This window comes from Chiloscyllium plagiosum, unplaced genomic scaffold, assembly GCF_037043375.1.
Source record: "Chiloscyllium plagiosum isolate Xiang-an unplaced genomic scaffold, Cpla_swu_hap1 HiC_scaffold_30, whole genome shotgun sequence".
Taxonomy (NCBI): domain Eukaryota; kingdom Metazoa; phylum Chordata; class Chondrichthyes; order Orectolobiformes; family Hemiscylliidae; genus Chiloscyllium; species Chiloscyllium plagiosum.
In genome coordinates, this window is record NW_028270168.1 from 1,414,147 (window position 1) to 1,486,235 (window position 72,089).

General features: G+C 45.4%; 1 protein-coding gene and 1 long non-coding RNA gene across 2 annotated transcripts; one reads left to right on the plus strand and one right to left on the minus strand.

Moving 5' to 3' along the window:
- Positions 1-1,616: 1,616 nt before the first annotated feature.
- On the minus strand, positions 1,617-5,153 carry LOC122564575 (testis-specific serine/threonine-protein kinase 3-like). Its single transcript, XM_043719674.2, has 2 exons — positions 5,009-5,153; positions 1,617-2,284 (listed from the first exon to the last, which is right to left on the minus strand). Exons 1-2 carry the CDS (start codon positions 5,151-5,153, stop codon positions 1,617-1,619), a joined length of 813 nt encoding a protein of 270 aa, XP_043575609.1.
- A 9,437-nt stretch (positions 5,154-14,590) lies between these two features.
- LOC148142122 (uncharacterized) lies at positions 14,591-30,551 on the plus strand. Its single transcript, XR_015752193.1, has 3 exons — positions 14,591-15,126; positions 15,236-15,356; positions 30,055-30,551. It is a non-coding gene; the product is annotated as an uncharacterized LOC148142122 (long non-coding RNA).
- The last annotated feature ends 41,538 nt before the right edge of the window (positions 30,552-72,089 follow it).

A 72,089-nucleotide genomic window follows, 5' to 3' on the forward strand; every position in this document is an offset into this window, starting at 1 on the left:
TCTGAGCTTTCAGTTCCACTTCCTGGTTATTTATACTGAGATTTATGGGGGAAAAGGCAGGAAAGTGGGGTTGAGTGATTGGATCAGGCATGATCTAATTGAATAGTGGAACAGATACGATGGGCTGAATGGTCTATTAAGACTGCCTGAATGATCATCTTATAGTCTTTAAAATCAATCTTATTCACGTGAGTTGCTGCTGATTTTTAATGGGCCAAACCAAGATTTAGCATTGCACATTCACTGACATTGAATCACGCCTGACCGGAAGCTAGCTGCAAAAACTCAGCAAGTCTGGTAGCATCCGTGGAAAGAAATTAGAGTTGTTCAGAACTTCCTCAATTCTGATGAAAGGTCACTGGACCCAAAGGGTTAACTGCTTTCTTTCCATAGATGCTGCTACTGCTGATCCATCGAGCAATTTCTGTTTTGGTTTGAAAAATCCCTATTTCATTCGGAGACTCACTGAAGCTGTTACCTAGTATGGTGACGAAAACGAACATCTGAAAACGAACCTTCCAACTCAGCGAGCAAAACTACATCCATAAATCCCTATAGATTAGGAAAAAATGTATAAAACTTGTAATCTTACCATCACAACCCATTAATCTTATTCTTGTTATGAATGAAGTCAGGTGATAATATTTCCCCATTGAACAGATCCTCGTTCTCCTTTCTATAGGTGGCCCGCTGTGGCCTGGCTGTGCAGTGGTATCTATGCACAGAGCATATTGTTACAAGTCAGAGTTTTCTGCTGGACGCCTGACTGGCTTTATGTATGTGTGTGGGAGGGCTTCAGCCAGAAATGAAAGACACTTCGGGTCAAGCTGTGTCTGTTTGGGCATCTTGTTTATTGGGACATATCAACTTGAACCTTTCAACCCACCAGAGCGTTTTGAAAACAACACGTGGACTATTTTGACGACTTTCATTAAGGGCTCAGTACTTGCCCACCCTGAATAAAAACAAAATTTTATAAGGTTCTCTCGAGCAGAGTCTGATGTTTGCTGCTCAAACCAAACACGTCTTTTAACAGAAAAGTTATTGCATGATCAAAAGAGAATTGACCAAAACTTTTTAACGCTCTTTAAAGCCAAAAGGAATTAATAACGTTTCTATTTCTTGATGTTCCCTCATTACTTGTTTAAACTGGAGGATTGTTACGAACTTTAAAAACGTACGTGTCTTGTGCTCGAGCTATCCCTCGGTGTGGAACCTGGATCGCCTTCCAACCGTCACCTGTGCATATCCATCCAAAGCCCTGCTTCGGGCCTTACACACAGCTTATACACATTGTAACTTCTAGTAATGTGTAATAGATTGTGAATGTTCATACCCACCAGTCGGTGATAACCCATAATGACAAGTCATATATGAGACAATATTCACTGAAGCCAATTGCAATGTTGTTACACTGTTTTATCTTGACAATAATGGCCAGTATTGCCCAGGGCCTGTGCTGCCATCTAGTGACATATGTAAGGCCGTGTTTTTCCAATAATTTTAGACACTCTGGAAATTGGGCTCCACGCCAGCAGCCAGTGTCCATTCGTACCCTGCGTACTGCATTGTCACTTTTTTTATAAAGGTGAAACGACCAGTTTTGATTCTCATGTTTATTGGCTGTCTGATAACCACGGATGGAAGCAGACCTCCTGGATTGGAGGTCTCAGACTGCAATCGGGTTCCAACAATCTTCCAACAAGGTCTCTACATTCTCGGCTCAGCTCCAGGTGCTGTGGGAATGCCACCCCGTTCTGCTGCAGCCACAACATCTTGGGAATGTTGGAGTCATCGAAAGGCAGGTGCCCGCACAGCATGATGTATAACACAATGCCCATACTCCAGATGTCACTCTTGATGCTCTCATGTGGAACTCCCTGGAGAACCTCGGGTGCAGCGTAAGCTGTGCTGCCACAGAATGTTTTGCTTAACTCAGCTGTCCCGGTCCGGAAATTCTTAGCGAAGCCGAAGTCTGCCAATTTCACATTGAAGCTTTTATCCAGAAGTGTGTTCTCACACTTCAGATCTCGATGAGCAATACCACAGTCGTGACAATATCGAATTGCTGCTACAAGTTGACGGAATAAGGTTTTTGCCAGTTCTTCTGGTAACGGCCCTTCCTTTTTGATGTGTTCTAGAACATCCCCACCTTCCGCAAGTTCCATGATTATACAGATCTTGCCATCGTCACTCTCCCAGATTTCGTGAACCTTTATGATATTTTTGTGATCCAAGTTCTGTACTATTTGCAGCTCTCGTGGGAGAAATTTGTGGATGAAATCTAGAAACGGAAAATGCAATATTTTTTATGGTTTGAAGCCTGTTCTTTGATGCACGCAATTAACATTTTGCTACATGACCTTTTGTTATTGAGTAGAGGACGGTCTGCACTGTGAGCGGGGGCTTCAGCAGCATTCGCTACTGGCAGTTAGTGCTGGCTTTGACGGCAATGCCCGCATCCCAGCAATGAATAAAAAAAATCCTTCCACACAACTGCAAGTGTACTCTTAAAACACACTGTCCGCATATATCAACAAACCAGATGTTGAGGTGCTTTTGTGACAAAATGGTAATGTCTCTATCTCCGAGCTACGAGGCCAGGTTCAAGGCTCACCTGCTCCAGAGGTGTGTAATAACATCTTTGTGATTGGAAAATATGTGGTCTACAGAGGGATATAGAGACCAGAACTGTACGCGGTGCTCCAAGTGTGGTCTAACAGAGGGATATGGAGACCAGAAATGTACACGGTGCTCCGAACTGTACACGGTGCTCCAAGTGTGGTCCAATTGAGGGATACAGAGACCAGAACTGTGCACAGTGCTCCAAGTGTGGTCTAACTGAAGGATATGGATACCAGAACTGTGCACGTTGGCTGGGTATATGAATAGGAAGGGTTTGGAGGGATATGGGCCGGGTGCTGGCAGGTGGGACTAGATTGGGTCGGGATATCTGGTCGGCATGGACGGGTTGTGCCGAAGGGTCTGTTTCCGTGCTGTACATCTCTATGACTATGACTCTAAGTGCTCAAGTTATTGAATAACTAACTCAAATTGCACGTTAAAAAAACAAATGTCTGATTTGTCTTCAAATTCTAACCAATCAGGAGCCAGTCAGCTGTAGCATTGTTGTTTATGCAGTAGCTGTGTATCTCAACAAAGCATCTGTCAGTACATCTCAATAATCAATAAACGATGTACTATCCTTGTCTGTGCATTTTGTTTTTGCAATTTTGTTGGGAGCCGGAAAGGTAATATGTTAACCCTGTTCATACTGATTTCTAGATTGTTTACTGTTTTATTTCCTATTGGGTTGCAGGGTTCTCGTTCTGTCTCTGCTGTTCACACATTCTTAAATCTTTCAGGATTTACTTTATTACCCTTTCCCCCTCTAGTCTCTTATTCGCGTTTTGAACCATCGAATTTTTCTCAGTACCTGTAGCTCAATCCACTCCCTGCTCTATTTCATACTTTTTTCAAATTTAATTCCACTTTGAGAGGGTTTAGATCCGAAATATTGTTTCTTTCCCCCACAGCTGCTGACGGATCTGTTTTTGTATTAGACGTGAGGAACTCTCCTTCTCAATTTCTTCCCTCGCCTGAGGCGTGGTGACCCTCAGGTTAAACCACTCTCAGTTGTCTTTCTCTCTAATCAGGGAGCAGCCCCATGATCCTCTACTACTCTTAGGGACAAACTGCAGATGCCGGAATCCAGGGTATCCAAGCAGGAGGCTGGGAGAACACAGCAAGCCAGGCAGCAGCAGGAGGTGGAGAAGTCATTTCGCGTGTAAGCTTTGTTCAGGACTCTTCCAGCCACCTGCTTGTCTACCTGTGGGACTGTGACAACTTTATTAGACTTAACGGTTTGGCTGTTTACTTTTTAAATCCGTTATCTTTAGATGCTCGTCATTAAAGATTTATATAATGTGACATCCCGATTACAGGGGGCGGCACAGTGGCTCACAACACCAGGATCCCAGGTTCGATTCCAGCTTTGGCTGTCAGTGTGGCGTTTGCACATTCCTCCCACAGTCCAAAGATGTGCAGGTTGGGGTGAATTGGCCTTGCTAAATTATCCATAGTGTTAGGTGCCTCAGTCAGAGGGAAATGGGTCTGGTTGGGTTACTCTTCGGAGGGTCTGTGGACTTGTTGGGCCGAAGGACCTGTTTCCACACTGTAGGGAATCTAATCTCAACAAATACCGTTGGCAGGTATTTACATGCTGGGACAATAAATCTTAATTCTCACTAAATCTAAAACTCCTACTGGATTCCCCTGACATATCGGGTCGTGGAAAAAGTGGAGATTTGCTTTTCAGGAAGGGTAACTCGACCCGATTTCTCTGCACAGATGCTGCTAGACCTGCTGAGCGTTTCCAGCAACCTCTATTTTTGTTTGATTTACAGTATCCGCAGTTCTTTCGGTTTTGATTTGCTCACCAATCAAACTCAATAAAATATTAGCAGCAACGGTAACAGCAATTTTAAAAACAGGAAAGTGAATCTGTACAACTTCAGGAGTGGATCACTTGAGTACAATGAATTACTGCTCCTGGGATTAAAAATGAGTTGCAAATTGAAGTCCTTTTAAAAAGTGAATGGAAGCTGAAAAAATTCCCTTCATCTTATTTTGCGAAGGTTTTATAAATAGGCGAGGGTATTAGTTAGAATTAGTCTTGTATTTTTGGCAAATGCATGGACTCCAAGTCAAATGTGGGAATTTGTTTTAACTGTCAGCTCGTGCGAGATGTTCGCCATGGTCCCAGCAGCGTCTCTACTCTGGGTAAAGTTCCCATCATCATTTCGGGGAGTTACTCGCTGTGTTAATCGTTTCAAAAGTCAAATAATTGTCGCAGCAACTGAATATTGAGCCGGGCAGCAGAACGCGAGTTATTGGTACAGGTATAGGTGCTTCAGTGATAGCTGCACGTCATCAGGTGGACGTGAATTCTGTAGCTAGTGAATTGGGACGGGTTTTTAAGAAATTGCTTATCCGCCGTATGCCTTACCCTTTGGTACTGTCTGTCGGTTGATGATTTTGATGGCCACTTTCCTCTGCTGATCTCTGCAGTAAGCTTCCTTCACTTTGGAATAAGTCCCCTCCCCGATCGTGTTCCCAAGTTGATATCCTTTAGACAGGAGCAGTTTTTCCATCGCTTCTCATCCACTTTCTTAACGAGTTTCAACGATCACATTCCTCAATTTAGCCAGTTCCACGCAACCTACCCAATGTTTCTCGGCTTCCCAGCTTATTTCTAAAATCGGACATTATATAAAAAAAAGCAATCCCGGGTGTGACCGCCCAGGCAAAATCAGGCCAGCGGATATAAATGTGACTTCATTATGATGCCATAATTTACCTGTTACTAAGGAGACTTTGTGCTGTCTGCTCAGGATGTCTCGCTGATATTCAGGGTTTTAAAAGTCCTTACACCTCAATCCTTGACTTGTCTGAACTGCTAGCTGCTTCAGATTGGACCATCGGGCTCGCACCGAGATTGGAAGCTCCGCCTGAGGTTTCAGCTCTGGACCTTTCTCTCCGCTTCCTTCACCAACTCCCTCAAACCACAGCGCCTCACAAACTCGGGACACTTCTGTCAATCCACGGCTCACCATTCCGCCAGGGAATCAGGAAAATGACGCGGTTCTACTTGAAGACCCCAATTGAAAACCTCGGCAAAGGCGGCCTGAGAGATTGGGGGTCTGTCCACCAGCCCCTGCAGTCTCTCCAACCTCATCCCTACACCATGATGTCTTCATTTCCTGTTCCAATTTGACCTCGATTCTAAAAACTGACACCAGGGTCAGAACTTGTTCCTTTTGACTGTTGCCTGATAAAGATTTACAAACATTATTCTCCATTTGTGAAAAATCCGTGCCATTTGATTTGAGATGTAGACTGCCAACATGTGTTTGCTACCCTGCTTCTTTCTCGAAGCTGGTACCCCTTTGATATCTGCGTGGAACAGGGTCATTTTACAAACAGCAGCAGCGAGGAGAACACCAAACTCAGATGGGCTGTGTTCATTGTATGATTGAGATGGCTACCGGGATCGCGAAATTACCAAGGACATTTGTAGCGACAAAAGACTCAATAGTTTATGTTTTGGAAATTTTAATTAAATATGTCTACACTATTGCAACACACGTGTGACAAGGACGATGATGGTTACTACATTACTGACTCGGGGATAGTTTTCATTCAGTTAACTGAATAAATTTGAAATATATAAATGATTTGGAGATGCCGGTGTTGGACTGGGGTGTATAAGGTTAAAAATCACACAACACCAGGTTATAGTCCAACAGGTTTATTTGGAAGCACTAGCTTTCGGAGAGATGCTCCTTCATCAGATGGTTGTATCTGATCACCTGATGAAGGAGCGGTGCTCCAAAAGCTAGTGCTTCCAAATAAACCTGTTGGACTATAACCTGGTGTTGAGAAATATGTAAAGCTAGTCTCAATAATGATCGCCAGAAAACTATTGAATTGATATAAAACCCACCTATTTCACCAGTGTCTTTGAGGGTAGGAAATCTGCACTACAGAGTCTGAGCTACGCATGACTCCAGGTGAGAAGAACAGTCTTTGCTTCTGAACTGACTTAGCAAATCACGCAGCTGTATTAAACTAGTAAACATTCAATAAGAATAAAACAGATCCACCATTTAATATTGTATTTAAACAAACCCTGCCTGGCCAAACATTCTACTCAGTCACATCCGGGGACATCTATAAAGAATTGGGAGAGTTGTTCTACAGACCAACCAAGCAACAGTCACACTCAGAATTATTGCCTACACCCAATGTCCTTGACACTACCACCACTATCTCTGGGTAAGCCTTGTCCCACCAGCAGAACAGACCCACTGGAGGGAGCAGCACATTCATGTGCTGCTTGTGGAGGGGGGGTCCACACCCAGCCACCCACACACAGACATCTGGAAATTCAAATGTGCAATAAAAAGGCTGAACCATTTGGAATCATCTTAAAACTGGAATGCCAAGTTGATGATTCATCTCAGCTTCGTCCTGAGGTCCTCAACACCACAAATGCCAAACTTCAGCTAATCTGATCCCCTCACTGTGATGTTAATTGGTGCCTGAGCATACTGGATGCTGTAAAGGCCCCTCTGTTAGAGCTATGACACTAGTATTAATCTGACAAGTATGTCCTGTCCATAAGCACACAGAACAAAAATTCTATCATCCCAATTACCACCCCATTAGTCTCCCCTCAAGGTACAACATAGCAGTTAGAAGTAGACCATTCATCCCTTCAAACCTGTTACATCATTCAATAAGATTATGGCTGATTTGTTTTCACATTTTCAGCTACTCCCAAAAACCCTTGATTCCCTGCCTCCAAGAACCTACTGACCTTTTCCTTAAGAATATTCAATCACTGTGCCCCTAGCAGAGAATTTCAAAGTCACACAGACCTCTAAGAGAGATCACTGTCCTGAAAGGGTGAGTCCTAAGTTTAAAACAGTGCCTTCTTGTTCTCGACCAACCCACAAGAGGAAACATACTTTCTATGTTGACATTCTTGTGACCATTCAGGATCATATACACTTCAGTCAAGTAACCTCCTCACTCTTCTAAATGTCAATGGAAACAAGCTTAGTTTGTCTAATCTTTCCTGAGACAACCCAAACATTCTGGGTAGCAATCTAGTAAACCTCCTTTAAACCATCTCCAAACCATTTACATCCATCCTGACAAAAGGAGACCAAAACTGCACACAATCAAATAAGTGTTACAGCACAGGAGTCAAAAAGTGTGGCACTGGAAATGCACAGCTGGTCAGGCAATATTCAAGGAGCAGGAGAGTCGTTGTTTTGGGCATAAGCCCTTCATCAGGAATATGCAGGGGAAAAGGGCAGAGAGATAGATCGGAGGTGGGGCTGAGGGCGAGGTGGGTGATAGGTGGATGCAGGTGGGAGATAATAGTGATAGGTCGATGGGGAGGAGGATGGACAGGTAGGACAGGTCAGGAGGGAGGTGCCGAGTTGGAGGGTTGGATCTGGGATGAGGTGAGGGGAGGAGAGATTTGGAAACTAGTACAGTCAATGTTGATGCCGTGTGGATGGAGGGTCCCAAGGCAGATGAAGCATTCTTCCTCCAGTTGTCAGGAGGCATTGATTTGATGGTGAAGGAGGCTCAGGACTTGCATGTCCTTGGGGGAGTGAGAGGGGAGTTGAAGTAGTCAGCCACGGGTGGTGAGGTTCTTTGGTGTGTGTACCCCAGAGATGTTCCCTGAAATGCTCCACGAGTTGGCATCCTGTCTTCTCAATGTAGAGCACAGGAGGCCATTTGGTCCATCATGTCTGCCCTGGCTCTAAATTTAAGATGTAGTCTTAACCACTACCTTATATAACTGAACCATGACATCTTTACTTTTATGTTCAATTCCTTTTGCAATAAATAATAGCTTCCCATTAGCCTTTGTGATTATGTGCCTTATTTGCATACTAACCGTTGATGTTGCACACTATCAAAAGTATTTTGGAAATCCAAGAACAGTCAATCCATAGGCTTCCCTTTATCTACTGGATAAAGAACTCTAACAGATTGGTTAAACATGATTTCCTTTAGACAAAACCACACCAACTCTTCCTGATTACCTTGAATTTTTGTGAGTGTGTAGCTATAAGAAATGATTGAGTCTAATACCTTTCCCAAGATGTCAAGATAACAACTGACTTTTAATTTTTTGCCTCCCTTCTTGAATAGTGGGGTTATATTAATCACTTTTCAGTCTGATAGTGCCTTTCCTGAAACAAGTGGTAGGCTTATGTGGAAAGTCAGGAGGCATGGGATAGAGGGAAATTTGGCCAGTTGGATAGAAAACTGGCTAACCGGTCGAAGTCAGAGAGTGGTGGTAGATAGTAAATATTCAGCCTGGAGCCCAGTTACAAGTGGAGTTCTGCAGGGATCAGTTCTGGGTCCTCTGCTGTTTGTAATTTTTATTAATGACTTGGAAGAGGGAGTCAAAGGGTGGGTCAGTAAATTTGCAGATGATATGAAGATTGGTGGAGTTGTGGATAGTGAGGAGGGCTGTTGTCGGCTGCAAAGAGACTTAGATATGATGCAGAGCTGGGCTGAGGAGTGGCAGATGGAGTTCAACCCTGTCAAGTGTGAGGTTGTCCATTTTAGAAGGACAAATAAGGATGCGGAATACAGGGTTAACGGTAGGGTTCTTAGTAAGGTGGAGGACCAGAGGGATCTTGGGGTCTATGTTCATAGCTCTTTGAAAGTTGCCACTCAGGTGGATAGAGCTTGTAAGAAGGCCTATGGTGTATTAGTGTTCATTAGCAGAGGGATTGAATTCAAGAGTGGTGAAGTGATGTTGCAGCTGTACAGGACCTTGGTTAGGCCACATTTGGAGTACTGTGTGCAGTTCTGGTCGCCTCACTTTAGGAAAGATGTGGAAGCTTTGGAGAGGGTGCAGGGAAGATTTACCAGGATGTTGCCTGGAATGGAGAATAGGTCGTACGAGGATAGGTTGAGAGTGCTGGGCCTTTTTTCATTGGAACGGCGAAGGATGAGGGGTGACTTGATAGCGATTTATAAGATGATCAGAAGAATAGATAGAGTAGACAGTCAGAAACTTTTTCCCCGGGTACAACAGAGTGTTACAAGGGGACATAAATTTAAGATGAAGGGTGGAAGGTATAGAGGGGATGTCAGGGGTAGGTTCTTTACCCAGAGAGTGGTGGGGTCATGGAATGCGCTGCCTGTGGGAGTGGCAGAGTCAGAATCATTGGCAATCTTTAAGCGGCAATTGGATAGGTACATGGATGGGTGCTTAAGTTAGGACAAATGTTCGGCACAACATCGTGGGCCGAAGGGCCTGTTCTGTGCTGTATTGTTCTATGTTCTGTGTTCTAAGTGAATTTTGGAAAATTAACACCAATGCATCGATTACCTCATTAGCACCTTCTTTAAGACCATAGGATGAAATCCATCTGGACCATCAGTTTGGCTGGTGCCACTTCCCTTGTGATTGTAAGTTCAATATGTTCCTTTCTTCCTTCCATATCCTAATTTACAGATATTGCTGGAATGTTTTTATATCCTCTATTGTGGAAACTGACACAAAATATTTGTTAATTTCATTTGCTATGTCCTTGTTATCCAATATTAAACCACATTCTCTCTCTAAAGGACCAACACTCACTTTATTTCCTCTCTTCCTTTATAAGTATCTGCAGAAACTCTTGCTATCCATGTTTACATTTCCAGTTAGCCTCCTTACATGTCTCCCTCTGATCAACCTTTTAGTAACTCTCAGCCATTCTTTATATTCTGTCCAATTATCTGACCTGTTAATCACATTGTGCAGTTATTCACTTTTTCCTTAAGTTTGATACTTTCCCTAACGTCTTTAGTTAACTATAGATGGGGGCATTCCTTCAGATATCTATTTCATACTGGGAATGTATTTATTCTAAGTATTCTTAAATATCTGCCACTGATTTTATACTACTGAATTATCTGCTAGGTAAAATATCCCAGTTCACTTCAACTGGCTCAGTCATACCTATATGTATTTAAGTTTTCAAAAAAAACTTTCTTAGACCTAATAATCTCCTTTCAAATGGGATGTAAAATTCAATCATATTTTGGTTAATTCTACCAAATGTTGCCTTAACAATAATCACTAATTAACCCGTTACATTCTTGACCCAAAGTCATCTCGAACTATTGCTTAAATGCCATCCTTGGTTAACATTGATATTCCTCCACCTTTACCTAACTTTTTATTTTTCTCAAATGTAAAATATCCCTCAATATTCAGGACCCATTCTTTATCATCCTGAAGTCTTGTCTCCATAGCGGTTACCAGATTGTATTTACTTACTTCAATGTACGGTATCAGTTCACTTACTTTGTTATGCATACTCCACACACAAATAAGAGCCTTTATTTTTGATTTCTTTTATTTTTGTAACAGCTAGTCTTGATTGTTGGTGTATTCCTAATTATCTGTGCCCCATCCAGCCATTGTCTGACCCTCATTTCCCTTGCTATTATTTTCCTTCCTTACTTGTTCCTAACCTTTGATATATCACATCTTTCCACATTTGACCCCTTACTCCATTATTTTATTTAAAATTCTCTCAACTTTCCTAGTTATGAAGTTCACAAGAACTCTGGACCTGGAATGGTTCAGCAGTGGACCACCCAATGTTACAGTCCCCATTTTCTCAGGTCTGGTGCCCCACTTCTCCCACACCAGCCTTTAAGCCATATGTTCATCTCATTAAATTTAACATGGAAGGGGCTTCTGGTTTCTAATGTAGTGCCTATCGCCACATACTCTCCAGGCAGATCTCTTACTGGTTCTGCTTGTGTTATGGACCATGGTCATTGGATTCTCCCTCTCTCGTTCCTCCCTAGTCCTGAGCAGATGTCCTGAAACCTGGGACTGGACTCACAATTTGCACCAGGGAAAGGAGTTAATCCTTCTCACTATAATCCTTCTCTCTAATCATCTATCCTGCTATTCCTTGTTGCTTCCCCATTTGAATGGCTTCCTGTGCCATGGTACCATAGTCAGTTTGATTAGATTACTTACAGTGTGGAAACAGGCCCTTCGGCACAACAAGTCCACACTGACTCGCTGAAGTGTAAGCCACCCAGACCCATACCCCTACATTTACCCTTTACCTAACACTATTTAGTATGGCCAATTCACCTAACCTGCACATTTTTGGATTGTGGGAGGAAACCGGAGCACCTGGAGGAAACCCACGCAGACACGGGGAGAACATGCAAACTCCACACAGTCAGTCGCCTGAGGTGGGAATTGAACCCGAGTCTCTGGCGCTGTGAGGCCGCAGTGCTAACCACTATGCCACCGTGCCGCAGTTTGGTCATAAACTGTGCAGACTCTGCTCAAACCTATTGGATAACTGCAGAGATACTCTGCTTTCAGACTTTCTTCACAAACAGTCTCAACCTTCTGTCCCTGACCACTGACTGAATCAGAAAACCCTATCCTAAGTGTTGTGATTGCCTCCTGGTGTGAAGAATCTAAGTACCTCTCCCTCCTCTCCCTGATATGTTGTAGTGTCTGCAGTTCAGTTTCCAGTTCCTAAACCCTGTGCCAAAGCTGCTGTAACATTAAACAGGGACTTAGGATGTGTTTGCCCTGGATCACAAAGGTATCCAGGAGCTTTTACATGCTGCAGCCTTGTCACATCACTTGAACGTCCATCCTTAATGAGTTTTAATTATGTAATTATATTATTCACTTATTTAAGTTGCTATTTATGTGTTTTGTTATTACCAAATTGTGTGCTATGTTAAATGTTAAAATAGCCCTTACTAGACATTCCTGAAGAAGGGCTTATGCCCGAAACGTCGATTCTCCTGTTCCCTGGATGCTGCCTGACCTGCTGCGCTTTTCCAGCAACACATTTCCAGCTCTGATCTCCAGCATCTGCAGACCTCACTTTCTCCTTACTAGACACTCACCAACCAGGTAGCTCCTGTCTTTGTGACAGAGCAAGAACAAAATCTAATCAGTCCGAGTGAATCTAACTCTGTTTCTGACTGACTTTCATGGGTCCTTTTCTCACCTGTTCCTCCAGATATATTGATTCTTTGTCTTGGGATTCCCCATCATCTGTTCTTCCAGGTAATGCTGACAGTCTGTTTCAGGATCCCTCCCTAACTCCTCAACTCTAGGTAATTTTGACTCTCTGTCTTGGGATCCCCTCTCTCCTGCTCCTCTCCTCAAAATAAAAGTGATAGATTTCATAAGCAGTGCTATCAAACACATTTACTCACCAATGACTGGCTCACTGATAATTGGTTAAGTTTCCATCAGGGCCATTTCGCTCCAGAAATCATTACAACTTTGGTCCAAACTTCAGTAAAAGAGTTGAATTCCAGGAGATAGGAGTAGACTGGCGACTCTTGACATCAAGGCAGTGTTTCACCCAGTTTGGTATCAGAGAGCCCTGGAAAAACTGGCATCGATGGGTACTGAGGCAGAAGGTCACACCAGTTGGAGTCATACCTGATACAAATGGTAATATTTGTGGTCATTGGAGGCCAATCACCTTGGTCCCATGCCATTGTAACAGGAGTAGGAGAAAGTGAGGACTGCAGATGCTGGAGATTAGAGTCGAGAGTGTGGTGTTGGAAAAGCACAGCAGGTCAGGCAGCAGCCGAAGAGCAGGAGAATTGATGTTTCGGGCAAAAGCCCTTCATCAGGAAATCAGCTCTTCCTGATGAAGGGTTTTTGCTCGAAACGCTGATACTCCTGCTCCTCGGTTGCTGCCGACCTGCTGTGCTTTTTTAGGACCACATTCTCGAATGTAACAGGAGTTCCTCGCGGCAGAATCTGGGATTCCATCATCTTCATCAATGACATCAATACACAGTGAAAGCAGATAGACAGCGGTCATGAGCACATGATGGTCAGTTCCATTATAACTCCTCAAATGCAACAAGACCTGACAACTGACAATATAGGGACCAACTGCAGCACACAAATGCAGGCAAGAACATCTCTAACAATAGAGAGTCCAGCCAGCTCCCCCTACAGTCAATGACATTACCATTATTGAATGATGGGAACAGAAGGAAACCCTTTAGCCTTTGGAAATTTCTTTCTCCAATTCACTGAGATTATGGCTGATCTTCAACCTAACTTGATAAACTCACATTACCCCAGATCCCTTGATACCTTGGGCAATCAAAAATCTCTCAATCACAGCATTAAAATTATTTCTGTTACTTGGGGACATCACGGCAGGGAGCAAAGTCTAGAACAAAGCCGGATTGTTTGGCTCTAAAATTAGGAAATATTTCTCAATGTGACAAATGGTAAAATTTATCGACTATCTACTGCAAAGGCAATAGGTATGATTAGATTAGATTAGATTAGATTAGATTAGATTAGATTAGATTACTTACAGTGTGGAAACAGGCCCTTCGGCCCAACAAGTCCACACCGACCCTCCGAAGAGCAACCCACCCAGACCCATTCCTCTACATTTACCCCTTCACCTAACACTACGGCAATTTAGCACGGCCAATTCACCTAACCTGCACATTTTTGGACTGTGGGAGGAAACCAGGATCCTCCCAGGACTCACACTGTCCCAGTAAAAACTCCTGCCTATTCTCCCTGCTCTGTGTCTCCTGCTGTTCAGCAAGTTTCCTAAAGAGTTCAGTCATTTAACCTCAATTATTTCTCCTTCAACTTCAACCAAGAATTTCTCACGAGGGACGTAAGCAAATGGATTACTTGCCGTCAACAACATTAATGGAATAAAAATCATACAGTACAGAAGAGGCCATTCATCCCATCAAGTCCACAATGCCAAAAATACTTAAACTAGTCCCACTTTCAATGATCAGAAATCTAGTTAAACAGCCATAAAGCCATAGAGGTTCAGAGTACATGTCTACTGTATATAAATACTTAGGCTTCAAGATCAGGACAAAGACAAGGAATCCTATTGGGAATAAATCCATCTCCTGACTCCCCAAAGCCTGTCCATCATCTACAAAACACAGGCCAGGAGTGTGATAGAATACTCCCCACTTGCCTGGATAGCAACGACACTCGAAAAGCTCAACATCATCCAGGACAAAGCAGCCTGCTTGATTAGCACTATGTCCACAAACATCCACTCCCTCTTCCAAGTTGCACTCCTGACTTGGAAGTATATCTTCTTTCCTTCAGTGTCACTCGGTAAAATCCTGGAATTCCTTCCCTAATGGCATTGCGGGTCAACCCACAGCTCATGGACTGCTGTGGTTGAAGAAGGCAGCTCACTCTCATTTTATGGAGGGGAATCAGAGATGAGCAATAAACATTGGCCCAGCCAGTGATGACCATGTGCCATGATAAACTAAGTGGCGCTGGCAGCTGGTTCCAATGCCACCCTGACCACCGCCCAGTGCCCGGTGCAGGAGAGGCACAGGGAGAGAGGGAGGTTGTGGGGCTGCACTCCCCCTACGTCTGTTTCCTGGCCCGGGCTCTGATTGTGACGCTCGGGCAGGTAGCGGGTGTCAGGCAGTGAGCCCTGAGCTCCCATTCTGATCAATGCAAATCCCCCGGCGGCAGTTGTTCTGTCCCAGCTCCATCTCCTCCGACCAGTAAGTCCGCAGCCTGCACCCCCCTCAGCCCCGGGGGGGGTCTTACAGAAAGCCCCATCCTGTCGCTGCACATTAACCGCATGTTTTTGTCTTTCTCTCTTTCACCAAGAAATGAGCTCCCCCACAAACCCAGGACCAAGGAGGTTCCCCATCGAGGCAGGAGATTCCAAGGGATCCGTGTCGAGGCCAGTAAACCCGGATCCCGAGCTCCCAACCCACCGATCCGCCAGGTAACGGGGCTAACAGGGCGGCGGGCACGGGGTGGGTGAGGGGTAAAGGGCCGAATGTCGCCCCAAGCGCCACTCTCTCTCTCTCTCCCTCCAGCGGATCCCGGGAAAGCTGCTGCTGCTTCTATATTTCAGTCAGGGACCATGTTTATTCGGGGAGCTAAAGCAATTGGAATTCACCCAAAATGCTTTCTAACTCCTCAACCAGAAACATTCAGAGCCCGATGTAACACCTGAGCTTCTCCCCCATCTCAGAAAACCTTCACCAAAAACAGTGCAGTCTTTGTGACATCATGGTTAAGGTCATGGTTACAGAAGCATTAAAGTCGTCAGGATGTGTTCACCATAAATTAACCGATTGATTCACATAACTGTTGTGTCTATTTAGTCAAAAGTCACACGACAATGGATTATTGTCCAACAGGTTTATTTGAAAACACAAGCTTTCAGCTCGCACCTGGATTAAGGAGAGAAGCTGCGAAAACTTGTGTTCTCAAATAAACCTGTTGGACTATAATCCAGTGTCCTGTGACTTTTGACTTTGTCCACCCCAGTCCAATGCTGGAATCTCCACATGGTGTCTCTGAGAGCAGATCTGCAGATAGTGATAATGAATTGAAAACCAATTGGTTCTGAAAAATGAAATGAATCGAAGTAACAATTCTGTTGTTTGTAAATGATGTGGACCTATTGTGTGTTATTTTCTAACCTTGTCCTGCCCACAGCACTCCCTCTGCTGCTGAAGCAGGATTTCTCCACATTGAACACCACCAGGAAATTGTTACAAGTTCAAGGTCATAGAGTATTCTTTGGGTAGAGAGCTTCCACCAACAGCAGGAGGTGGCTTCCTGACTATCCAAGACACAGCTGAGTGTTCTGGCTACAGGGGAATCTGTGGGCTGTGACCATAACCCCACTGTGCTCCCCGACATTAGACAGACTGTCCACAGAAATAGGCAGATGCTGGAGATCAGAATCAAGAGAGTGGTGATAGAAAAGCAAAGCAGGTCAGGCAGCATCCGAGGAGCAGGAGAATCGACGTTTCAGGCAAAAGCCCTTCATCAGGAGGCTGGGAGCCAAGGGGGTGGAGAGATAAATGGGAGGGGGGTGGGTTTGGGGGAGAAGGTAGTTAAGAGTGCAATTATAGGTGGATGGAGGTGGGGGTAAAGGTGATAGGTTGGCAGGGAGGGTGGAGCGGATGGGTGGGAAGGAAGGTGGACAGGTGGGACAGGTCATGAGGGCGGTGCTGATTTGGAAAGTTGGAGTTGGGGTAAGATGGGGGGGGGGAGGGGAAATGAGGAATTTGGTGAAATCCATATTGATGCCACGTGGTTGGAGGGCTCCAAGGCGGAAGATGAGGCATTCTTTCTCCAGGTAGCGGGTGGTTACGGTGTGGTGATGGAGGAGGCCCAGGACCTGCATGTCCTTGGTGGAGTGGGAGGGGGAGTTGAAATGTTCGGACACGGGGTGGTGGGGTTGGTTGGTGCGAGTGTCCTGGAGATGTTCTCTGAAGCGCTCTGTGAATAGGTGTCCTGTCTCCCCAATGTAGAGGAGACTGCATGGGGAGCAATGGCTACAGTAAATGACGTGTGGATGTGTAGGTGAAACTTTGATGGATGTGGAAGGCCTCTTTGGGGCCTTGGGTGGAGGTGAGGGAGGAGGTGTGGTCGGGGGTTTTGCAATTCCTGTGGTGGCAGGGGAAGGTGCCAGGAGGGGAAGGTGGCTTGTTGGGGGGCGTGGACCTGACAAGGCAGTCGCGGATGAATGGTCTTTATGGAAAGTGGATAGGGGTGGGGAGGGAAATATATCTCTGGTGGTGGGGTCCATTTATAGATGGCAGAAATAGCGGAGGACGATGCAATGTATATGGAGGTTGGTGGGGTGGAAGGTGAGGATGAGGGAGGTTCTGTTCTTCTTGTGGTTGGAGGGGTGGGGTTCAAGGGCGGGGAGCGGGAAGTGGATTAGATGCGCTGGAGGGCATCATCAACCATGTGGGAGGGGAAACTGTGGTCTTTGAAGAAGGAGGCCATCTGGGATGTTCTGTGGTGAAACTGATCCTCTCTGGGAGCAGATGCGGTAGAGGCGGAGGAATTGGGAATAAGGGATAGCACTTTAACAGGAGGCAGGGTGAGAGGAGGTGTAGTCCAGGTAGCTGTGGGAATCAGTGGGTTTGTAGAAGATGTCAGTGATGAGTCAGTCACCGTTGATGAAGATGGAGAGGTCCAGGAAGAGGAGGGAGGTGTCTGAGATTTCCACGTGAATTTAAGGTCGGGTGGAATGTGTTGGTGAAGTTGATGAACTGTTCAACCTGCTTGTGAGAGCATGAGGTGGTGCTGATACAGGCCATAGAAACACATCATGAACTTAGTGAGATAGAAATCTTGACAGAGGCTGGAGTTACACTTGCCCAAAGGAAAGCTTGTTGAGAATGAGGAAAATTGGCTGAATATAAATGAGATTGTAGGGGTCATTTTCAACTTTGCCCTTCAAAAGCAATGAGATGAAAATTGGGAATGAATGATTTTCATTGCCAGGTTACTGCAAGCAACCCTGTTCGAAATGTATGCCGAAAATATTAGCCCCAGGTCAAAAATGGATTTATAATGTATTTTGTTTGTTTAAACAGAATGCTCATTCTAACAAAACATTCTATTTATTTTCTAGAAAGGATAGTTAGTTTTGAATTTAAAACAGAAAATGTTGCAAATTGATGCCTTCACCTGAAACATGAATTCTGTCTCTCTCTACAGACCTGCTGAGTTTTTTTCTAGCACTTTATGTTTTTATTTCAGATTTCCAGCACCTGAAGTGTTTTGCTTTTGTAATGATTTTTGAAAATGTTTTTAAAGTTGGGAAATGGAGTTTAAAGCAAGCACTGATTCGACTTGTTCCATAATAGTGTGAAAATATCTGGGTTGAGCCTCTGTCATATCAATGCACTCTGAGGTGGAATTAACCAAATCAGGGCCAAAAAATCAGGAAATTTATCTTTAATGAGTTACCTCTAAAACTACTTTGGTTCATGTTTTTTTGCAGCATTTTGTTCTGGCTTAGGATTCACTTTTACACTCTGAATTTCCCTGCAAATTGGCTTACCCCACTGGTCAACATTTTTGGCTAAGGGAAAATCTTACATTCTCTGGCTATGCAAATGATTTTCATGGGAAGATTGAACTCAATATATTCGACATTGTCTCAGCATGCTCCTGCCCCATTGAACTCATTTCATAGAACATAGAACATAGAACATAGAAGAATACAGCGCAGTACAGGCCCTTGGGCCCTCGATGTTGCGCCGATCCAAGCCCACCTAAACTACACTAACCCACTATCCTCCATATACCTATCCAATGCCCTCTTAAATGCCCATAAAGAGGGAGAGTCCACCACTGTTACTGGCAGGGCATTCCATGAACTAACGACTCGCTGAGTGAAGAACCTACCCCTAACATCAGTCCTATATCTACTCCCCCTTAATTTAAAGCTATGCCCCCTTGTAATACCCGACTCAATACGCGGGAAAAGGTTCATACTGTCGACCCTATCTAACCCCCTAATCATCTTGTACACCTCAATCAAGTCACCCCTAAACCTTCTTTTCTCAAGTGAAAACAGCCCCAAGTGCCTCAGTCTTTCCTCATACGATTTTCCTTCCATACCAGGCAACATCCTGGTAAACCTCCTCTGCACCCGTTCCAATGCCTCCACATCCTTCCTATAGTATGGCGACCAAAACTGCACACAATATTCCAGATGCGGCCGTACCAGAGTCTTATACAACTGCATCATGACCTCAGGACTCCGGAACTCAATTCCTCTACCAATAAAAGCCAGTACGCCATATGCCTTCCTCACCGCACTATTTACCTGGGTGGCAACTTTCAGAGATCTGTGTACATGGACACCAAGATCCCTCTGCTCATCCACACTACCAAGTATCCGACCATTAGCCCAGTACCCCATCTTTTTGTTATTCTTCCCAAAGTGAATCACCTCGCACTTAGCTACATTGAATTCCATCTGCCACCTTTCTGCCCAGCTCTGCAGCTTCTCTATATCCTGCTGTAACCTGCCACATGCTTCCTCACTGTCAACAACTCCTCCGACTTTCGTGTCATCCGCAAACTTGCTCACCCAACCTTCTAACCCCTCTTCCAGGTCATTTATAAAAATGACAAACAGCAATGGTCCCAAAACAGATCCTTGCGGAACACCGCTAGTGACGGCACTCCATGAAGAAACTACCTACCTCAACACTGTCCTTTCCCCCCTAGTCCAGGAACTTCCCACAAACGTTCGAGACACCACCCATGCCCTCCACCTCCCCCAAGACTCCTGTTTCCCAGACCCCCAATGCCTCATCTTCACCATGGATATCCAATCCCTCTACATCTCCATCCGCCATGACCAGGGCATCCAAGCCCTCTGTTTCTTCCTCTCCCGACGTCCCCAACAGTACCCTTCCACCAACATTCGTTTGGCTGAACTGGTCCTTACCCTTAACAATTTCTCCTTCGAATCGTCCCACTTCCTCCAGACCAAAGGGGTAGCCATGGGCACACGTATGGGCCCCAGCTATGCCTGTCTCTTTGTTGACTACGTAGAACAATCGATCGATCTTCCGTAATTACACCGGCACCACTCCCCACCTCTTCCTCCGCTACATTGATGACTGCATTGGCGCCACCTCGTGCTCCCGCGAGGAGGTTGAGCAATTCATTAACTTCACCAACACATTCCACCCTGACCTTAAATTTACCTGGTCCATCTCTGACACCTCCCTCCCCTTCCTGGACCTCTCCATCTCCATTAGTGAAGACCGACTTGACACTGACATTTTTTACAAACCCACCGACTCCCACAGCTACCTGGATTACACCTCTTTCCACCCTACCTCCTGCAAAAATGCCATCCCGTATTCCCAATTCCTCCGCCTCTGCCGTATCTGCTCCCAGGAGGACCAGTTCCACCACAGAACACACCAGATGGCCTCCTTCTTTAGAGACCCCAATTTCCCTTCCCCCGTGGTTAAAGATGCCCTCCAATGCATCTCGTCCACATCCCGCACCTCCACCCTCAGACCCCACCCCTCCAACCGTAACAAGGACAGAACGCCCCTGATACTCACCTTCTACCCTACCAACCTTCACATAAACCAAATCATCCGCCGACATTTCCGCCACCTCCAAAAAGACCCCATCACCAGGGATATATTTCCCTCCCCACCCCTTTCCGCCTTCCACAAAGACCGTTCCTTCTGTGACTACCTGGTCAGGTCCATGCCCCCCTGCAACCCACCCTCCCATCCTGGCACCCTCCCCTGCCACCGCAGGAACTGTAAAACCTGCGCCCACACCTCCTCCCTCACCTCCATCCAAGGCCCTAAAGGAGCTTTCCACATCCATCAAAGTTTTACCTGCACATCCACCAATATCATTTATTGTATCCGTTGCTCCCGATGCGGTCTCCTCTACATTGGGGAGACTGGATGCCTCCTAGCAGAGCGCTTTAGGGAACATCTCCGGGACACCCGCACCAATCAACCACACCGCCCTGTGGCCCAACATTTCAACTCCCCCTCCCACTCAGCCGAGGACATGGAGGTCCTGGGCCTCCTTCACCGCCGCTCCCTCACCACCAGATGCCTTGAGGAAGAACGCCTCACCTTCCGCCTCGGAACACTTCAACCCCAGGGCATCAATGTGGACTTCAACAGTTTCCTCATTTCCCCTTTCCCCACCTCACCCCAGTTCCAAACTTCCAGCTCAGCACTGTCCCCATGACTTGTCTTACCTGCCTATCTTCTTTAACACCTATCCATTCCACCCTCTCCTCCCTGACCTATCACCTTCATCCCCTCCCCCACTCACCTATTGTACTCTATGCTACTTTCTCCCCACCCCCACCCTCCTCTCACTTATCTCTCCATCCTTCAGGCTCTCTGCCTTTATTCCTGATGAAGGGCTTTTGCCCGAAACGTCGATTTTACTGCTCCTCGGGTGCTGCCTGAACTGCTGTGCTAATCCAGAATTTGGTTTCCAGCATCTGCAGTCATTGTTTTTACATATTCGACCTTGTCTTCACCAATCTGCCTGTCGTAGACATATCCCTCCATAACAGTATCAGGAGGAGTGACCACTGAACAGTCCTTGTGAAGAAGAAGTCCTGTCATCACTCTGAGGATACACTCCATCATGTATTAATCTAAATTGGACAGACTTCAAACAGATCTACAACTCAAAGCTGATGAATTGTACTCCATCATAATTTGCTACCTCATGGCCCAGCATATCCCACACTCTACCATCGCCAGCAAACCAGGGGATCAACCCAGGTTCAATGAAGAGTGCAGGAGGGCATGCCAGGAACAGCATCAGGTGTACCTAAAAATGAGGCGTCAACCAAGTGAGACTACCAAACAGGACTACTTACATGTTGCTTCCACTGTCTGGCATGCAATTGACAGAGCTAGACAGATCCCACAACCATGATGCCTGGAGGATCATCAACTCGGTGAAGGACGCTCTCTGGGTGGTCCGAAACCTGTTGATCTTCCAGCTGAAGGAGTTGACCCCGACTGAGTGTTGCAGACTGGCACATTCCAAGGTCCAGGACTACGTGTTGAGGGACGCGCTGAAGCTTGGGGCAGCTGCTGCCAAGGCGCGGTGGGGAAAGACCACCGTGTAAGGTCTACCTGCCTAAGAAGAACAGGGGGCCCACGCAGTCATTTGGGCTCCGCTGACGCCTCAGCTAAATATGTGGATATATGATTGATAAACGTACAGACCTGTATATACCAATGATAAATTCTGATTTCTGTATGTAAATGTTTACGTATGTATGGCATGACCAACTGTACAGACCATCAAATTATTTTATGAATAAAGTATATTTTTGAAATAAAAAAAGACAGATCCCACAACCAAGGGAACAGATCTAAGCTCTGTAGTCCCATGACATCCAAGTGTAAATGGTGGTGGACAATTAAACAACCCACTGGAGGAGGAAGCTCCACAATTATCCTCATCCTCAATGATATCGGAATCTAGCATATCAATGCAAGAGGTAAGACTGAAGCAGTCACAATAATCTTCAGCCAAAAGTGCCAACTGGATAATCCATCTCAGCCTCCTGTGGAATTCCTTGGCATCATAGATGTCATTCTTCAGCCAGTTCAGTTCACTTACCACGATATCAAAAATTAGTTGGAGGCACTGGATACTTCAAAAGTCTATAGGCCCTGACAACATTCCAGCAATAGTACTGAAGATTTGTGGAGGTAAGAATTGAAAAGGGAAAGAAGATACTGGAAGGACTGATGTCTCAGCCCATAACAGTAGCTATACAGTGGGACAGCAAATACATCAGGAGATAATGAGTGCATGTGACAAAGGCAGTACATTAATCAGGGTGGTTTTAATATTCATGCAGACTAGGATAGTCAGATTTGCAGAGGAAGCCATGAGGAAGAATTCATAGTGAGTATTCAGGACAGTTTCCTAGAACACTATGTTATGGATTCAGTCAGGGAGCAGGCTAAATTTTGATCTGGTGGTGTATAATGAGGAAGTTTTAAGAAACGATATCAAAGTAAAAATCCCCTTGAAACAGTGAACATGACATGGCAGAATTTAACATTAAGTTTGACAGTGAGTAACTTGGCTCTGAAACAATTGCTAAACTTAAATAAGGGTAATTGCAAAGGAATGAAGGCACAACTGGCTGGAGTAGACTGGGGAAGGAGTTCACCAACAAAACCCAATTGAGAAACAATGATAGACATTGGAGAAAATAGTTCATGGTTCACAGCAAAGGTGTATCCCAGAGAGAAAGAAGGATTCTAGCAAAGGGATGATCACATCAGATTGAAAGAAAAAAAAAATAATGTAGTAAAGAATAGTGGAAAGCCAGACGATTGTGCAAGCTTTAAAACCAAGAAAAGTCAACCAAATAGGAGAGAGAAAATAAACATTGAAGGTAAACTCGCAAGTAATATCAAGACAGACAGCAAGAGCTTCTTTAAATATATAAAAGGAAGAGGGACGCAAAAGGGAACATAAGCTCCTTGGAGGAATAATAATTGGAAATCAGGAAATGGCAGAAAATCTTGATGAACGGTTTTTGCCCGAAACATTGATTTTCCTGCTCCTCAGATGTTGCCTGACCTGCTGTGCTTTTCCAGCACCACTCTAATCTTGACTCTAATCTCCAGCAACTTTAGTCCTCACTTTCACCTAGAAAATCTTCACAGTCAAAGTCATTAATAGCATTTCAAAAATACTAAATATTTCAAGGGGAAAAAGGAGGAGAGGAAATAAATACAATAATCATTAGAGAAACATGCTCAGGAAATTAATGGGGGTAAACTAAAGACTGTAAGTCTGGTGGACCTGATTAGTTGCGTCTGAGATATTAACGGAAGTTGCTACAGAGATAGTGGATGCACTGATAGTGATCTTCCAGGAATCCTCAGATTATGGAAGTATCCCAGAGAATTGGAAAATTGCCAAATTAACACCTTTATTTGAAAAGGGAAGGAGACTTAAAATGGTTAACTATGGGCCAGTTAGCTTAACATCTGTTATTGGGGAAAATATTAGTGTCTTACATATGGAATGTAATAGCAGAACATTTAGAAAACAGAGTCAGCTTGGCTTCATGAAGAGGATATCATAGCTGAGACATTTGGTAGGATTCTTTGAGGAGATAACAAGTAGATAGATAAAGGGGAATCAGTCATTGTAATACACTTAGATTTTCAGAAGGTGTTTGAGAGGGTGCCACCCGTTAAGCTACTAAATAAATTTAAAGCCCATGGTGTTTGGGATGGTGTATTAGCTCACTAACACAAGACAGAAAATTGGGATAAAGCAGGCCACTTGTAACTAGTCGAGTTGCACAGTGATCAGGGCTGGCACCGCAATTATTTGTAGTATATATTCCTGACTTGGATGAGGAAAATGTATATACCATTGCACATAACATAAAAGTAGGTGGAAAGGCAAATGGTAAAGATGACACAAGGAGTCTGCTGAGGGCATGATTGAGATGCATAAATTTATTAGGAGCATAGATAGGGTAGACTGGAAGAAAATTTCTCCTTTGATGGAGGGTCCAGGGGGTTAAGAGGAGATGTGAGGATAAACTGTTTTTCCCAGAGGATGGTGGTATCAGGATCTCATTGGTTTGACTTTATTATTGTCACATGTACCAAGATGCAGTGAAAAGTATTGTTTTGTGTACTAACCATAGCTTACATAAGTACATCAGGATAATGGAACAGAAAATGGTGTTACACCCACAGAGACGCAGAAATCCTTATAACATTGAAGGTGTATTTAGATGCAAACTTGTGATACCAAGGCAAATAAGGCTCTGATCAAGATCAGAGTGGTGCTGGAAAAGCACAGCAGATCAGGCAGTGTCCGAGGAGCAGGAAAATCGACATTTTGGGCAAAAGCCCTTCATCAGGAATCTAATAAGGCTATGGGCCAAGTGCTGGGAAATGGGATTAGAATTGTTAGGTGGTCCTTTTTGACTAGCGAGGATGTAATAGGTTGAAGGACCTTTTTCTGTGCTGCAGATCTCTATGAATCTACGAGGAATACAGATTAGTTAAGTTAGTGGGCAAAAAAAATCGCAAGTGAATATAATGGGGGCAAATGAGAGGTTATGCACTTTGGCGGGAAGAATACCTAAGCTAAATATTATTTTAAGGGAGAAAGACTGCAGGAAAACTACAGAACCAAAGGGTTTGAAAGACCTCATGCAGAAATCACAAAAAGCTAGTGTCCAAGTTCAGCGGGTAATAGTGAAGGCAAATGGAATATTGGATTGGGCTTCAAAGAGAATGGAGTATAAAAACAGGGACTTCTTGCTAAAACAATACAAGTTGCTAGTTAGACCACAGCAGGAATAATGTGAACAGTTTTAGGCCCCTTATCTAAGGGAAGGTGTAATGGCATTGGAGGCACTCAGAGATGATTCACTCGGCTGATCCCAGGTAGGGAGGGACAGTGTTATGAGGAGAGGTTGAATAGGTTAGACCTGCGCTCATTGGAATATAGAAGAATGAGAGGCGATCTTATTGAAACATACAAGATTCTTAGGGGGCTTGACAGGGTAGATGCTGAGAGGTTGTTTCCCCTTGTGGGAGAATCTAGGATCAGAGGGCATCAAGTTAATAAAGGGTTACATATTTCAGACAGAGATAAAATGGGAATTTCTTCTCTGAGGGTAGTGAATATTGTTGAATTTTTCACTACAAAGGACAGTTGAGGTTGGGTCATTAGGTATATTCAGGGTGAGCTAGAGGGATTTTTAATCAGGAACAGTATCGTAAGTGATGGGGATAAGGCATAAGTTGAAGATTTTCAGATCAACCTTGACCTCATTACTGCCTTGATTCAAAAATGGACCAAAGCTGAATTCTAGAGACAAGGTGAGAATGGCAACCCTTGAGATCAAAACCATACTTGACAGAGAATAGAATCAAAGAGCCCCAGCAAAACTGGAGTCAATGTCAATCAGGAGGAAACTCTGCAATTGTTGGAGTCTTACCAAGTTGTTGGAGGTCAGTTATCTCAGCTCCAGGATATCTCTGTAGTTGTTCCTCAGGTTGGTGTCCTAGGCCAAACCATCTTCAGCTGCTTTATCAATGACCTCTCCTCCAACATAATGTCAGGATTGGGGATGTTCCCTGATGTTTGCACAATGTTCAGTATCATTTGTGACTCCTCAGATATTGAAGCAGGCCTTGTTCAAATATAGCAAGATCTGGACAAAATCTGGGCTTGGCTGACAAGTAACTGTCATGGCAGACAAATGCCAGGCAATGATTATCTCCAACAAGAAAGAATCTACCCATCACCCTTTGACATTCAGTGGAGTTACCATCGCTGTCAACATTAACTAGGAACTGAACTGGACTAACCACATAAATACAGTGGCTTCAAGAGCAGGTCAGTAGCTAGGAATGCTGCAGCAAGTAACTCACTTCCTGACACCCCAAAGCCTGCCCACCATCTACAAGGCACCAGTCAGGAGTGTGCTAGAATACTCATTACTTGCCTGGATGAGTGCAGTTCCAACAACACTCAAGAAGCTTGACACTAACCGGGACAAAGCAGCCTGCTTGATTGGCACCTCATCTACTAGCATCTGCTTCCTCCACCACCGATGCTCAGAAACAGCAGTGTATACCATCGACAAGATGCACTGCAGAAATTCACCAAAGATCCTCAGACAGCACCTCCTGAATCCACTACCACTTCCATCTAGAAGGACAAGGCAGCAGATACATGGGAACACCACCTACAAGCATCCCTCCATGCTACTCACTAACCTGACTTGGAAATCTATCACCGTTCCTTCACTGTTGCTGGGGTTAAAATCTTGGAATTCCATCCCTAAGGGGATTGTGGGTCAATCCACAGCAGGGGGTCTGCAGCAGTTCAAGAAAGCAGCTCACCACCACCTTCTCATGGACAACTAGGGATGGCTAATAAATACTGACAATGCCCATTTCGTGAACAAATTTTTAAAACTCTATGTAATTTGAAGTGTATTTTGGATTGCAGCCAGATTGTAACTCTCCGCCATTATGTTTATCCAATTGGAGAAGACTTAGAGGATTTATATGAATCAAATTCCCCCTGTGTCAGAGAGAAATTCTGAATATGTTTTATGATAGGAAAAGGCATGTATTAAAATTTGTGTTTTCAATTCAGTCTTCTATTCACAGAGATGATAAGTCATGATATGTTTGTGAATCTAAAGCAATGTTATTTCATAAGTACTGATGATCATTAATATTTGTATGAATATTGTTCACAGCCTAAAATGTATTACAATTATTCTGACTGTGAAGTCATTAATTATAGAGTTACCTTCTTATACACTGATCCTAGTATGTCCTTGCTATCGTAAGGACAGACTGACGGGCAGAAGGGGTGGGGTGGCCATGTTGGTAAGGGATGATATCCAGTCCCTTGCGCAGGGGGACCTAGAATCAGGGGATGTAGAGTCAGTGTGGATAGAGCTGAGAAATTCTAAGGGTAAAAAGACCTTCTTGGGAGTTATCTATAGGCCCCCAAACAGTAGTCTGGATGTTGGATGTAAGTTGAATCAGAAGCTGAAATTGGCCTGTCGCAAAGATGTCACTACAGTTGTTATGGGGGATTTCAACATGCAGGTAGACTGGGAGAATCAGGATAGTATTGGACCTCAAGAAAGAGACTTTGTGGAGTGCCTCCGAGATGGATTCTTAGAACAGCTGGTGCTGGAGTCTACCAGGGAGAAGGCAATTCTGGATCTTGTATTGTGCAACGAACCAGAATGGATCAGGGATCTCGAAGTGAAGGAGCCATTGGGAAGTAGTGACCATAATAAGCTTCAATCTGCAATTTGAGAGGGAGAGGGTATAATCGGAAGTGACAATATTTCTGTTGAATAAAGGGAACTATGGAGCTATGAGGGAGGAGCTGGCCAAAGTTCAATAGTGCAATACCTTAGCAGGGATGATAGTGGAGGAACAATGGCAGATATTTCTGTGTATAATGCAGGAGATGCAGGATCAGTTCATTCCAAAAAGGAAGAAAGATCCTAGGAGGAGGCATGGGTGGCCGTGACTGACGAGGGAAGTTAAGAAACATATAAAGTTAAAAGAGAAAAAGTATAACATAGCTAAGATAAGTAGGAAAATGGAGGACTGGGAAGCTTTTAAAGAACAACAGAGGATTACTAAGAAGAAAATATGCAGAGGAAAAAATGAGGTATGAAGGTAAACTGGCCAAAAATATAAAGGAAGATAGTAAAAGTTTTTTTAGGTATGTGAAAGGCAAAAAAATGGTTAAGACTAAAATTGGGCCCTTGAAGACAGAAACAGGGGAATATATTACGGGGAACAAAGAAATGGCAGAAGAATTGAATTGGTACTTCAGATCGGTGTTCACTGGGGAAGACACAAGCAATCTCCCTGAGGTAACAGTGGCTGAAGGACATGAACTGAAGGGAATTTATATTTGCCAGGAATTGGTGTTGGAGAGACTGTTAGGTCTGAAGGTTGATAAGTCCCCGGGGCCTGGTGGTCTACATCCCAGGGTACTGAAGGAGGTGGCTCGAGAAATCGTGGATGTGTTGGTGATTATTTTCCAGAGTTCGATAGATTCGGGATCAGTTCCTGCGGATTGGAGGGTGGTTAATGTTATACCACTTTTTAAGAAAGGAGGGAGAGAGAAAGCAGGAAATTATAGACCAGTTAGTTTGACTTCAGTGGTGGGAAAGATGCTGGAGTCTATTATAAAGGATGAAATTATGACACATCTGGATAGTAGTAACAGGATAGGTCAGAGTCAGCACGGATTTATGAAGGGGAAATCATGCTTGACTAATCTTCTGGAATTTTTTGAGGATGTAACTCTGAAGATGGATGAGGGAGATCCAGTAGATGTAGAGTACTTGGACTTTCAGAAAGCTTTTGGTAAAGTCCCACATAGGAGGTTGGTGAGCAAAATTAGGGCACATGGTATTGGGGGAAAGTACTAACTTGGATTGAAAGTTGGTTGGCTGACAGGAAACAAAGAGTAGTGATAACTGCCTCCATTTCGGAATGGCAGACAGTGACCAGTGGGGTACTGCAGGGATCAATGCTGGGACCACAGCTTTTTACAATATATATTAATGATATAGAAGATGGTATTAGTAATAACATTAGCAAATTTGCTGATGATACTAAACTGGGTGGCAGGGTGAAACCTGAGGAGGGTGTTAGGAGATTACAGGGTGGCCTGGACAGGTTAGGTGAGTGGTCAGATGCATGGCAGATGCAGTTTAATGTGGATAAATGTATGGTTATCCACTTTGGTGGCAAGAACAGGAAGGCAGATTACTACCTAAATGAAATCAATTTAGGTAAAGGAGCAGTACAAAAAGATCTGGGTGTTTTTGTACACCAGTCAATGAAGGTAAGCATGCAGGTACAGCAGGTAGTGAAGAAGGCTAATAGCATGCTGGCCTTTATAACAAGAGGGATTGAGTATAGAAGCAAAGAGGTTCTTCTGCAGCTGTACAGGGCCCTGGTGAGACCACACCTGGAGTATTGTGTGCAGTTCTGGTCTCCAAATTTGAGGAAAGACATTCTGGCTATTGAGGGAGTGCAGCGTAGGTTCACGAGATCAATTCTGGAATGGCGGGATTACCTTACACTAAAAGACTGGAGTGACAGGGTTTGTATACCTTTGAGTTTAGAAGACTGAGAGGGGATCTGATTGAGACATATAAGATTATGAAAGGATTGGACACTCTGGAGGCAGGAAACATGTTTCCGCTGATGGGTGAGTGCCGAACCAGAGGACACAGCTTAAAAATAAGGGGTAGACTATTTAGGACAGAGATGAGGAGAAACTTCTTCACCCAGAGAGTGGTGGCTGTGTGGAATGCTCTGCCCCAGAGGGCAGTGGAGGCCCAGTCTCTGGATTCATTTAAGAAAGAGTTGGATAGAACTCTCAAGGATAGTGGAATCAAGGGTTATGGAGATAAGGCAGGAACAGGATACTGATTAAGGATGATCAGCCATGATCATATTGAATGGTGGTGCAGGCTTGAAGGGCAGAATGGCCTACTCCTGCACCTATTGTCTATTGTCTATATGCACAAAACTAACTAAAGTATTCTTAACCAAGTTTTATTTGTCATTATGCAGACAGCTGAGAAGATGTCCAGGTAGTCACTGCTTGACGATTCCTCATGTTTCCATCGATGTTTATATTGCAATGGACAGGAACCCTCCAACACGTGCAACATAACCCACCACTAAAGTATTAGTATAAATGTCAGAATATGGGAGCAGGTAGTGGAAGACTAGGGTATTGTGGTGGCTGCCTAAGAAAATGTCTCTGTACAATGCAATAAAAAAAGTCTTCAAATACCACTCATGCACCAAAGCCATCTTTTAAATTCTTATTGACTTCAGTTTGGCTTTGTTCCAACACCCAATACTTCTCACATTTACATCTTAAAATAATGACTTGCCTCTCATTTTGACTTTTATCCAAATGACCTAATTCAAAGTTTTAGAAGAATTTCATTCATCACAACCTGTCAGCAACAAAGACTTGGAAATATTGCAGCCACATTTTGTTTTGGCGATGTAATGGATTGGGATAAATCCGAGCTCTCCAACTCCGTAATAAACATTTGTGACCAACTATTAATAATCTGGCTATTGATTGTTTGATTTACTGCACAGTTTTATTAGCTTCAACCTTCCCAGCTGCTTTACCATCCAGCCATATAATATATCTCCCTCACTCACTCATCCCTGTTAGTCTTGATGGCTAAAATCACATTCATCCTGACTCCTTTAGATACAAAATAGCTGTTAATCTGTAACACCCAAGAAATGTTCTGTCAATATCTCTGACTAACAATCCTGATTAACAAAGAGATTTAGGACTGAAAGATTCTTCAAATTCTTTTTGGTCAGTGATGTTCAGGAATAATGAGATTGTGTTTCTGTGATACCTTTGTACATAATCACTAATTGTGAAGATACAAAATTTCGCTGGAAAATTAGAAATTAATTTGGGAGTTTGGGGGTATATTCTTCACACAATCAACCTGTGAACACTGACTCCAAAAGAGAAAAGCTGGAAAATCTCTGTAGGTCTGGCAGCATCTGTAAGGAGAGAAAAGAGCTGACGTTTTGAGTCTAACTGACCCTTTGTCAAAGCTAAAATAAGGGAGAAATAGGGAGGTATTTATACCAGGCTGAGAGAAGGTGAGTCATGGCTCCAGAAGAAAAGGTAGCAATAAAGAGGTGATAATGACAGTGCATAGAGAGATTATATAATTTGGAGATGCCGATGTTGGACTGGGGTGTATAAAGTTAAAAATCGCGCAACACCAGGTTAAAGTTCAACAGGTTTAATTGGACTACCACCTGATGAAGGAACATCGCTACGAAAGCTGGTGTGCTTCCAATTAAAGCTGTTGGACTTTAACTTGGTGTTGTGTGATTTTTAACTAGAGAGATTATAGGGAGATTAGGAGCTGTGAATGACCAAGGCTGAAACCAGTGCTATGTGACAAAATATGGGGGGGGTGGGGGGTGAAGGAGAGGCAAAATGGAAAACAGGGGAGAAGGGTAGCAAAGGGGGAAGTGGAGAGGGAAAAGGTGTTGAGAGAGTGGGGAGCGAGAGAAAAAGAGACAATCAAGAAATAAGAGGTACAGAACAGTGAAAAAAATATTTTAAAAAGATAAATAAAATAAATGAATAAAATTACAGAGCAGAATGAAAACAGAGGGGTTGAGATGGGATAATCATCTGAAGTTGTTGAATTCAATGTTGAGGCCGGCAGGCTTTCCGTCACCTTCTCCTTCGTGCTCACTTCTTTGGGCAAGAGTCCTTCCCCTACTCCACAGATCGTTTCACATCCCTCCAACATTCCACCTCTAATTGGACACCGCCGCCAGGACAATTTACTGCCCTCGATCTTTTCATTGACAATTGTCGACGGGATATTGGCCGCCTTAAATTCTCTGCCCCTCTTACCCATTCCAACCTCTCTCCATCTGAACTTTCTGCCCTTCGCTCCCTTAGGTCCAACTCCAACCTTGTCAACAAACCTGACAAAGGGGGTGCTGTTGACATCTGGCGTACTGACCTCTACCTCGCAGAGGCTAAGCGCCAACTCAGATTCCTCCTCCTACCTCCCCCTGGAGCATGACCACACCACTGAGCATCAAGCCATTGTCTCCAACACCGTGACTGACCTCATTTTCTCAGGATGCCTCCTCCCCCCCCCAGCTTCTAACCTCATAGTCTCCCAATCCCAGACAGTCCATTTCTACCTACTCCCCAAAATTCACAAGAAGGACTGTCCCGGCAGGCCCATTGTGTCAGCATGCTCCTGCCCCACTGAACTTATTTCTTCCATGCTTTTATCCAGTGAGAACACTGACTGCTGTAGGTTCATGGAAAGTTCAAGAATGTATGTTAAAAGTTATTGTATAGCTGGTGTCATTTCCTGCTTAGGTGTATTACACTCAACTTGATGCCCATTTTAAAGTTTTTATTCTTTTGTGTAACGTGGGTGTCACTGACAAGGCCAGCACTTGTCCATTCCTAATTGCTTTTCATCTGAGCAACTTGCTTGGCCATTTCAGAGGGCAGTTAATAGTCAATCATTTTGCTGTGGGTCTGGAGTCACATGTAATGCAGACTGGGTAAAGATGGCAGATTTCCTTCCCTAAAGTACATTAGTAAATCAGATGGGTTTTTAAAAAAACACTCAATATTAGTTTCATGGTCACATGACTGAGATGAGATTTATATTCCAGGTTTTTGAATAAAATTTACGTCACCAGCTGCTGTGGTGGCTTTTGAACCCAGAGCGGTGGTCTGGCTTTCTGCATTACTGGACCATGGAACATAGAACAGTACAGTGCAGGAACAGGCCCTTCGGCCCACCATCTCAGTGCTGACCATGATGTCATTCTCAACTAATACCCTCTACCTCAACATGGCCTGTATTCCTCTATTCTCTGCCTGTCCATGTGTCTGTCTAAATGCCTGTTAAACATCGCTGTTGTATCTGCTTCTATCACCTCCCCTGGCAGTGTGTTCCAGGCACTTATCAACCTATATTTAAAAAACCTTCCTTGCGCATCTCTTTTAAACTTTTCCCTTCTCACCGTAAACCTATAATTCCTAGTATTTGACATTTCCACCCTGGGAAAATGATTCTGACCATCACCGGATCCATGCCTCTCATAGTTTTATACATTTCCATCAGGTTGCCCCTCAGTCTCTGCCACTCGAGTTAAAACAATGATTTGTTGAACCTCTCCTGATGGCTAATACACTCCAATCCAGGCGACATCCTGGTAAGCCTCTTTTGCACCCACTCCATAGTCTCCACATTGTTCCTACAGCAAGGAGGCATGGACTACGCACAATTTTCCAAATGTGGCCAAATTAAACTTTTACACAGCTGCAACAGGACTTGCCAACTTTTAAACTCAATGTCCTGATCGATGAAGGCAAATATTTTGTATGCCTTATTTACCAACTTATCCAATTGTGCTGCCACTTTCAGGGAGCTATGGACTTAGACCCCAAGATCCTCCTGTATGTCAATGCTCTTAAAGGTTTCTTTCCAAACGTTCCAAACTGCCATACTTTCCTCTCCCATTTGACCTCCCAAATACATCATATCACACTTGTCTGGATTAAACCCACTGTCTCATTTCTCTGCCCAACTTTTCAAATGATCTATTTCCTGCAGTATCCTTTGACAACCTTCCTCACTATTCACAACTCTACCAATTTTTGTGTCATCTCCAAACTTACTAATCAGACTGCCATCATTTCCGTGCAAACTCATTTACATATATTGCAAACAACAGTGGTCCCAGCACTGATCCTTGTGGAACACCACTGGTCACAGATCTCCAGTTGGAAAAACACCCCTCCACAACTACCCTCTGTCTTCTATAACCAAGCCAATTTTGTTTCTCACTTACAATTCACCGTGGATTGCATGTGACTTACTCTTCTGGACCAGCCCATTTTGAGGGATAGGTGACAAAATATTTTGATTTATGGGGAGTGAGAAATAGCTAGAAATGACTAAAGAACTTTGAGTCCCTGAGGAAGTCCTGATCCATGTCCATGGTAGATTCCTGCTTATTCCCTACATGGTCAGGTTGTCAGAACTGTGACTGCTTGCCCAATACTTACCTTGATTTTTACACAGATCCACTTGGTGCTTTTCTTAGCAAAACCCGCCTGAGCAGTATCACTCTGAATAAATCAGCTGGAGTGTAAAAACACACAGCAACGTTCACAATGTTTATTCAAACTCCCTCTCATCCCAAACACTCTCCCTCACCTTCTGGAATTGGCAGTTCCCGTCTGGTGAGTGTTGGAGGAGTCAGTGTTGTTAAGGAAGTATGCTGTAGAGAGTAGAGAGCTTTGGTTTTGATGCTGGGTCAGAGATAATGTGGCAAATGCACATATTAACCAAGAAACATGCATTATAGAACTGCAGAAAAGTCACAATCTGGAAACAAAACATTTAACCCAACCATTCTATGGAATCCACAAGAGTAATTTGCTGTTTCTATCTTTCCTGGACCGCCCCTTTCTCATTCCTCAGATAGGAACTTACCAATTGGGAAACCTATTGGTGCTAATACTGCAGGGGACAGAAAAACATCTGTTTCACAGAATAGCGATAAAATAATCTAAAATGTTCAGAAATGAATTAACAGAGATTGGGGTGTGGGGGTGGACATGATGTTGCCTGATACATTGTACCCATTAATCTCACAGCCACACCACGTGTCAACAGCTAACAGGGCACACATACAGCAGGTGCAGCAAGCAAGCAGCCTGGTCTCAAAGCCTCAGGGGAATAGTCCTCACTAATGTGCAGGGAGGCACCTGGACAAGAGACATTGATTTGGTATGGTAACTTCGTTACTGTTAACAGGTGTTGCCAGATAATGCTGTGGTTCTCCAGCACTTTCTGTCTTTCTTTCAATATCGTAAATTGTTATTGCTATTACTGAGACTTGATTGAGGGAACAGCATGATTGGCAACTAAATATCCCAGGATATAACTGCTTCAGGTGGGATAGAGAGGGAGGTAAAAGGGGTGGAGGAGTTGCATTACTGGTCAGAGAGGATATCACAGCTGTGCTGAAGGAGGGCACTATGGAGGACTCGAACAGTGAGGCAATATGGGCAGAGTTCAGAAATAGGAAGGGTGCGGTTTGTACTACAGGCCTCCCAACAGTGAGCGTAAGATTGAGATACAAATATGTAAACAGATTATGGACAGATATAGGAGCAACAGGCTGGTGGTGATGGGAGATTTTAATTTTCCCAGCATTGACTGGGATTCACTTAGTGAGGTAAAAACAATGACTGCAGATGCTGGAAACCAGATTCTGGATCAGTGGTGCTGGAAGAGCACAGCAATTCAGGCAGCACCCGAGGAGCAGTAAAATCGACGTTTCGGGCAAAAGCCCTTCATCAGGAATAAAGGCAGAGAGCCTGAAGCGTGGAGAGATAAGCTAGAGGAGGGTGGGGGTGGGGGTGGGGAGAAAGTAGCATAGAGTACAATAGGTGAGTGGGGGAGGAGATGAAGGTGATAGGTCAGGGAGGAGAGGGTGGAGTGGATAGGTGGAAAAGGAGCTAGGCAGGTCGGACAAGTCCGGACAAGTCAAGGGGACAGTGCAGAGCTGGAAGTTTGACCGAGTTTGTTTCATGACATGGTTGAAGAGCTTCAGGGGACTCCCAGGTCATTTCCTCTGCCCTGAAGCTCTTCAACCATGTCATGAAACAAACTCGGTCAAACTTCCATCTCCGCACTGTCCCCTTGACTTGTCCGACCTGCCTAGCTCCTTTTCCACCTATCCACTCCACCCTCTCCTCCCTGACCTATCACCTTCATCTCCTCCCCCACTCACCTATTGTACTCTCTGCTACTCTCTCCCCACCCCCACCCTCCCCTAGCTTATCTCTCCACGGTTCAGGCTCTCTGCCTTTCTTCCTGATGAAGGGCTTTTGCCCGAAACGTCGATTTTGCTGCTCGTTGGATGCTGCCTGAACTGCTGTGCTCTTCCAGCACCACTGATCCAGGGTGGGATTCACTTAGTGTTAGAGGATTGGATGGAGCAGAATTTGTAAGGAGCATCCAGAAGGGCTTTCAGAGCAGTATGTAAATAGTCCAACTCAGGAAGGGGCCATACTAGACCTGGTGTTGGGAAATGAGCCCGGCCAGGTGGTTGAAGTTTCAATAGGGGATTATTTTGGGAATAGTGATCACAATTCATAAGTTTTAGAATACCCATGGACAAAGACGAGAGTGGTCCTAAAGGAAGAGCGCTAAATTGGGGGAAGGCCAACCATACCTAAATTCGGCAGGAGCTGGGGAATGTGGATTGGGAGCAGCTGTTTGAAGGTAAATTCACATTCGAAATGTGGGAGGCTTTTAAAGAGAGAAAGTGAGGACTGCAGATGCTGGAGATTCAGGTCGTAAACCATTCATAATTCCTGATGAAGGGCTTATGCCTGGAATGTTGATTTGCCTGCTCCTCGGATGCTGACTGACCTGCTGTGCTTTTCCAGCACCACACTCCTGAAGCTTTTAAAGAGAGGTTGATTAGAGTGCAGGAGAGACATGTTCCTGTGAAAATGAGGGATAGAAATTGCAAGATTAGGGAACCATGGATGACAGGTGAAATTGTGAGACGACCTAAGAGGAACAAGGATGCGTACATAAGGTCGAGGTGACTGAAAACAGAAAAAGCTTTGAAAGAATATCGGGAATGTAGAACCAATCTGAAATGAGGAATTAAGAGGGCGAAAAGGTGTCATGAGATATCCTTAGTAAGCAGGGTTAAGGAAAATTCCAAAGCCTTTTATTCGTATATAAGGAGCAAGAAGATAACTGGGGAAAGGGTTGGCCCACTCAAGAGTAAAGGAGGAAAGTTAAGTGTGGAGCCAGAGAAAGTGGGTGAGATTCTGAATGAGTACTTTGCATTAGTATTCACCGAGAAGAGGGGCAAGACAGATGTTGAGGTTAAGGATAGATCATAGAGTCATAGAGATGCACAGCATGGAAACAGACCCTTCGGTCTAACCCATCCACGCCGACCAGATATCCCAACCCAATCTAGTCCCACCTGCCAGCACCAGGCCCACATCCCTCCAAACCCTTCCTATTCATATACCCATCCAAATGTCTCTTAAATGTTGCAATTGTACCAGCCTCCACCACTTCCTCTGGCAGCTCATTCCATACACGTACCACCCTCTGCGTGAAAAGGTTGCCCCTTAGATCTCTCTCATATCTTTTCCCTCTCACCCTAAACCTATGTCCTCTAGTTGTGAACTCCCCGACCCCAGGGAAAAGACTTTGTCTATTTATCCTATCCATACCCCTCATAATTTTGTAAACCTCTATAAGGTCACCCCTCAGCCTCCGACGCTCCAGGGAAAACAGCCCCAGCCTGTTCAGCCTCTCTCTATAGCTCAAATCCTCCAACTCTGGCAACATCCTTGTAAATCTTTTCTGAACCCTTTCAAGTTTCGCAACATCTTTCCGATAGGAAGGAGACCAGAATTGCATGCAATATTCCAACAATGGCCTAACCAATGTCCTGTACAGCTGCAACATGATCTCCCAACTCCTGTACTCAGTACTCTGACCAATAAAGGCAAGCATACCAAACGCCTTCTTCACTATCCTATCTACCTGTGACTCCACTTTCAAGGAGCTATGAACCTGCACTCCATGGTCTCTTTGTTCAACAATGCTCCCTAGGACCTTACCATTAAGTGTATAAGTCCTGCTATGATTTGCTTTCCCAAAATGCAGCACCTCGCATTTATCTGAATTAAACTCCATCTGCCACTTCTCAACCCATTGGCCCATCTGGTGCAGATCCTGTTGTAATCTGAGGTAACCTTCTTCGCTGTCCACTACATCTCCAATTTTGGTGTCATCTGCAAACTTACTCGCATCGAAATCATTTATGTAAATGACAAAAAATAGTGGACCCAGCACCGATCCTTGTGGCACTCCACTGGTCACAGGCCTCCAGTCTGAAAAACAACCCTCCACCACCACCCTCTGTCTTCTACCTTTGAGCCAGTTCTGTATCCAAATGGCTAGTTCTCCCTGTATTCCATGAGATCCAACCTTGCTAATCACTCCCAAGGGGAACCTTGTTGAACGCCTTACTGAATTCCATATAGATCACATCTACTGCTCTGCCCTCATCAATCTTCTTTATTACTTCTTCAAAAAACTCAATCAAGTTTGTGAGACGTGATTTCCCACGCACAAAGCCATGTTGACTATCCCTAATCAGTCCTTGCCTTTCCAAATACATGTACATCCTGTCCCTCAGGATTCCCTCCAACAACTTGCCCACCACCGAGATCAGGCTCACTGGTCTATAGTTCCCTGGCTTGTCTTTACCGCCCTTCTTAAACAGTGGCACCACGTTTGCCAACCTCCAGTCTTCCAGCACCTCACCTGTGACTATCGATGATACAAATATCTCAGCAAGAGGCCCAGCAATCACTTCTTTAGCTTCCCACAGAGTTCTCGGGTACACCTGATCAGGTCCTGGAGATTTATCCACCTTTAACCGTTTCAAGACATCCAGCACTTCCTTCTCTGTAATCTGGACATTTTGCAAAATGTCACCATCTATTTCCCTACAGTCTATATCTTCCATATCCTTTTCCACAGTAAATACTGATGCAAAATATTCATTTAGTATCTCCCCCATTTTCTGTGGCTCCACACAAAGGCCGCCTTGCTGATCTTTGAGGGGCCCTATTCTCTCCCTAGTTACCCTTTTGTCCTTAATGTATTTGTAAAAACCCTTTGGATTCTCCTTAATTCTATTTGCCAAAGCTATCTCATGTCCCTTTTTTGCCCTCCTGATTTCCCTCTTAAGTATACTCCTACTTCCTTTATACTCTTCTAAGGATTCACTCGATGTTTGATTACTCTAGGTCAAGTCGGCATAAGGAGGGAGGAAGTGTGTATTCCAAAAGACATTAAGGTGGACAAGTCCCCAGGTCCGGATGGATCTATCCCAGGTTACTGAGGGAAGCAAGAGAGGAAATAGCTGGGGCCTTAACAGTATCCTTGAAAACAGGGGCATTCCCAGACGACTGGAGAATTGCTAATGTTGTCCCCTTGTTTAAGAAGGGTATCAAGATTAATCCAGGTAATTATAGATTGGTGAGCCTGACAGCAGGGATGGGGAAGCTGCTGGAGCAGATACTGAGGGACAGGATCTAATCCCTTTTGGATGAAAATGGACTTATCAGTGATAGGCAACATGGTTTTGTCCAGGGAACATTATCCCTTACCAACTTAATAGAATTCTTTGAGGAAGTGACAAAGTTGATTGAGGAGAAAAGGGCAGTAGATGTCATTACATGGACTTCAGTAAGGTATTTGATAAGGTTCCCCATGGTAGGCTGATGGAGAAAGTGAATTTGCATGGGGTCCAGTGTGTTCTAGCTTGATGGATAGAGAACTGGCTGGGCAACAGGAGACAGAGAGTAGTCGGGAAGGGAGTTTCTCAAAATGGAGAACTGTAACCAGTGGTGTTCCACAGGGATCCATGCTGGGACCACTGTGGTTTATGACATGCATAAATGATTTAGAGGAAGGTACAGGTGGTCTGATTAGCAAGTTTGCAGATGACACTCAGATTGGTGGAGTAGCAGATAGTGAAGGGATTGTCAGAGAATGCAGCAGAATATTTGTAGATTGAAGAGTTGGGTGGAGAAATGTCAGATGGACATCAAATGTGAGATGATGCATTTTGGAAGATTCAATTCAAGAGCGAACTATACAGTTAATGGAAAAGTCCTGGGGAATATTGATGTACAGAGAGATCTGGGTATTTAGGTCCATTGTTCCCTGAGGATTATTTTCATTATAAAAATGGAGGTTGAGGGGGGGAATCTGATTGAGGTCTACAAAATCATGAGAGGTGTAGACAGGATGGATAGCAAGAAACTTTTTCCCAGACCGGAGGACTCAATTATTAGGGGTCACAAGTTCAAAGTGAGAGGAGAAAAGTTTAGGGGAGACGTATGTGGAAAGTTCTTCACGCAGAGGGTGGTGGGTGCCTGGAATGCATTGCCAGAGGAGATGGTAGGGGTGGGAACAATAGCATCATTTAAGATATAGCTAGACAGATACATGAATGGGCAGGGAGCAGGGAGATACAGATCCTTAGAAAATAGGCAGCAGATTTAGATAGAGCATTTGGATCAGTGTAGGCTTGGAGGGCCGAAGGGCCCGTTCCTGTGCTGTAATGTTCTTTGTTCTTTGTAAAGTTCTTTCTATATTAGTATAGAAGAACATGAATTCTGGATCAGTGGTGCTGGAAGAGCACAGCAATTCAGGCAGCATCCGAGGACAGGCAAAATCGACGTTTCGGGCAAAAGCCCTTCATCAGGAATAAAGGCAGTGAGCCTGAAGCGTGGAGAGATAAGCTAGAGGAGGGTGGGGGTGGGGAGAGAGTGGCATAGAGTACAATAGGTCAGTGGGGAAGGAGATGAAGGTGATAGGTCAGGGAGGAGAGGGTGGAGTGTATAGGTGGAAAAGGAGCTGGGCAGGTCGGACAAGTCCGGACAGGTCAGGGGATCGAGTTGCTGGAGGTTAGAAGCTAGGATGAGGTGGGGGAAGGGGAAATGAGGAAAGCGGAGGATCTTGATGGAGAACCGTTGCTGGTGTTTTTGAATCTGTAATCTGTACTGTTTGTCCTGTTCGGGTCCGAACTCTGCTGGTTTAAAGGTGGTCCGGAGTCCGTGTGGGGTGAGTTGGTTACGGAGACAGGCACTGAGGAAGCAAATGTGGCTGTGATAGCGAGTTTGTTTCAGGACATGGTACTGCGAATCCTCTTGCAAGGATGCCTGCCTTGAAGAAGTTTTCCTCCTCTCTCTACAAGAATCTCAGGGAGTCTCTCTCTCACTGCAACTCCCGGGTCATTTCCTCAGCCCTGAAGCTCTTCAACCATGTCCTGAAACAAACTCGCTATCACAGCCACATTTGCTTCCTCAGTGCCTGTCTCCGTAACTAACTCACCCCACACGGACTCCGGACCACCTTTAAACCAGCAGAGTTCGGACCCGAACAGGACAAACAGTACAGATTACAGATTCAAAAACACCAGCAACGGTTCTCCATCAAGATCCTCCGCTTTCCTCATTTCCCCTTCCCCCACCTCATCCTAGCTTCTAACCTCCAGCAACTCGATCCCCTGACCTGTCCGGACTTGTCCGACCTGCCCAGCTCCTTTTCCACCTATCCACTCCACCCTCTCCTCCCTGACCTATCACCTTCATCTCCTTCCCCACTGACCTATTGTATTCTATGCCACTCTCTCCCCACCCCCACCCCCACCCTCCTCTAGCTTATCTCTCCATGCTTCAGGCTCTCTGCCTTTATTCCTGATGAAGGGCTTTTGCCCGAAACGTCGATTTTGCCTGTCCTCGGATGATCCCTGAATTGATTAGATTAGATTAGATTAGATTACTTACAGTGTGGAAACAGGCCCTTCGGCCCAACAAGTCCACACCGACCCGCCGAAGCGCAACCCACCCATACCCCTACCCCTACATTTACCCCTTTAACCTAACACTATGGGCAATTTAGCATGGCCAATTCACCTGACCCGCACATCTTTGTGACTGTGGGAGGAAACCGGAGCACCCGGAGGAAACCCACGCAGACACGGGGAGAATGTGCAAACTCCACACAGTCAGTCGCCTGAGGCGGGAATTGAACCCGGGTCTCTGGCGCTGTGAGGCAGCAGTGCTAACCACTGTGCCACCGTGCCGCCCACATTGCTGTGCTCTTCCAGCACCACTGATCCAGAATCTGGTTTCCAGCATCTGCAGTCATTGTTTTTACCTAGAAGAACATGAATGTCATGATTAAAGTGGACTTATCTAAAATATGATCTTCTTGTGTATTTGTTAGAAATACATTGTTCTGACTCAAGTAAAATCTGAAGGGCTTTTGCCCGAAACGTCAATTTTGCTGCTCCTCGGATGCTGCCTGAACTGCTGTGCTCTTCCAGCACCACTAATCCAGAATCTGGTTTCCAGCATCTGCAGTCATTGTTTTTACCTCAAGTAAAATCTGTATATGTAACATAGATATAGTGATGAGAGATTTATAACTGAAAAAATGAAAATGATCTTAAAGATACCTTTTCAATTTTTTTCTTGCTGAATGATGTTAAGAACAATGTCAGTTTAATATGTTTAGTTTATATCTTGTCTGTTAAGGTGGTGAAAACATGCTTAATTATTTTTAGCATTTGATTTGATAACTAAAGGTTGGGGTGCAGAGAACTGGGGTGGGGCTTTCTGTTACAAGCATTTTAATAAGGTTTTCAACTCTCAAGGTGAACAGTTCAGTACATTAAAAAGGGTAGAATAAACTGCGGTTGCTTAGTGACAAGCATCCAATGGCATTCAAAGGAAGACACAACACCCCAGAACTCTTACCTGACTTGACTAACTGCTCTGGGTTGATCCTGCAAGGATGTTGTTTTATGAATGATTTATCCCTCCTGTATTCAGCAAAAACTGTTTTTCCTGGCCTATGCATTGATTTCAAACACAGAAATTTCTGGAAAAGTTCAGCAGCTCTGGCAGCATCTGTGCAGAGAAATCAGAGTTAACCTTTCAGGTCCCCTGACCCTTCCTCAAACTGGAGCTGAAATGTTAATTGATTTCTCTTCACAATGCTGCCAGAAGTACTGATGTTTTCCAGCAATTTCACCTTAGTATTTTGGTGGATAGCATATCATTACAACAAGCACCACCATACCATCCAATCTGATTACACAACAACCCTGGTTATCTGAACATCAATTATCTGAATTTTGGATTATCCAAACAAGGTCTCAAGGTCCCTGTACATGCATTTCAGTTAAAGTAGGAAAATTCTATTCCTCATTCATTTAAGGCATCACTTTATAAATTTGAACAGGAGTATAGATGCAAGTATGCTTTAACAAATAATTAACTTCAAATATATACTTGAGATGTGACGTTAGAGTTAAGTCTTAAACGTTTTATAAAAAGGCTCTCTGATAAGTATTCTCCCCGAGAACAAAGGCTTGTGACTGTGAATACACAATAACAATGTATGTGCAAACCTGAGCTGTGCTCTCTAACAGCAAGATTCTCTCTCAACATTGACCCACTCCGTTTTGCAAACCCAACAACTATTTTTCCTCAGCTCACTTTCCAGAGAGTTAAGTCACAAAATGCGCTCACACTTTTCCGTTGTTGTTTCTCCTGTTATCCCATGGTGACTCCTTTTTTGCAAATACGCTTTTTTTATGGGGGGGGAGTGCAAATCGTAGTGAGTTTGCACACGTGAAAATAAACAGGAGGAAAAATTGACGGGAGGAAACACGAGGAAAACATTACGCTTCTAAAAATAAATTGATGAGAGGACGGAAACTGAAGTCAGCAAAAATAATCTTCCCCCTCTGTCGTGTCCCCCCTGTATTTTATGCCTCTCTCTCTAAGTGCTGGTCGGTCGCTGAGGAGGGAAGGGCAACACTTGGTCCGGATGGCGGGACGACACCGAACAGAAAGCTGCCGGCTGCTGCCAACAACCAGCATAAAACCGAGGAAAAGGTCATCAAAACATTTCACAGACTTCAGTCAAATTCCAGCCAAAAAGTGGTTTTATTTGAATTTTTAAACAATATCCAGTGTTTGTACACATTTTATTGATTGAATGAAATAAAAACTCTGTAAATATGCTTTGTTTATATAATTATGGTTAGTATGACTTCTTTTGTTTACAATCAGATCAGTTATCCGAACAATCAGTTATCCAAACAAAATACTCCCCATACGTCTCATTTGGATAATTGAGGTTGTTCTGTACTTGAGAGGTAACTACACAATTTTCAATTTCTGATTCATTCCTTAATCACTGATATTTTAATTTCGCTCCCTACTTCTCTTGTTACCATAAACTACTGACTATCCTCCTTGTGACAATATCACTCTAACATGTTATTGTGTCATACTCATTGATTATTCTTTCTAACCAACTAGCCTCCCAGAGACATGACCCACTCTCATTCGTAGGTAAAAACAATGACTGCAGATGCTGGAAACCAGATTCTGGATCAGTGGTGCTGGAAGAGCACAGCAATTCAGGCAGCATCCGACGAGCAGCAAAATCGACGTTTCGGGCAGAAGCTCTTCATCAGGAATAAAGGCAGAGAGCCTGAAGCGTGGAGAGATAAGATAGGGGAGGGTGGGGGTGGGGAGAAAGTAGCATAGAGTACAATAGGTGAGTGGGGGAGGAGATGAAGGTGATAGGTCGGGGGGGAGAGGGTGGAGTGGATAGGTGAAAAAGGAGCTAGGCAGGTCGGACAAGTCCGGACAGGTCAAGGGGACAGTGCGGAGCTGCAAGTTTGAAACTAGGATGAGGTGGGGGAAGGGGAAATGAGGAAACTGTTGAAGTCCACATTGATGCCCTGGGGTTGAAGTGTTCCGAGGCGGAAGATGAGGCGTTCTTCCTCCAGGCGTCTGGTAGTGAGGGAGCGGCGGTGAAGGAGGCCCAGGACCTCCATGTCCTCGGCAGAGTGGGAGGGGGAGTTGAAATGTTGAGCCACGGGGCGGTTTGGTTGATTGGTGCGGGTGTCTCGGAGATGTTCCCTAAAGCGCTCTGCTAGGAGGCGCCCAGTCTCCCCAATGTAGAGGAGACCGCATTGGGAGCAACGGATACAATAAATGATATTAGTGGATGTGCAGGTAAAACTTTGACGGATGTGGAAGGCTCCTTTAGGGCCTTGGATAGAGGTGAGGGAGGAGGTGTGGGCACAGATTTTACAGTTCCTGCGGTGGCAGGGGAGGGTGTCAGGATGGGAGGGTGGGTCGTAGGGGGGCGTGGACCTGACCAGGTAGTCACGGAGGGAACGGTCTTTGCGGAAGGCAGAAAGGGGTGGGGAGGGAAATATATCCCTGGTGATGGGGTCTTTTTGGAGGTGGCGGAAATGGCGGCGGATGATTTGGTTTATGCGGAGGTTTGTAGGGTGGAAGGTGAGCACCAGGGGCATTCTGTCCTTGTTATGGTTGGAGGGGTGGGGTCTGAGGGCGGAGGTGGGGGATCTGGATGAGATGCGTTGGAGGGCATCTTTAACCACGTGGGAAGAGAAATTGTGGTCTGTAAAGAAGGAGGCCATCTGGTGTGTTCTATGGTGGAACTGGTCCTCCTGGGAGCAGATACGGCAGAGGCGGAGGAATTGGGAATATGGGACCACTCTCATTAGTATCCTTACATACAGACGAAAAAGGACACCACTTCAATTGGGACACCACATCCATCCTGGGACAGGCTAAACAGAGACATGCATGGGAATTCCCATGGCCTGGCATTCTAACGGAACTCCATCAATAAACACATCAATTTGGATCCCATTTACCTACCTCTGAGAAAAAGAACCTGAAATGGTATCACCCACCTCAACAGACCAAGTCACGTAAATAGAAAATGGGATATAACACCAGCACTTTAACATTTTCTCAGGTGTTCTGTCACCATGCTCGGTAACATCATCAGTGAGCCTCTGTTGGAGTTCTAAATTGGAGGAAGGCTAATTTTGACAGCATTAGGCAAGAACGTTCAAAAGTTGATTGGGTGCAGATGTTTGCAGGTAAAGGACGGCTGGAAAATGCGAAGCCTTCAGAAATGAGATAACAAGAGTCCAGAGAAAGTATATTCCTGTTCGGGTGAAAGGGAAGGCTGGTAGGTATAGGGAATGCTGGATGACTAAAGAAATTGAGGTTTTGGTTAAGAAAACGAAGGAAGCATATGTCAGGTATAGACAGGGGAGATCAAGAGAATCCTTAGAGTATAAAGGCAGTAGGAGTATACTTAAGAGGGAAATCAGGAGGGCAAAAAGGGAACATGAGATAGCTTTGGCTAAAGGAGTTAAGGAGAATTCAAAGCGTTTTTACAAATATATTAAGGATGAATGGGAATCTACGGAGAGAATAGGGTTCCTTAAAGATCAGCAAGGCAGCCTATGTGTGGAGCCGCAGGAGATGGGGGAAGATACTAAACAAGCATTTTGCATCAGTGTTTACTGTGGAGAAGGACATGGAAGACATATAGTATGGGGAAATAGATGGTGACATCTTGAAAAATGTCCATATTACAGAGGAGGAAGTGCTGGATATCTTGAAACACACAAAGGTGGATAAGTGCTTAAAAATGTGTTGCTGGAAAAGTCCTTCTTCCCTTATGCCCAAAACATAGGTTCTCCTTCTCCTTTGATGCTGCCTGATCAGCTACGCTTTTCCAGCAGCACATTTTTAAGCTCTGATCTCCAGCATCTGCAGTCCTCACTTTCTCAAAGGTGGATAAGTCCCTAGGAGCTGGTCAGGTGTACCCGAGAACTCTGTGGGAAGCTAGAGAAGTGATTGCTGCGCCCCCTTGCTGAGATATTTGTATCATCGATAGTCATAGGTGAGGTGCCGGAAGACTGGAGGTTGGCTAACGTGATGCCACTATTTAAGAAGGGTGGTAAGGACAAGCCAGGGAACTATAGACCAGTGAGCCAGACATCAGTGGTGGGCAAGTTGTTGGAGGGAATCCTGAGGGACAGGATTTGCATGCATTTGGAAAGGCAAGGACTGATTAGTGATAGTCAGCATGGCTTTGTGCATGGGAAATAATGTTTCATGAACTTGATTGAGTTTTTTGAAGTAACAAAGAGGATTGATGAGGGCAGAGCGGTGGATATGATCTATATGGACTTCAATAAGGCGTTCGACAAGGTTCCCCATGGGAGACTGGTTAGCAAGGTTCGATCTCATGGAATACAGGGGGAACTCACCATTAGATACAGAACTGGCTCAAGGGTAGAGGACAGAGGGTGGTGGTGGAGGGTTGCTTTTCAGACTGGAGGCCTGTGACCAGTGGAGTGCCACAAGGATCGGTGCTGGTCCACCTCGTTTTGTCATTTACATAAATGATTTGGATGCAAGCACAAGAGGTACAGTTAGTAAGTTTGCAGATGACACCAAAATTGGAGGTGTAGTGGACAGCAAAGAAGGTTACCTCAGAGTACAATGGGATCTTGATCAGATGGGCCAATGAGCTGAGGAGTGGCAGATGGAGTTTAATTTAGATAAATGTGAGATGCTGCATTTCAGAAAAGCAAATCTGAATAGGACTTATACACTTAATGGTAAGGTCCGAGGGAGTGTTGCTGAACAAAGAGACCTTGGAGTGCAGGTTCATAGCTCCTGAAAGTGGAGTCGTAGGATAGTGAAGAAAGCATTTGGAATGCTTTCCTTTATTGGTCAGAACATTGAGTATAGGACTCGGGAGGTCCTGTTATGACTGTACAGGAGATTGGTTGGCAACTGTTGAAATATTGTGTGAATTTTGGTCTCCTTCCGATAGGAAGGATGTAGTGAACCTTGAAAGGTTTCAGAAAAGATTTCCAACGGTTGGAGGGTTGGAGGATTTGAGCGATAGGGAGAGGCTGAACAGGCTGTGGCTGTTTTCCCTGGAACGTCGGAGGCTGAGGGGTGACCTTATAGAGGTTTATAAAATCATAGGGGCCTGGATAGGATAAATAGACAAGGTCTTTTACCCTGGGGTTGGGGGAGTCCAGAACTAAAAGACATAGATTTAGGGGGAGAGAGGTAAGATATAAAAGGGACCTAATAGGTAACTGTTTCGTGCAGAGTGTTGTGCAAGTAAGGAATGAGCTGCCAGAGGAAGTGGTGGAGGCTGGTTCAATTGCAGCATTTCAAAGGCATCTGGATGGGTATATGAATAGGAAGGGTTTGAGGGGATATGAGCCAAGTGATGGAAAATCAGACTAGATTAAGTTAGGATATCTGGTCGGCGTGGATGAGTTGGATCAAAGGATCTGTTTCTGTGCTGTACATCTCTATGACTCTATTCCCTTTCTATTCAGGTATCGGTCCAAGTGTTTCTGTTTCTTGAATGCTGCTATTGTGTCTGCTGCCACCATTTTGGGGCGGCACGGTGACTCAGTGGTTAGCACTGCAGCCTCATAGCACCAGGGTCCGAGGTTCAATTCCCACCTCAGGTGACTGTCTGTGTGGAGTTTGTACATTCTCCCCGTGTCTGTGTGGGTTTCCTCCGGGTGCTCCGATTTCCTCCCACAATCCAAAGATGTGCTGGTCAAGTGAATTGGCCATAGTGTTAGGTACATTAGTCAGAGGGAAATGGGTCTGGGTGGGTTTCTCTTCGGAGGGTCGGTGTCGACTTGTTGGGCTGAAAGGCTTGTTTCCACACTGTAGCTAATCTAATCTCCTCTGGCAGCATGTTCCAGGCACTCACCGCCCTTTGTGTGAAAAACTTACCTCGCACATCTCTTTTAAACTTCCCCCTCTCACCTTGAACCAGTTTCCCTGAGTAATTGACCTCTCCACCCTGGGAAAAGGCCTCAATTTCCACTCTATCTGTGCCATTCACAATCTTATAAACTTCTATCAGGTCACCTCCCAACCTCCTGATTTCCAGTCTATCCAACCTTTCTTCCAGGGAAAAGAACTTGTCTATTTATTCTATCCATGCCCCTCATGATTTTATAAACCTCTATAAGGTCACCCCTCAGCCTTCGACTCTCCATGGAAAACAGTCCCAGCCTATTCAGCCTCTCCCTGTAGCTCAAACCCTCCAATCCTGGCAACATCCTTGTAAATCTTTTCTGAACCCTTTCAAGTTTCACAACATCCTTCCTATGGGAGGGAGACCAGAATTGCACACAGTATTCCAAAAGTGGCCTAACCAATGTCCTGTACAGCTGCAACACGACCTCCTAACTCCTGTACTTCAATGCACTGACCAATAGAGGAAGGCATACTAAATGTCTTCTTCACTCTCTTATCTACCTGAGACTCCACTTTCAAGGAACTACGAACCTGCACTCAGAGGTCTCTTTGTTCAGCAACATTCCCCCAGGACCTTACCATTAAGAATATAAGTCCTGCTGAGGGATACAGATCCCGTAAGTGAAGACAGTTTTAGTATGGAAGGACAAAATGTGTCAGTGTCACCTTGGATGACTGAAGTGTCTGTTCCTGTGCTGTAATGTTATTTATTCTTCTCTGTACTAGCATCTGTGGAGAGAGAACAGAGTTAATATTTCAGATCCATTAGCCCTTCTTCAGAACTTAACTCTGCTGAGTTTTTCCAGCAATTTCTGATTTCCAGTATTCGTTGGTCTTTGTTCATAAGGTCATAAGATATAGGGGCAGAATTAGGCTATTCGGCCCACTCGAGTCTGCTCCACCACATGATTATGGCTGATATACTCCTCACTCCCATTTTCCTGCCTTCTCCACAAATCTCTTCAACCCATTATCAATTAAAAATCTGTCTAACTCCTCCTTAAATTTACTCATTGTCCCTCCAACCACCACACTTTGGGGTAGTGAATTCCACAGATTCACTATCTTTTGGGTGAAATCGTTTCTCCTCAGCTCTGATTTAAATTTGCTATCCCTTATCCCTTTGGTTAAATGTCATTCTTTTTGATAAAACCATGCTGACTCTTCCCAATTACTTTGACTTCTCTAAGTTGGAGACATAACTCATTTAACAATTGATTTCTAACACCTTCCCCAGGAAACTACTACAGTTAACTGGCCCATAGTTTCTGTCTTCTGCCTCTCTTCTTAAACACAGGGAATGTGTTTGCTCCTTTACAGTCCAGTGGAATCTTTCCTGAAGACAAGGACTTTTGGAAGACTCACACCAACACACCTACAACTTAATGAGCAGCTTCTTTTAGGAGCTGAGGATGAAATCTATCTGGATCTGGATAGATATCAGTCTCAACTCCATCAATATGCTCAGTGCAGGAAGGCTCGCTGGACCTGAAACATTAACTCTGTTTCTCTCCATAGAAGCTGCCAGACCTGCTGAACTTTTCTAGAAATTTCTGTTTTTGTTTCACCTTCACAAATGATTGTAATTACAGTAAATTCCTCTCTCCCTTCAGATAACAGTTATCCCCATTAATTTTCCAGTTGTGCTCTGACTGAAGTTTTATGTAATTTCAGTAAGACACCTTCACTCCTTTACTGAAATCTTCATGGAATGAACTCCTCACTCAGTCATCAAATTCATAAAACAATTGTCACAACATTCAGACAAACGTATCACACATTCTGAATATTATAATGAGGCATAGATAATTATTAGATTTAGGATTCAGCTGCAATATTTTCTGTTCAAGTGAAATCTTCATGCACTTTCTGGACTTGTATGAACAGGCTTCTGTTATATGTTAACATTTTACGCTGCCTTAATGAACTGAGACCTCTAAAGCACTGAGTGTAGAGACTCAGGACAAAAACTGACACTCTGCTTAAAACCAATGATTAAAGCAAGAAATGAGATCAATTTTATTTTAAAGGTCAAGAACTTCCACTTTGAGTACATTTGGCAGTCTGGATGCTAAGGTTAAATTGCAGAATGTGAAATCTTCAATGCACCAACGTATTCTTGCAGCTTTAGACAATGATTTAAAAATGTTATTGCATTAAAAGATATTCAGCAATATGGTTTACTATGAGACATTGGTGAAATTTTATTGGTTTATAACAAAAAGCACGTGTTTTAAATCTGTGTCTAGTGCACCATTGTATTAAATTAACAACCCTCTGACGATGTGGCACTCCCTCAGCATTGATCCTCCAATAGTGCAGCACTCCCTCAGCACTGACCATCCAACAGTGTAGCACTCCCTCGGTACTGACCCAATTGTTTCAGCATCAGGAAGTGTGGGAGCATCGAACAGGAGGCTGTCAGAGAAGTCATGAGGTTACATGTTTGGGCAGTTGCTTCACCCAAATCACTACTCGGTTAGTGTCTCCCACCCATCCTCCTCCTCTAACCAAAATAAAAGTTCTGGGTGTCAGTTGGTAAGGTGATAAGTGTTTTCTTTCGTGCTTCATTTCTTCAGTGGTCTCTTTGGGAATTTAGAATAGTGGGAATGTAGGTTAGATCAGTTGAATGTTCCTCCTGCAGAATGTGGGAGGTAAGGATCACCACTAGTGTCCCTGCTGACAGCATCTGCAGAAGTGCACCTGACTCCAGCTCCTCTAGAACCAGCTTAGGGAACTGGAGCTGGAGCTGGAGCTGGATGAACTTCGGATCATTCGGGAGGCAGAGGGGGTTTTTAAGAGGAGTTACAGGAAGGTAGTTACTCCACAGCCACGTGAAGAAGGTAGATGTGTTACTGTCAAGGGTAGGAAAGGGAACCTGCAGGCAGTGCAGGGATCTCCTCAGGTGGTTCCCCTCAACAACAATTATACCGTTTTGGATACTGTGGGGTGGGGGGGGCGACGACTTACCAGCTGTAAGTAATGGGGCACAGGTCTCTGGTGCAGAATCTGTCCCTGTTACTCAGAGGGGAAGAGGGAAGAGGAGCAGAGCTTTAGTCATTGAGGACTCCATAGTTAAGGGGTCAGATGGGAGGTTCTGTGGGAACAAGCGAGACTCATGGTTGGTGTGTTGCTCCCAGGTGCCAGGGACAGTGATGTCTCTGATCGTGTTTTCAGAATCCTTGAGGAGGAGGGGAAGTAGCCCCAAGTCATGGTCCACATAGGTACCAACGACATAGGTCGGAAGAGTGTTGGGGATCTAAGGCAGGAATTCAGGGAGCTAGGGTGGAAGCTGAGAGCTTGAACAAACAGTGTTGTTATCTCTGGTTTGTTACCCGTGCCATCCGCTCATGAAGCGAGGAACAGGGATAGAGCGGAGCTGAACACATGGCTGCAGGGATGGTGCAGGAGGGAGGGTTTTGGATAATTGAAGCTCTTTCGAGGAAAGGTGGGACCTCTACAAACAGGATGGTCTTCATCCGAACCAGAGGGATACTAATATCCTGGGGGGATATTTACTCGTGCTCAGTGGGGGTGTAGAGTGGGGATTAAACTAATGCAGCAGGGGGGGTGGGAACCTGAATTGTAGTTCCTATATACAGGAGGTTTGGGGAGTGAGGTCAGGGATAGGTTTACAAAATTGTGAGAATTTGTGTACTTCAATTCCAGGAGCATCCAGAATAAGAGGGGTGAACTTGGGTTGGTACCTGGGATTTCAATGTTGTGGCCATTTTGGAGACATGGCTAGAGGAGGGACAGAAATGGTTGTTGAAGATTCTGGGATTTAGATGTTTCAGCAAGAACACAGAAGATGTAAAAGAGGGGTGTTGGGTGTAGCATTGTTAATCAAGGATAGTATTACAGTAGCTGAGATAATGTTTGAGGACTCATCCACTGAGGTAGTTTGAGCTGAGGTTAGAAACAGGAAAGGAGAGGTCACCCTGTTGGGAGCTTTCTATAGGCCTCCAAATTGTTCCAGGGATGTGGAGGAAAGGATAGCAAAGATCATTCTCAACAGGAGCAAGAGGAACAGGGTAGTTGTTATGGGGCCTTTAACATCCCCAATATTAACTGGGAATATTATAGTTCAAGTGGTTTAGATGGGTCAGTTTTTGTTCAATACGTGCAGGAGGGTTTTCTGACACAGTACATAGACAGGCCAACACGGGGCGATGTCATATTGCATTTGGTACTGGGGAATGAACCTGGCCAGGTGTTGGATTTGGAGGTGGGTGAGCACTTTGGTGATAGTGACCATAATTCAGTTATGTTTACTTTAGCGATGGAAAGGGATAGGTATACACCAGAGCGCAAGAGCTACAGCTGGGGTAAAGGCAATTATGATGCAATTAGACGAGATTTAGGATGTATAGGACAGGGAAGGAAACTGCAGGGGATGGACACACTTGAAATGTGGAACTCATTCAAGGAACAGCTACTACGGGTCCTTGGTAAGTATGAACCTGTCAGGCAGGGAGGTAGTTGCCGAGAGAGGGAGCTGTGGTTTACTAAAGAAGTTGAATCTCTTGTCAGGAGGAAGAGTAAGGCTTATGTGAGGATGAAACGTGAAAGCTCAGTTGGAGCGTTTGAGAGTTATAAGTTAGCCAGAAAAGATCTAAAGAGAGGGTTAAGAAGAGCAGAAAGGGACATGAGAAGTTGTTGGCGGATAAGATCAAGGAAAATCCTAAAGCCTTCTGTAGGTATATCTGGAATAAAAGAATGACTAGAGTAAGATTAGGGCCAATCAAAGATAGTGGGAAGTTGTGTGGGGAATCTGATGACACGGGGAAGTGCTTAATGAATACTTTGTCAGTATTCACATTGGAAATGGACAATGTTTGTGAGAATATAGAGATACAGGCTACTAGATTAGATGGGATTACGGTTGACAAGGAGGAGGTTTATGCAATTTTGGAAGATCTGAAAATAGATAAGACCCCTGGGCTGGATGGGGGTTATCCTCTGATTCTCTGGGAAGCTAGGGAGGAGATTGCAGAGCCTTTGGCTTTGATCTTAATGTCATTGTTGTCGACAGGAGTAGTGCCAGAAGACTGGAGGATAGTAAATGTTCCCTTGTTTAAGAAGGAGAGTCGGGACAACCCTGAGAGTTATAGGCTGGTGAGCCTTACTTTAGTTGTGGGTAAGGCATTGGAAAAGGTTATAAGAGATAGGATTTATAATCATCTGGAATGGAATAATTTGGTTAGGGATGGTCAACACGGTTTTGTGAAAGGTAGGTCATGCCTCACAAATCTTATTGAGTTCTTCGAGAAGATGACAAAACAGCTGGATGAAGGTAAACTGGTCGATGTGGTGTTTGATAAGGTTCTACACAGTAGGCTATTGCACAAAATACGGAGTTTCGGGATTGAGGGTGATTTAGTGGTTTGGATCAGAAATTGGCTAGCTGAAAGAAGACAGGATGGTGGTTGATGGGAAATATTCATCCTGGAGTTCAGTTACCAGTGGTATGCCGCAGGGATCTGTTTGTCATTTTTATAAATTATCTGGATGTGGGTGTAGAAGGATAGGTTAATAAATTTGTGGATGACACTAAGGTAGGCAGAGTTGTGGATAGTGCCAAAGGATGTTGTAGGTTACGGGGGGACTTGGATAAAATGCAGAGCTGGGCTGAGAAGTGGCAAATGAGATTCATGTGGAAAAGTGTGAGGTAGTTCACTTCGGAAGAAGTAACAGGAGATGCAGAGTACAAGACTAATGGTAAAATTTAGATTTAGATTACTTACAGTGTGGAAACAGACCCTTCGGCCCAACAAGTCCACACTGACCCTTTGAAGAGCAACCCACCCAGACCCATTCCTCTACATTTACCCTTTTGCCTAACACTACGGGCAATTTAGCATGGCCAATTCACCTAACCCGCATGTTTTTGGACTGTGGGAGGAAACCGGAGCACCCAGAGGAAACCCACGCAGACACGGGGAGAATGTGCAAACTCCACACAGACAGTTGACTGACGCGGGAATTGAACCCGGGTCTCTGGCGCTGTGCCTTTCTTGTTAGTGTAGATGAACAGAGAGATCACGGTGTCCTCGTGCATAAATCCCTGAAAGTTGCCACCCAGGTTGATAGGATTGTTAAGAAGGCATGTGGTGTGTTGGCATTTATCGTTGGGGGGATTGAGTTTCAGAGACACAAGTTCATGCTGCAGCTGTACAGAACACTGGTAAGGCCACACCTGGAGTATTGCGTGCAGTTCTGGTTACTGCATTATAGGAAGGATATGGAAGTTTTGGAAAGGGTTCAGAGGAGATCTACGAGGATGTTGCCTGGGTATGAGGAAAGTCTGAGGGAACTGACGCTGTTTTCATTGGAGAGAAGAAAGTTGAGAGATGACATAATCAGGACGTATAAATTAATCCAAGGATTAGATAGGTTGGATAGCGAGATCCTTTTCCCTTAGATGGTGAAGGCTAACATGATGGGACATAGGTTTAAATTCAGGGGTGATAGGTTTAGGACAGATATCAGGGGTAGTTTCATTACTCAGAGAGCATTTGGGGCGTGGAATGGCCTGCCTGTAACAGGAGTAGACTCGCTGACGTTAGCGGTATTTAAATGGGTATTGGACATTCATATGGATAATAATGGAACGGTGTAGGTTAGATGGACATCAGTTTATTTTCACAGGTCAGTGCAACATTGAGGGCCAAAGGGTCTGTACTACGCTGTAACGTTCTATGTACTTTCCATGACCCGCCAACAGCGCGGCACTCCCTCAGCACTGACCCTCTGACAGCGCGGCACTCCCTCAGCATTGACCCTCCGACAGCGCGGCACTCCCTCAGCAGTGACCCTCCGACAGTGCCCTCTCCCTCAGCACTGACCCTCCGACAGTGCCCTCTCCCTTAGCACTGACCCTCCGACAGTGTGGCACTCCCTCAGCACTGACCCTTCGACAGTGCGGCACTCCCTCAGCACTGACCCTCCGACAGCGCGGCACTCCCTCAGCACTGACCCTCCGACAGTGCCCTCTCCCTCAGCACTGACCCTCCGACAGTGTGGCACTCCCTCAGCACTGACCCTCCGACAGTGTGGCACTCCCTCAGCACTGACCCTTCGACAGTGCGGCACTCCCTCAACACTGACACTCCGACAGTGCCCTCTCCCTCAGCACTGACCCTCCGACAGTGTGGCACTCCCTCAGCACTGACCCTCCGACAGTGCGGCACTCCCTCAGCACTGACCCTCCGACAGTGTGGCACTCCCTCAGTAGTGACCCTCCGACAGTGCAGCACTCCCTCAGCACTGACCCTCCGCCAGTGACCTCTCCCTTAGCACTGACCCTCCGACAGTGTGGCACTCCCTCAGCACTGACCCTTCGACAGTGCGGCACTCCCTCAGCACTGACCCTCCGACAGCGCGGCACTCCCTCAGCACTGACCCTCCGACAATGCCCTCTCCCTCAGCACTGACCCTCCGACAGTGCCCTCTCCCTCAGCACTGACCCTCCGACAGTGTGGCACTCCCTCAGCACTGACCCTTCGACAGTGCGGCACTCCCTCAACACTGACACTCCGACAGTGCCCTCTCCCTCAGCACTGACCCTCCGACAGTGTGGCACTCCCTCAGCACTGACCCTCCGACAGTGCGGCACTCCCTCAGCACTGACCCTCCGACAGTGTGGCACTCCCTCAGTAGTGACCCTCCGACAGTGCAGCACTCCCTCAGCACTGACCCTCCGCCAGTGACCTCTCCCTTAGCACTGACCCTCCGACAGTGTGGCACTCCCTCAGCACTGACCCTTCGACAGTGCGGCACTCCCTCAGCACTGACCCTCCGACAGCGCGGCACTCCCTCAGCACTGACCCTCCGACAGTGCCCTCTCCCTCAGCACTGACCCTCCGACAGTGCCCTCTCCCTCAGCACTGACCCTCCGACAGTGTGGCACTCCCTCAGCACTGACCCTTCGACAGTGCGGCACTCCCTCAACACTGACACTCCGACAGTGCCCTCTCGCTCAACACTGACCCTCCGACAGTGTGGCACTCCCTCAGCACTGACACTCCGACAGTGTGGCACTCCCTCAGCACTGACCCTCCGACAGTGCGGCACTCCCTCAGCACTGACCCTCCGACAGTGCAGCACTCCCTCAGTAGTGACCCTCCGACAGTGCAGCACTCCCTCAGCACTGACCCTCCGACAGTGCCCACTCCCTCAGCACTGACCCTCCGACAGTGTGGCACTCCCTCAGCACTGACCCTTCGACAGTGTGGCACTCCCTCAGCACTGACCCTTCGACAGTGCGGCACTCCCTCAGCACTGACCCTCCGACAGTGCCCTCTCCCTCAACACTGACACTCCGACAGTGCCCTCTCGCTCAACACTGACCCTCTGACAGTGCGGCACTCCATTAGTACTGACCCTCTGACAGTGTGGCACTCCCTCAGCACTGACCCTCTGACAGTGCGGCACTCCCTTAGTACTGACCCTCCGACAGTGCAGCACTCCCTCTATTCCAACCTTCCGATCATGTGGCACTCCCTGAGTATTGTTGATCTGACAATATTCAATATTTATTCCCCAGCCAAAACTGAAAACACATTGTTCATTCATTTTGCTCTTTGCTGTTTCTGGGATCTTGCTGTGTAGAATTAGGTCTCTGTGCTCACCCTCCATTGTATTTTTTTTCTCTTTTCTTTTTTTCTCTTTTTTTTTACTTCCACACTACCACCTAACTGCGGTAGTGCTTATTTTTCCCCAGCACCCACGGTGTGTGTATGCAGGTCTGAGACACAGTGAGAGACACAAGGTGTGCAAATCTTTATTCAATTTCCACCACCAGGAAGAAAGGAAACACCCGGGTGGCCAGTGACAAACACTGCCCTTCACATCAAAGAGTAATGCTGTGTGATCACCCTCCATCTGATTGGCTGTTGAATATTATACAACATTCTCAGTCACGCACAGCAGCAACTAAATGGAGGGAGAGTTGAGTTGAGACTTGGAGGGAATCAATTTGAACGGTTCATTGGCTGACAGGAGATGGCAGTCTTTCCTTCTTTCAAACAAAAACAACAAATTATCACAAAATCTTTCAACAGCATTTTACAAAATCCTGGTTTGTAAACGGAGATTTGTGCTTTACCTCTATGTATTTCCTGTTTTACTTTCTATTCTTTTATCCTGAATGAACATTTCCACGACCTGTTCCACCACAGTCAATATTCCACATTAATGCCCTCACACAGACCCCACTCCCCATCCTGCACCTCCCCTCACACAGACCACACTCCCCATCCTGCACCTCCCCTCACACTCACCCCACTCCCCATCCTGCACCTCCCCTCACACTCACCCCACTCCCCATCCTGCACCTCCCCTCACACTCACCCCACTCCCCATCCTGCACCTCCCCTCACACAGACCCCACTCCCATCCTGCACCTCCCCTCACACAGACCCCACTCTCCATCCTGCACCTCCCCTCACACTCACCCTACTCCCCATCCTGCACCTCCCCTCACCCAGACCCCATCCCCATCCTGCACCTCCCCTCACACAGACCCCACTCCCCATCCTGCACCTCCCCTCACACTCACCCCACTCCCCATCCTGCACCTCCCCTCACACTCACCCCACTCCCCATCCTGCACCTCCCCTCACCCAGACCCCACTCCCCATCCTGCACCTCCCCTCACACAGACCCCACTCCCCATCCTGCACCTCCCCTCACACAGACCCCACACCCCATCCTGCACCTACCCTCATACTCACCCCACTCCCCATCCTGCACCTCCCCTCACACAGATCCCACTCCCCGTCCTGCACCTCCCCTCACCCAGACCCCACTCCCCGTCCTGCACCTCCCCTCACACAGACTCCACTCCCCATCCTGCACCTCCCCTCACACAGACCCCTCTCCCCATCCTGCACCTCCCCTCACACACACCCCACTCCCCATCCTGCACCTCCCCTCACACAGACCCCACTCCCCATCCTGCACCTCCCCTCACACAGACCCCACTCCCCATCCTGCACCTCCCCTCACACAGACCCCACTCCCCATCCTGCACCTCCCCTCACACAGACCCCACTCCCCATCCTGCACCTCCCCTCATACTCACCCCACTCCCTATCCTGCACCTCCCCTCATACTCACCCCACTCCCCATCCTGCACCTCCCCTCACACTCACCCCACTCCCCATCCTGAACCTCCCCTCACACAGACCCCACTCCCCATCCTGCACCTCCCCTCACACAGACCCCACTCCCCATCCTGCACCTCCCCTCACACAGACCCCACTCCCCATCCTGCACCTCCCATCACACAGACCCCACTCCCCATCCTGCACCTCCCCTCACACAGACCCCACTCCCCATCCTGCACCTCCCATCACACAGACCCCACTCCCCATCCTGCACCTCCCCTCACACAGACCCCACTCCCCATCCTGCACCTCCCCTCACACAGACCCCACTCCCCATCCTGCACCTCCCCTCACACAGACCCCATGCCCCATCCTGCACCTACCCTCACAGACCCCACTCCCCATCCTGCACCTCCCCTCACACAGACCCCACTCCCCATCCTGCACCTCCCCTCACACAGACCCCACTTCCCGTCCTGCACCTCCCCTCACCCAGACCCCACTCCCCATCCTGCACCTCCCCTAACACAGCCCCCACTCCCCATCCTGCACCTCCCCTAACACAGACCCCACTCCCCATCCTGCACCTCCCCTAACACAGACCCCACTCCCCATCCTGCACCTCCCCTAATACAGACCCCACTCCCCATCCTGCACCTCCCCTCACACAGACCCCACTCCCCATCCTGCACCTCCCCTCACACAGACCCCACTCCCCATCCTGCACCTCCCCTCACACAGACCCCACTCCCCATCCTGCACCTCCCCTCACACAGACCCCACTCCCCATCCTGCACCTCCCCTCACCCAGACCCCACTCCCCACCCTGCACCTAACATCTGACAGATGCCGCTGCTCCGTCCTGTGATGGTGCATGTGCTTTTTTGGAATGAACAATCTTTCCGGTTATGTTGATATGTCCTTCAGAAACTGGTGGCTGAAACTTATAAATTTTGACCAAGTATCAGTTGTGAATATCATGAAGGGTTTTCACTCTATGAGATTTAGCAAGATAGAGTCATCGAGATGTACCGTATGGAAACTGAGCCTTCGGTCCAACCTGTCCATGCTGACCAGATATCCCAACCCAATCTAGTCCCACCCGGCCCATATCCCTCCAAACCCTTCCTATTCATATACCCATCCAAATGCCTCTTAAATGTTGCAATTGTACCAGCCTCCACCACTTCCTCATTCCATACACGTACCACCCTCTGTGTGAAAAAGTTGCCCCCCAGGTCCCTTTGAAACAATTCTCCTCTCACCCTGAACCTATGCTCACTCTCACAAATTCCATTTTGTTATCACCACCCCTCAGCTCTCTGCAAACTGACACTGGATCCCTCTCCCTTGTAACTACGCCTCCTGCAATATTGGTCACCTTGGAGCTAAGTCTCTGGAATAGCTACGGTCTGGTTCATGTGTTCTGTCAACTGAACTACTTTATTCCCAATGTTGTGTACATTCAGATACAGAGCTCTTTGGTCTGACTTGTCGTACCATTACAAATTATAATGCCATCTGTCAATGCACCCTGCAGTTTACATGTGTGAGCAGAGAGGGACGGGTACGGGGGAGGGGGGTGGTGTGGAGGGCGTTCCTGCCAAATTCTTTTGGATTTAAAACATAAACCCTGTGGCCTAATTACTCCTGACAGTACCCTGTCCCCTGCCGAGGCGTAGCACTTGGATTCAGGTCAAGAATTCCTCCTGTCCCCAACCCCTGAGGATGATGGGATATCAGTCTGTGTGCCTCTCCAACAGAGCCCGAGGGTCCATGGCACTGCCAACCCGTCCATAGAGACAGCAGATGGTGACATGATGGTTGCAGACTCTGGGAAATGGGTCCCTAGATCCTGTCTGTTGCTCCTGTACCTCCCTGGGCATATGAACGATGCTCCTGATTGTCCCTGGCTCCTCTCCTGCCAGGTATTCTCCTCGAGTAAATATGTTGATGTGGTGTCAAGAAAGTGGGAATCTCTATCCTAATGGTGTCAAACTTCCTGAGTGTTGTGGGAGCTGCTCCTATCCAGGCATGTAGGGTTTATTCCAGAGTGTTGGGCCTTGTATGTACAGTGGCACTGACAGACTGAGTGTGAGGTGGCACTTACCCTGGCAGAGAGCAGAAAGTCATTGACTTACTTTCTACACAGCTGGCCATCTCGCTGCACCATGGAGATTGTACTGACCTGTGTGGTGACCTCAGACCAGAGTGGCAGAGCCTGGTCCTCCAGGAAGGTGCCACGTCTCCTCTTCACCAGGATGTCTACCAGGAGTTCCAGGTCCTTGTTGGGAAAAGCACAACGCCACCTTCCTTTCCTCACCATGTTCCGACTCTGTCCATCATCAACCTGGGCATTGGGAATGTCAGTGTTTTTCTGGATGTAATATGGGCTTGTAAAGATGGTGCTGTCACAAGAGATGCCAGTCTTTAGCATTATCCACTGAGTGGTAGCTGTTGAGCGAATGGCGTGTGATAAGATAGGGCACAAATTGATCATGAGAAATGCCGTGGGGGGGGGGAGAGTAGGTAATAAATGAGGTGAGTTGAGAGTGTGGTGCTGGACAGCACAGCAGGTTAGGCAGCGTCTGAGAAGCAGGAGAATCAATGTTTTGGTCATAAGCCCTTCATCAAGAATGAGGTGAGCTTGCTCAGACAGGGCATGTAAGCCCACTTCGTCTCGTGATGAAAAACATTCCGAAAGCACTTGATGCAACTCAAACTTAGAGAAAAAACACAAGATTCAGCCCATGGTCACCATTATGAAGACTGGCGTTTTGTTTCAGGTTTGTTTAATAAAGTGAAGCTAGTTTTCCAGCTGGTGCAGTGAACTCATGTCTTTGGATCATTAGCCAGGGGCCCTGTGTTATTGGTCAAGCAGCATTGGTACAACCTTGAGTTGTACAACAGTGAATCCTCCAAATGGTTGAATTGGGTAATTAGTTGGTTGTTGGATTAGTCGATCCCTCCAGATAATTTCAGTAAATGGTGACCATGCACCTAGTGCCTTCCCCCAGCAGTGATTTCTCCTCAGTGTACACTCCTAATGTTCGTCACAGTCTGCAGCTGGATTTACACTCACCAGAACACATGAAGTCAGTTACCTTTGACATGTAATTGGAAAAATAATCTTGCAGAAATAATCTTTTACTAATAAATATTTAGACAAAAGAATATCTATGCAATAGTAATCATGCTCTTTTGACAATAAACTTCAGATCATGGGCTGTTCCGAATTAAAAACTGGCTGGTATTAGAAATTTGGCTGCATGCTTTACAATCTCATACTGACTTTACTGCTATTTTTCCTGATTTGCTGTCTTGCTAACATCATGTTTCTCCCAGCTGGCTGCTCAGTGTATGAGGTTAGACAGGGCCAAGGGCCTGAGTTTCTTTTAAAGTCAACCCCGATAACTGCCCAGTTTCTCAATGGGACTGAGACAGCAACATCACAATTTGTTGTTTGTGAAAATAACTGACATTTGTAGCCCCTCTGATGTCAGTTGATATTCACGCAGAATCTAAACAGGCAAGTGGGATAATTTTGATGCATCTGAGTAAATTCTCCTGCAAACTCTCCTGCAAAGTGATAGCAGATCCACAGAAATCTTGGGATTGATGAGAGTATATCTGGAATACTGTGTACAGTTTTGGTTCTTTGTTTAAGAAAGCATATAATTACTTGAAAGCAGTTCAGAGAAGGTTTACTTGACTGGTTCCTGGGACAGAGTTCATACAATCATAGAATCAGTACATTGTGGAAGCAGATCATTTGGCCCATCAAGTCCACACTGACCCCCTGAAGAGCATTCCACCCAGAAACACCTTACTACCCTACCCCTGTAACCCTGCATTTCCCACAGCCAGTCCACCCAACCTGCACATCTTTAGACTATGGGAGGAAATTGGAGTACCTGGAGAAACCCACACAGACATGTAGAGGATGTGCAAACTCCACACAGACAGTGTCCCGAGGCTGGAATTGAATCCCCCAGTCCCTGGTGCTGTAAGGCAGCAGTGATATGGGCTGGAGTTGTATCCGTTGTAGTTTAGAAGGATGAGGGGTGATCTTTTTGGTGTTTATACAATCCAGAGAGGTTCTAACAGTGTGGGTATTTACAGCACGTTACTTTTTGTGGGAGAGTCTCGAACTACAGGACACAGGTTAAAAGCAAATGGTTTTTCATTTAAAAGGGAGATAAGGAATGTTTCTCTCAGAGGGCATTTACTTTATCGAATTCTCTTCCTCAGAGCATGGTAGGTGCTGGAACAATGACAGAGCTGGATAGGTTCTTGACTAACAAGGAGGCAGAAGGTTTTTGGGAATGGGGGAACGTGGAACTGAATGGATTGATAAACCCTCTACCTTTGGGGGATTGAATGTTGATAAACCCCCTATCTTTGGGAGCTCCATTCTAATGAACAATTTTTTTCATGTTGGAAAGAAAATAATTATTCTCAGTATTAATGTCTGTGCTACTTTTGACTGATTGTTTCCCACAGAATAGTTTGATTTGATTATGTGGTCAAACTGATTGATTAAAAGTAGACAATTCAACAACGATAAAACATAAAGAGAATGTGAGGCCATTCTTAACATGACCCTGGACCCAGTCAAATGGCCTATTCCAGCTCCAGTTTCTTATGTCCTTGGCTCATTTTCTCTGTTTCAACATCAACAGCACACAATGCACTTCGCAGCCTTCTCCACTTCCAATCATTTGTTGTCAGTTCCCACCATTTCTAAGTGTTGTTTAATAACAATATTCCCACTATACCGGACAAGGGATAACCAGGGATGTGATTCCTTTAGATTTCCAGAAAGCCTTTGACAAGTTACTGCAAAGGAGGCTGCTAAATACAATAAGTGTCAATGGCATTCAGGACAAAGTACTGGCATGGATAGAGGAATTTTCTGACTGGCAGAAGGTAGACAGTAGGAATAAAGTGAACTTTCTCAGAATGGCGATCAGAGTGGTGCTGGAAAAGCACAGCAGGTCAGGCAGCATCCGAGGAGCAGGAAAATCGACATTTCAGGCAAAAGCCCTTCATCAGGAATAGAGGCAGGAAGCCTCCAGAGTGGAGAGATAAATGGGGGGGGGGGGCTGGGGAGAAGGTAGCAAAGAGTACAATAGGTGAATGGGATGGGGATGGAAGTGATAGGTCAGAGAGGAGGGTGGACTGGATAGGTGGGAAGGGAGATTGGCAGGTAGGACAGGTCATGGGGACAGTGCTGAGCTGGAACAGTGCTTTCTCAGAATAACAGCCAGTGACATGGAGTTCTGCAGAGGCCTGGGTTGGGACAACAACTATTCACGTTATATATTAACGATCAGGCCAAAGGAACTGAGGGCATTGTTGCTGAGTTTGCAGATGACACCGAGACAGGTGGAGGGCCAGGTACTGTTCAGGAAGCTGGGAGGCTGCAGAAGAATCTGGGCAGACTAACAGAGTGGACAAAGAAGTGACAGATGGAATATAATGTAGGAAAGTGTGAGGTGGTGCAATTTGGGAGGAAGAATAGAGAATAAAATATCTTGTGTCAGACATTGAAACAAATTTTGATTTGTATGATGCATTGAAAAACACAGATGAAGTCAGCGTCGGAGGGAAAGATGAAGAACATTGGCTTTGTCAGTATCACTTATCACATTCACTCTCACATTAATACACTAGTGAGTGTTTAACAGGTGTTTAACAAAAGCTAGAGCTTCTGTTGATTTCATGGCAAGTCTGTTGTTGAGATTCTGATGTAGTACAGCCCATGAACATAAGAACTAGGAGCAGGAGTAGGCCATCTGACCCTTCAAGCCTGTCCCGCTATTCAATAAGATCATGGCTGATCTTTTCATGGACTCAGCTCCACTTATCGTCTGTCTTACCATGTCCCTTAATTCCTTTATTGTTTAAAAAAAAATCTATCTTAGCTTTAAAAACATTTATTGAAGTAGCGGCAACTACTTCCCTGGGCAGGGAATTCCATAGATTCACAACCCTCTGGGTGAAGAAGTTCCTTCTCTATTCAGTCCTAAATCTGCTCCCCCTAATTTTGAGGCTATGCCCTCTTGTCCTAGTTTCACCTGCCAGTGGAAACATCCTCTCTACCCCTATCTTATCTATTCCCTTCATAATTTTATGTTTCTATAAGATCCTCCCTTGTTCTTCTAAATTCCAATGACTATAATCCCAGCCGACTCAGTCTCTCCTCATAAAACCAACCCCCTCAACTCCGGAATCAACCTAGTGAACCTCCTCTGCACCCCCTCCAATGCCAGGACATCCTTTCTCAAGTAAGGAGACCAAATCTGCACATAGTACTCCAGGTATGGCCTCTCCAGCTGCAATGTAACCTCTCTGCTTTTAAACTCAATCCCTTTAACAATGAAGGATAAAATTCCATTTGCCTTCCTAATTACCTGTTGTACCTGCAGACCAACCTTCTGTGATTCATGCACAAGGACACCCAGGTCCCTCTGCACAGCAGTATGCTGCAACTTTATACCATTCAAGTAATAATCTATTTTACTGTTACTCTGACCAAAATGGATGACTTCACATTTGTTAACATTGTATTCCATCTGCCAGACCTTTGCCCACTCACTTAAAGAAGAAACAGGAGAAACATCTATTGTCAGTGATAACCTGGTCCTTCAAAATGTGTCCTGTTGGAATTAACATAGAATCTGTGATTTGTCATTTGACTCAATTTTTTTCATCTTATTCTCATTGTAAAAACAAATGAAAATATTTCTTTGTTCAGTTAGGGAAACTGTGACATAATTTTTTAAATTCACCCACAGGTGTCTCCGGTTAGGGCAGTATTAATTGCCAAGAGGGCAGTTAAGAGTTAACTACATTGTTATGGGTCTGGAGTCACATGTAGGTCACACCAGGTAATTAGCAGTTTCTTTCCTTAAAATACATTAGTGAACCAGATGGGGCTTTCCAATAATTGACAATGGATTCATTGGACCCAGATTCTTTAGTGAATTTAAATTCCACCATGGCAGGATTTAAACTTGGGACCCCAGAACATTAGCTGAGTTTGTGGAAATAATAGTCCAGTGATAATACCATTAAACCATTGCCTCCCAGTACATCATAGTACATCTTAACTTATGAACAACTTCTCTGGACTTGGACATAGAGATGTTCAGCATGGAAATAGATCCTGCGGTTCAACTCGTCCATGCTGACCAGCTATCCTAACCTAATCTAGTCCCATTTGCCAGTACTTGGCCCATATCCCTCCAAACCCTTCCTATTCATGTACCCATTCAGATGTCTTTTAAATGTTGCAATTGTACCAGCCTCTACCACTTCCTCTGGCAACTCATTCCATACACGTACCACCCTCTGTGTGAAAACATTGCCCCTGAGGTCCCTTTTTATAATTTCCCCTCTCACCCTAAACCTATGCCCTCTAGTTCTGGACTCCCCAACCCCAGGGAAAAGACTTTGTCTATTTATCCTATCCATGCCCCTCATGCTTTCATAAACCTCTATAAGGTCACCCCTCAGCCTCCGATGCACCAGGGAAAACAGCCCCAGCCTGTTCAGCCTTTCCCTATAGCTCAAATCCTCTAACCCTGGCAACATCCTTGTAAATCTTTTCTGAACCCTTTCAAGTTCCACAACATCCTTCAGATAGGAAGGAGACCAGAATTGCACACAATATTCCAAAAGTGGCCTAACCAATGTCCTGTACAGCTGCAACATGACCTCCCAACTCCTGTACTCAATACTCTGACCAATAAACGAAAACATACCAAACGCCTTCTTCACTATCCTATCTACTTGTGACTCTACTTTCAAGGAACTATGAACCTCCACTTCAAGATCGTTTTGTTCAGCAACACTCCCGAGGACCTTACCATTAAGTGTATAAGTCCTGCCCTGATTTGCCTTTCCAAAATGCAGCACCTCACAGTTATTTAAATTAAACTCCATCTGCCACTTCTCAGCCCATCTAATCAAGACCCTGTAATCTGAGGTAACCTTCTTTGCTGTCCACTACATCTCCAATTTTGGTGTCATCTGCAAACTTACCAACTATACCTGTTATGTTCATATCCAAATCATTTATATAAATGATGAAAAGTAGTGGACCTAGTACCAAATCTTGTGGGACACAACTGGTCACAGGCCTCCAATCTGAAAGGCAACCCTCCACCACCACCCTCTGTTTCTACTTTCAAGCCAGTTCTGTATCCAAATGGCTGGTTCTCCTTGTATCCCAAGAGATCTAATCATGCTAACCAGTCTCCCATGAGGAACCTTGTCGAAAGCCTTACTGATGTCCATATAGATCACATCGACTGCTCTGCCCTCGTCAATCCTCTTTGTTACTTCTTCAAAAAACTCAATCAAGTTCATGTGAGATGATTTCCCGCGCACAAAGCCATGTTGACTATCACTAATCAGTCCTTGCCTTTCCAAATACAGGTACATCCTGTCCTCCAGGATTCCCTCCAACAACTTGCCCACCACCGATGTCAGGCTCACTGGTCTATAGTTCCCTGCCTTGTCCTTACCCACTTTCCTTAAACAGTGGCACCACATTTGCCAACCTCCAGTCTTCCGGCACCTCACCTGTGACCATAGATGATACAAATATCTCAGCAAGAGGCCCAGCAATCACTTCTCTAGCTTCCTACAGAGTTCTAGGGAACACCTAATCAGTCCTGGGATTTATCCACTTTTATGCATTTCAAGACATTCAGCACTTCCTCCTCTGTAATGTGGACATTTTTCAAGAATGTTATCATTTATTTCCCCACAATCTATAATCTTTCATGTCCTTCTCCACAGTAAACACTGATGCAAAATACTCATTTAATATCTCCCAGTCTCCTGCAGTTCCAAAAATGCAATCACTTTTGCTCAAAAGATATTTAAAAATTGCATAATTTTCAAAAATGAAGCAAGTTTGTTTTCCCTTTAAAGCTTATGATATGGCAGCTTTGAATTTAATCCACCATTAGGATTTATTTATTTTGCATTTTATGCAGTGAACCTTGTTCATAAGAAACAGGACACCATTTTTAGATTAGATTACTTAGTGTGGAAACAGGCCCTTCAGCCCAATAAGTCCACACCGACCCTCCAAAGAGCAACCCATCCAGACCCATTCCCCTCTTCACCTAACACTACGAGCAATTTAGCATGGCCAATTCACCTAACCTGCACATTTTTTTTGGATTGTGGGAGGAAACCAGAGCATACCCACACAGACACGGGGAGAATGTGCAAACTCCACACAGACAGTTGCCTGAGGCGGGAATTGAACCTGGATCTCTGGCGCTGTGAGGCAGCAGTACTAACTACTGTGCCACCCTGGACTGAACTGCGAGAAAACCAATTTTAGAAAGGTAACACTTTATGCAGAATGCTGATTGGCTGAGCTATGGCTGGTCTAAAATTACAGCAGGAATTGTTGATTGTCAATCTTAGTTAACTAATTAGTTACAAACTGTGGTCAGCCATGGAGTTGCCATGGCAATACTGGGAAAGGCTGTTTGCAAAGACCTTCATTAACACTGTATAATGTGTGCACATTTCCCCTTGCCTACTTATCACACTTGTTATCAGTCACATGACATACCCACACATTACACCTTCCAGAATAGATAAAAGGCTCTTCAGATTCTATTGCATCCCTAGAGCAACACCTTAACCAATCAGTCAACTTGCCAATTTAAAATTAATATTTAAAGAGGATTGACCTTTAACATTGTAAAATGCTCAAAGCACATTACAAAATGATAAGAGACAAAGATGAACACAATCAGATGTGGTGAGATGAGAATATTTCACAATAAAACTTGGCCATTAGGTTTTAAAGAGAATCCTAAAGGAGGAGAGATGGGAAGGTTCAGGAACAGAATTTCAGAACTTTCCTTGAGTTGAAGGTGCATTTGACAGTATGATCCAGAAGGAGGCCATTTGGCCCATCCTACATGTACTAACTATAGAATCCCTACAGTGTTGAAAAAGGCCCTTCAGCCCAACAAGTCCACACTGACTCTCCGAAGAGTAGCGCCCCCAGACCCATCCTGTACTAATGCACCTAACCTACACATCCCTGAACACTACGGGCAACTTAGCATAGTCAATTCATCTGACCTGCACAGCTTTGGATTGTGGGAGGAAACTGGAGCACAAAGAGGAAACCCACCCACCCAAGGGGTGCATGCAAACACCACACAGATAGTTGCCTGAGGCAGGAATCAAACCCAGGTCGCTGGTGCTGTGAGGCAGCAGTGCTAACCACTGAGCCACCGTGCCACCATAACTCTATGAAAGAGTTATTTAATTAGCTTCAGTCTCCTGCTGTTTCCACATACCCCAGGCTTTCTGCTGCTATTCACCTTCCTTGAACATCGGTCAGGACTGAAGGTTCAGGCCTTGATATTTCAATGGAAAGATAGACATAAGGGCAATGTAGTCAGAGTTGTGAGCTGGGCCCATGTGGACACTTTGATGCAGTTGACCGTCTGTGACTTGGCTAGGATTTGAAACTCCCAGTGGACAATTACCAAGGACCCCCTGAAAGTAGCCCCTGTGAGGCAGAGTCAGAGGTTCTGACTGACTTCACTTAATAACACCCAGGAATATGGCAAACATTAAAACCTGCTCCAACCCCTGGATCGTGGCTTCTCCCTCCACCCCTGCAGACCCAAAACAAATCCCTCTCCCAACCCGTGCCTTGCACCAAAATACCTCCTGACCCCTCCCTCCAATACTGACCCCAATCTAATCCCTAACTTCCTTGGAACCCCCACAAATCCATCCACCCAACCCCCTGAAATTACCCCAACTCCCTACAGCACCCTCTGACCGATCCTCCCAAACAAACCCAGCCAAACCTCTGGTCTACAAAGAGACCCACTCCGAACTTTACCCCCTCACCCATCCATCTCCGGTCTCCAACTCCCACTTATCTTCTGTCATCGGCTGTGAAGGATTCTCCAGGCCCTTTAAACCGTTGCAGATGGCAGCTTGGCAATTGTGGTCAGCCAGGGGCAATGGCTTCAGCAGCAGTCTTCTCCCCCGGCCGCTGTTCTGGGCTAAAATGCAGCAACTGAGGAGCCTCCTGCAGGATAGTCACACAGAGCACAGCTCGAAAGGTAACTGCTCCGAGATATGATACACTCCTACAACAGGGGGGAATTGAACCTGGGCACCTAATCCAAAGGTAGGAACATTACCGCAGTGCTACAAGGGCCTAGGTGAGTGTGAATATTATTGTCCAATCAGGTACTGATTTTATGGAGAAAACGTGTGAGATGTTTGTAAAATTTGGAGGGATTTCTGCTGAGAGGCAACTCTGCAGATTATGTTCCCAATCCATTACATATTCATGTACAGTGACACACCAGATTTGACAAGCAGGAGATTCTGTCCTTGCCAGTGCCCTCTGAGCTCTTACATCTGGGAATTCAGCCTCTGCAACTCAGGAGGATCTCTGATCATGCCCCCTCCCTCCAGGACCCCTCCTCCGGGAGATATCAGAGATCAAGCAGAATTCAATGCTTCATTTTAGTGATACCTTCCAATGTCTGGCATCAAGAGCCTAACCTGGTCGATGACAACAGCTTGAACAGAGCTGACTGCAGAGGGTCAGTGCCCTGCAAGAGGGAAAATGTTCAGCTCACACTCCAAGCCTATCCATTCTCGCCTACTCTGCACACTCTGCCATTTATTCAGCTTCTCTTCTTTCCTGGTTTACTATCAATAATCTGCTCGCCTACGTATCCCTTTTGTATCTCTCTCTCTAACTATGGACTCACCTCTTCATCTCCCCTACCCTGCCTTCAGCATAAATACCCTTTTCCCCCGAGTTTTCATAGCTGCTATTAGTTCTGATGAAGAGTCATTGGACTCAAAACGTTAACTCTGTTTTCTGACTTTCACCAGAACTTTCAGTTCTTGAGCAAAGAAACCTCTTGGTTCTGAAGGCACAAAGTAACTGAAGGAGGTTGAACTGATTGGAGCCTCCAGCCTTTCCCATCAGGTAGACACCTCACGTAAAGTCGGATTTGTGAACACATGTTTACCATTCTTGGGTACAAGTTTGTATCTCTGAATGCACTTCCAGTGGATTCTAGTCCCTCCTCGGATTACCAAATTGAAAATTTACCTCTCACCCAGACAGGTTGCCCACATGGGTCCGGAAGAGTCAGCCCGGAGTTGGCAGTCCAAGCCTTGGTTTTCCTGAGGAGCTCTCCGTGGTGCTGCGCAGAATAATTTCCTGATTTGCTTCTAATAGTCAGTCACAGTTGTATACATGGTAGCTCTATCCTGGATGACCCGTGTTCATTTTAAGATTTACTGTGAATTAATATTTAAGAAAATGGGTTCAATACAATGGAGTTATTCACCTTCTGTTCCCCGGTGAATGACCATATTTAAATACTGCTTTCACCCCCTTCGGGATTGTCAGTAATTTGAATATGGAGCACATTTGTGCAGCTCTTAATTGGTGTCAATGACATTTAGCAACATACATCTCTTTACCAATTATGCAAGAGGCAAAATGATGTCTTAGTAACAATTTGAATAAATGAAGAGAACGGCAAGAAATTTCTGTCTGAATCTAATAATCTTTGTCATGTGTTTGCTTCAAAAATCTGGTAGGGGAGGAATCTGAAAACCAGATCAGTTGGTGATTTCATTGGTCCATCATGCCAATTTCATTTGTGACCTGGTGGGGTTACTCCCAGCCAGTTTCCCTTGGTTATCATCATCTGGTTATCCTGTGTCTGTCACGGTCTGCTATTCTCTTTCAAAATCATGTGCTGGTGAACTTGGTCCATCAAGACTCAAAACGTCAATTCTTGGTGTTGAATCAGCTTTCCCAGCTGCTGGGATCAGGAAGATTCTGTGCACATATTTACATTTTGCATAACTTGCTGCAATTAAGTTGGCCTTCCCAATTAAGGTCCTACCAACTGACAGATCCATCCGTCCATTCATATACTTGCCTTTATGCAACAGAGCCTAAGGAATTGTATCTCTGTAATTCTGACTGGGCAAGGAGAGGGCTTCAGGAGAGTGGGAGTTGGAGGTATGTTGGCAGTACTCTCTCACCAAGATAGGGTTAGAATGATTCTGCTGTGACTTTCCTGAAGGGATGCTGGTTATTGTGAAGAAGAGAGACACTGACAAACGTTAATTACCTCACCCAATGTGGTACGGTCTCCATGCACATGAAGGTTTGAATACTGGATGCTGGGAATTTGTTTCCTTAGGCAGGGATACTAGGACCCATGGGCACAGCCTTAGAATTAGAGAAGGTCAATTTAGAATGGAAATGAGGAGACATTTCTTCAGCCAGAGAGTGGTGGGCCTGTGGAATTCATTGCCACGGAGCGCAGTGGAGGCCGGGACATTAAATGCCTTCAGGGCAGAGATTGATAAATTCTTAATCTCACAAGGAAATAAGGGATATGGGGAGAGTACAGGTAAGTGGCGTTGAAACGCCCAGCAGCCATGATTGAATGGTGGAGTGGACTCGATGGGCCGAATGACCTGACTTCTATCTCTTATGGCCTTACGGTCTTAAGTTTGGCTGCAAGGGCTTTCACCAGACGCTGTGCAGGCTTGACCTTCCCTGGGCCATGCTGGTTGGGGTGGAAGTTCAAGGGAAC

Excerpts from the sequence above, each read along its gene's own strand:
- LOC122564575 (XM_043719674.2), bottom strand. The coding sequence starts at position 5,153 with ATGGAAAAACTGCTCCTGTCTAAAGGATATCAACTTGGGAACACGATC. Across the intron at positions 2,285-5,008 it reads CCGACAGACAGTACCAAAGG|ATTTCATCCACAAATTTCTC; the intron begins GTAAGGCATACG and ends TTCCGTTTCTAG.